The sequence below is a fragment of the Nicotiana attenuata genome, chromosome 12 (assembly GCF_001879085.1).
Source record: "Nicotiana attenuata strain UT chromosome 12, NIATTr2, whole genome shotgun sequence".
NCBI classification, from domain to species: Eukaryota; Viridiplantae; Streptophyta; class Magnoliopsida; order Solanales; family Solanaceae; genus Nicotiana; species Nicotiana attenuata.
In genome coordinates, this window is record NC_032000.1 from 37,934,911 (window position 1) to 37,995,961 (window position 61,051).

The 61,051-nt window shown below is 38.9% G+C and overlaps 1 protein-coding gene across 1 annotated transcript; it reads right to left on the bottom strand.

The window, feature by feature from the left end:
* Positions 25,170 to 37,430, bottom strand: LOC109235585 (F-box-like/WD repeat-containing protein TBL1XR1). Its single transcript, XM_019401750.1, has 14 exons — positions 37,266 to 37,430; positions 33,724 to 33,869; positions 33,269 to 33,632; positions 33,026 to 33,120; positions 32,739 to 32,785; positions 31,421 to 31,571; positions 31,206 to 31,269; positions 30,044 to 30,202; positions 29,817 to 29,938; positions 29,309 to 29,383; positions 28,662 to 28,715; positions 28,472 to 28,545; positions 26,128 to 26,202; positions 25,170 to 25,786 (listed from the first exon to the last, which is right to left on the bottom strand). The coding sequence occupies exons 1-14, from the start codon at positions 37,324 to 37,326 to the stop codon at positions 25,567 to 25,569; spliced, it is 1,707 nt and encodes a 568-aa protein (XP_019257295.1). The 5' UTR covers positions 37,327 to 37,430; the 3' UTR covers positions 25,170 to 25,566.

The window sequence follows — 61,051 nt, forward strand, 5'->3', positions numbered from 1 at the left end:
TTCTGTCCATTTCCTTCTTCTCCGTCTTGCATTATGTTAAGCTAGGATCTCGAATTAGCTCCGAAATTATTTTCTCGAAGTTTGATCCGTGTTCATTTAGGGCTATTTGGGTCAATATAGATTTTAGGTTTTAATTTGTTGCCTGTTCAGTCGTTTAGTCGGATTAGTGTAGTTTAACATAGTGATTAGTATTTCTGCCTCTGCTTAGTATAGTTGACAGTCGTTTGTTGATTTGAGAATCCAATAGTTTGATTATTAGCCTATTTTCTTTTAATCTGTTTTTGATCAATCTTGTGTGAATTGTTTGTTTTAGTTTAATATATTTTAGTACTTCTTTTGGTTATTGTTGATGGGTTGTAATCAATTTACCTTGGTTCAGTTAGGTTAATCAATGGTTGTTGTTAATAATACCTCAGTGTAATGCTCAGTTCAATTAGTTGTTAATTAGATGAATTTGGCTGTAGCGGATAGATTCAATTAGGGTAAAAAGAGGACTGAATTCATTTGGGACTAGGATGGTAATTTCAGGGGGTTCAGGGGTATTTTAGGCTTTAATAATAGGATGGAATGCTGTAGATTAGAATAGAATTCCTTAGAATCTTCTAGAATAGGGCTCAAGTTAGATTTTAGAAAACTTAGGATAGTAGCTTGGGTAACAAGTTAGAAAATGAGGGACTAATCTGAAAATAAATAAGGGACTACATTGTAAATAGAGGATTTCAGGGCTGCCCTCCCTTATGCCTATAAAATGGCATGTGCATTGCCTTGAATGACAAGTTTGGAAACCCAAATTTCCCCCCCCCCCCAAAATAGTCTCTATAATTTCAACAGATCTGAAATTGGAGATTCAAAATTCAAAAAGCTAAAAACACAAAAAAAAACAGTAGAAAAACTCTATAAAAAAATCCTGTTCTATTGGAGTTCTCTTAGAGTTTAAGTCAAATTTTCATCTATAGATCAAATTTCCGGTCAATAGAAGATTAAAAATGGCCTGAATATCTTTGGATTTGGTTTGGTTCGAGTCCAGGAAGTTCTGGTTGGTTTTGAGCATATTTTGGTTCATTCGTGTTTGAATTTCATGTGCTTTTGGTGTTTAATCTGCTGCTGTTCGTTCCTGGGTTTGCTGTGTCAATTTTGGAGCTGAAATTGATTTAATTGTTTTGAATCTGGGCTGCTGCTCATCACTGCCTCAGCTGACTTCCACTTCTTCTTTATTTTTGTATTCTGATTCCAGGTACACTTCCTGTATTCATTGTGATGCAGATTCCCAGTTTTAAAAGTGAAATGAAATGGAAGCTTAATTCGGCTATAAGTGTCATCTGTTGCATTGTAATGTTGTATCTCAATTAATTGGACTGTAATAGGACTGCTTGGACTGTTATTTGATTGACTACGAATGCCTGGGTGTAGTAGATTAGCTAAATTGAAGTTAGTTTCATGTTAGTTGTTAGATGAAGTAGGAGTTGATTGTTTTGTTGTTTCTGTATTGCATATGTTCATAGGTTAGATTAGGTAGAGTATAAATAACTGGATATTGTGAGTAGTCGGCATTGCTTTAGACTTCTGAATTTTCTAGCTGTATTGGACTATTGATATTGCTTAGCTTGATATAGTCTTAAGGATGGTACTTATGTGCAATTGAATGTTCGAATAGGTAAATACTTAAACAAAAATTTTGCAGTCATTCCATGATTGAGACTTCAATTTTCAAAAGTAATCATCTAGGGCTTCAATATAAAAATCAGAAAAACACGCAAATACCTTGAGTAATAAATTGCATTGTTGAATTGAATCGTGATTAGTGATTGTCTGGGCTGCACGTTGCATGTGAGATTGAATTTTCATAACTGAATGGATTTGAACTTCAAAACGTTTGTGAATTAGCTAATTTGAACTATAAGTTGACATGGGGACCTATCGTACTGGGTTCGAATGCCAAGCCCAAACAGCTGCCTGCAGCTTTCAGCCGAGACATCCTTCAGCCCAGGCCTGCGTTTGGCCTGCCCTTTGGGCATACCTGATTAATGGTCTCTTTATGTGGGTTGCATTCAAGGCCCAGAATGGCTTAAGGATTTGAATTCATATGAGTTCATGGACCCAAGTATAATAATTCTTAAACAACGTTGAATTAGGACTTTTCTTTTATTACTAGAGACAAAATAAAATAGAAAATCATAGTCCACTTTAAGATTGGCCTTTAAACAATAAAATGAGATGAGCCTCGCTAAACAAAAAAAACAAATTGCGGGGCCCTCGACAAATGTTTATACAAAAAAAATACTTAGACTTCGGGATGGACCGTTTAGCGAATTTCACGGCCTTCCCCAAAGATAATAACGTGTTAGCCTCTTTAAGCGCGTATTTAATAACGTTACCTTCCTAAACTCGGGTGCGCATTTATGCGACCCAAATCCAAATCTCAACGAAGTCAAAATGTGTCAAAAATCGCGGGTGCATTTATGTGACGAGGTTCGAGACATGTTTTCACGACGTTGCAATTCTCTTTAAAATAATAATAATAAAAGCAGTTTAAAAGCACATAGATTAAAACATGTTGTAAAATCAGATAAATAAACCAAATATGATAGTTGAGCGACCGTGCTAGAACCACGGAACCCGGAAATGCCTAACACCTTCTCCCGGGTTAACAGAATTCCTTACTCGGATTTCTAGTTCGCGGACTGTTATCAGAGTCATAATTTCCTCGGTTCGGGATTCAACCGGTGACTTGGGACACCATTAATCTCCCAAGTGGCGACTCTGAAATCTTAATAATAAATCTCGTTCCGATTTTCCTTTAAGTGGAAAAACTCCTTTATGCCCTTTTCGGGGGTATAGTAAGAAAAGGAGGTGTGACATCATCGAACCCCGAAAATATTTCAAAATTAAAATATTATTGATTATTTCTCTAACATGAAAAGAGTACTGCAAATTCATTATCCAGGGTGCTTTTAATATTTTGACCATCAAACTAGACCAACCTATCCGAAAATGATGAACTGGATGTCGTTCGGAACATAACGACAGAGAAGAAGAATGACTTGAATTGTCCCTGGGGGCTGGGACTCATAGTGCTCATACAAGGCTCTGGCTCTAAGTTCGTGCATCGGTCATATCAGATCGAATTTAGCACATTTCGGATTGTAAATTCGAATTTTGAATTTTATAAAATACAATCAGAATCCAAACCGAATTAAATTGGATTGGATCTGATAAGTATTTTAGATTTTCGGATCTGATTGTACGCCGTATTAACGCTACTAACAATCTAATCGACTATTGCACTCTTAAGGCTACTACTATTCACCATTCTATTGAATTGAAAGGCAAAAAATGTCTTTCATAGCAATAGACATAACAAAAAATTCAAAGCAAAATAAAATAAACTAAAATTCCAAACAAATGTCTAATAAGGGAGGGACGTCGTTATCCATTGATAGGAAGGAGAGACTGATAATGAGAGACACAGAGGTAAGACTTAAGAGAAGCAGACATAGCAATCTAAAGAGAGGTTAGAGAGAGAGACTTCGATATAAAGTTATAAACTAAGAAAAGAAGAGTCTAAAGAGAGGCGGATGAAATGAGAAGACTTAACCCTAAAATGTAAGTCTAATATATATATATATATNAGACGGTTCGATCAAAATGAATATATATATATATATATATATATATATATATATATATATATATATATATATATATATATCAAATCCGGTATATTTTCCACGTACATTAGAGTGCGTTTATGTTTCTGCTTTACGAATATGATTTTTTTGGGGCATTTCTAATAATATCTATCCTTGTTCCTATTTTGGCATTTTTAATTTTTGGAGTGTTAGCCCCGATTAGCAAAGGGCCGGAGAAACTTTCTACATATGAGTCGGGTATAGAACCAATGGGCGATGCTTGATTACAATTTCGAATCTGTTATTATATGTTTGCTCTAGTTTTTATTGTTTTTTATGTTGAAACGGTTTTTCTGTATCCATGGGTAATGAGTTTCGACGTATTTGTTTGAGCAAATAAGTGCTAAACCAATTAATAATGAGTTAGAGGGCGAATCTTAGTTGAACTTAATAAATTCTAGACCGAATAAAATGGAGAACTTGTGTAGCGAGTAGCGCTCAAGAGCACTAAATAACGGATTTAATACACTATGATTGACAATAAATATGATATCATAAATATGTAATAAATATAAATAATGACAATGAATGTAATGGGAAAGTGATTGGGATGTTCCTTTTTTCTGTGTGCGATGTGGGAAAGTGAGAAATCAAAGTGGATGTAGAATCTTGGGATTTATGGATAAAGATTGAGCAACGTGTGCTTGAACAAATCAATGAATAAAACAACTTTTTTATATATTCTCTTATCAACCTTTACAATATGTTTCTTTGTCAAAACAACCAGATCCCCTTTTGTTCCCTATCTCTTCCTATTTATAAGGAATATTCCCCGAAAACCTAAAAAGTACAGCATAAAGAATATCCAAAGGAATATTCTTTATGTCCACTTCTGAACCTATGCTACCGTTACTTTCTCATCTCGGCTGCCCGCTTTTGGAATCAGCCATTGTGAGAACAACCCTCAGTCGTTATATCATGGTTGACCCGTCCTTTGTCTTGCGTATCCGTTACCATGGTCACCAAATTTGGACCTATATAGTTAGTCCCCTTGCTTGTTGAGGTCGAGGCCCTACACGTCCTTGATGAGCAAACATCATTTGCCTTCTTCTCGGGAGAATTTGGCTATTAAATCAAGCCGGGTCGACCAAGATCGAGAGAACAACCCAACCAGCGGAGTCGTGATTGATGTGTTTACCATGGGGTGACGTCACAGCCACGCGCGTCATCATTACGCATCCTCCCGAGACAGCGCCTGCGTGCCTGTCGCTTTAGTTTTAGTGCCGTTGACAATCCTTTGCTTTGATTCTCGCACCGTCCAGCCCTATAAATAGATGAGGGTTTCATTTTTTTAGAAGTTTCCACCATTCTCCTCCTTGCATGAACACTATTTTCCTCCGATCTTCTTTGCCAGTTCCTGTTATTAACTTTGTTTTAACGATTCCGTTTCTCTCCTTCTTACCCAGTCATCACCTCTTTCTTTAGGTTTAGTAGCACACCTTTTATCGTTGAGATGTCACAAACCCTTCGCATTCATGATGAAGTTTCCGACGCCACTCCCTTGTCGGTGGCTCCTCCTTCCGGCGGTGAGGATCTCGTGGCTGAAGAGGGTGAGAGTTTTCTTACCATAGAGGAGATAGTTCCCAAAAATCCCTTGTCCAGAAGCGATTTCCACAAGGAACTTGCTCATGCTCCCGTTTCGTTGATCTCTGAGATCAGTCCGTCTCATATAGCTGAACTCCGATCCACATATCATATCCCTTCTCACGTCGAGATGGTTCCGGTTGGTGGTGACATCGTGGAGGTCCATCGACCTGGGTACTGTGCCTTTTATGTCTACCCATTCTTAATTGGTTATACTCTCCCTCTATTTCCACTGGCGGAGGAATTCTGCCGATTTTACAACGTCTGTCCGGCACAATTGTCTCCGTATTTGTATAAAGCTTTCCTGATGCTGACAAAATATGCGGAGCTGGCTGGTTACGAGGTTGATATCCGCCACCTATTACACTTGTTTTCACCTAGTTTTTATAGAGGCACTATGATACGCCTGCGACATCGCGGGACCAGAGGGTTGATAGTTGGAATGGACGATAGGACGAATCGGAAGTTTTGGCACAAGTACTTTTTTATCAAAACCGAGCACTTGGTGTCGGACCCTGCTAGATTTCCCGAGCAGTGGAATAATAATCGTAGGTGTTGATGGCATACACTTGTTATCTTCTTTCGTCCCTTTTGATTTTCATTCATTTGTGGTTTCTTTGCATTGTTTTTTTTAGCTGAGAGGCGTACACCCTTTCCCGTCGTCGGCATTGAAGACTGGGTGGCTCGCGTGTTACCTCACATGGCGGGTATTCGAGATTGGGCGGTCTTCTACAAATGCTTTGGACCGAAGGTCCCGTCTAGTAAGTGTTACTTTTTTTTGGCCTTCTGTTGTTTGCCGTTATTTGTTTATACGACTCTTTGTGGTGACAGGTTGACAGGCTTCCAACAAGAAAGCTCCAGTGCTGGCATTTCACCAGGCCATTGCATCGGCAGGGATGCAATTTACTTTGGCTAAGTCCGCCCGCGGAGGTCGTACTCGAACTTTGTCAATTAGGGATCCCGCTCCTCGGAATATTGCTGTACGGGATAAGACTGTCGCCACTAGTATTGAAAAGAAAAAGGTCGTTGCCTCGAGAGTAGTGTCCTAACCTATGCCAGACACATGGTCCATTTTTATGGCAGATGCTATTATGGCGGGGAGGTCCCCAGGGTCGAGGGGGTATACCAAGGTGGGGAGCCCGCACAGTCCGCTGAAGGTGGCGCGTCGTCGGCTGCCTGAGGAGATGGAACGGTGCTTGCAGAGGATGATGGTTCAGGCTCGGACATCGATCCTGAAGAGGTGCGGTCCTTTTTGGAGAGAAATACCCGTGTGGAGGTGAGAACGGAGGGTCCTAACCGAAACGTAATCATTCATGTGGGTTACGATCTTTTGGCGAACTCTAAGAAAGCAGTGTCGTCCTTCACCCCCTTATGCGCCGCTTCTGAGAGCGCAGCGCTTTAGGCGATGAGTGATGCAGAGCTATCGCGGAGTATTTCTGGCATGGCTTTGCAAGTAAGTGTTTTTTCTTTTCCTGTTAGGATTTGTTTCGCATGCGTAATTTGCTTATGCTAACTTTCTTTCCTCTGCATGTCAGACTCCCATTATGGAGATTGAGCGCGACCCGAGGGATGAGCGGAGGATGATCGTTTTTAAGAAGATGACTTCCAAGTACAAAGAGTACCGTACCAAGCACCGTGCGTTGGCCGATGTCTTTACTCAAGATAACGATTTTCAGCTATTTCGCGACGGGCTTAAACATAAAGAGGAAGAGTTGGCGCAAAAAGTTGAAGAGCTAAAGGAGCAGGATGATGAGCTGATGAAGGCCATAGGTCGATGCAACGAGCTTAAGGCGGCTCTTAAGGCCAAGGATGATGAGCTCGAGGTGAGCAAGGGGGTGATGGCCGAGAACGCCAATCTTCAGGCACGGGTGGCTTCTTTAACTTCTGAGCTTAGGCAAAAGGAAGTGGAGGTTGTCGATCTGAGGGGGAGTTGAGCGTTAAAATCGATGAATTGGCTCATGCCAAAAAAGGCAGAGCGGCCGCCATATCTGAAGTAGCAGCATTGGATGATACCCTCCATATTTGTAGGTCTAAGCGTGATAATAAGGTAGAGACATCGGCGCTCAAGGTAGCGAGGTTAGAAGAGCGGATTCAAGATCTGGAGGCGGAGTTGTCCGGATTGAATGAACAGGTTGCTACTTTGAAGGCTGAGGAAGTGTGACGGCAGTCGCAGCCGTCTACGTCTCATGCTTTTGTTGATCCCGTTGTGCTGCGGGAGTTGTATGAGATTTGGGTTCATGCCGAGGCTCAGCTTGATGTGTACAAGTCCTTGAAGGCCGACGGGAAAGTTTCCGAGGCAGAGCTCGAGGGTTTCCGTGTTAAAGAATGTGCGGCCCTTGAAGCTTGTGGTTATGATCCCGGTACGCCTGGCGGGGACAATGTCGATGATGATGCGGACAGGCTCGCCTCCGATTCTTGGTATAACGAGGAGTATGCCAAAGGGGATGATGCGGCGTAGGGCCATTGTATTTATTTTTGTTTTGCCTTGCTATTTTTGTGGGCGTCTTCGGGCCCTTTGTAAAAAGTTTTGCAATATAACAGTTGTAATGGAATGATTACCTTTTTGCTGTGTATATCCGAATTGTCATTTTTCTTTGTTGTGCGGTGAAGTCCCTAGCTTTTCGGCCGCTTGTGTGTACTGTTTTGGCGTATTCGATCGCAGATCTTTAAAGTAACTCGAGCAAGGTCAAGTGTAAAGTAATTCGAACGAGGTCGAATGTTAAGTAATTCGAGAGAGGTCGAATATTAAGTGATTCGAGCGAGGTCGAATGTTAAGTGATTAGAGCGAGGTCGAATGTTAAGTAATTTGAGCGAGGTCGAATGTTAAGTAATTCGAGCGAGGTCGAATGTTAAGTAATTCGAGAAAGGTCGAATGTTAAGTAATTCGAGCGAGATCGAATGTTAAGTAATTCGAGCGAGGTCGAATGTTAGATGCGAAAAAGAGACTTGATGGAGAGTAAAATGTTGCTTTATTTCATTCATTGGAGAATATCTTGGTGGAGAGTACAAAATGCTGCTTTATTTATTCACTAGAGAATACTATACGTCCGTTTCATACATATATTGGAGAAGTTTCCATGTGTCTAGTCCCTTCATCGTTTGGCCTGGAGAAGCAGTCGGCAGGCGGGGAGATGAATCATACTTGAACTTCGAGACGTCACCTCGTTAAAAACCTCCCTGAGAAAACCCAATTGGGACAAAACCCGGGTGAGGGAAAAAGAGTACAACTTGAGGGGCGTCCTTTTTCAGAATTTGAAGTATTTGAGGTGGGCGACATTCCAATAGTTTTGTAGTAGTTTTACTTCCATTGTTTCTAATTGGAATGCTCATTTGCTTGCTGCTGCCGTGATTTTGTATGGCCCGCCCCAATTGGTTCCCAGTTTGCCTTCTTTCGGGTCTTTGCTCGCTTGTGTTTTGGCCTTGAGAACATAGTCTCCGACTTTGAGCGGTCGTATTTTGGCTTTTTTGTTGTAGTACTTTTCTGCTTGTTGTTTTTGGGCTACCATTCTTACGTAATCCATGTCTCTTAGTTCTTCTACCTCGTCGAGGTTTTATTTCATGTTCTCGTCGTTGTTTTGTCCGCTTTCATTGGAGTATCTCAGGCTAGGCTCCCTGACCTCGACAGGTATCATGGCGATAGTCCCGTAGACTAGTAAATATGGCATTTCTCCTATGCTCATTTTTGGCATGGTGCGGTAGGCTCATAGTACCTCTGGTAGCAATTCTGGCCATAACCCTTTGGCGTCCTCGAGCTTTTTCTTTAAGATTTTCAATATTGTTTTGTTGGAGGATTCGGATTGACCGTTACCGGCTGGATGATATGGCATGGAGAGTATTCGCTTGATGTTCCATTTTTTCGAAGAACTCGGTGGTCTTTTTCCTGGTGAATTGGGGCCCATTGTCACAACTGATTTCTTTAGGGATGCCAAAACGGCATATGATGTTCCTCCATATGAATGTGATGACTTCCTGTTCGCGTATTTGGGTGAACGCACCTACTTCCACCCATTTGGAAAAGTAGTCAGTTAAAACCAAAAGAAAACGTATCTTACCTCGCCCCGTTGGGAGGGGTCCGACGATGTCCATTCCCCATTTGATGAACGGCCATGGCGAAGTGATAGAGTGGAGGTATTTGCCCGCTTGATGTATCATAGGTGCGTACTTTTGGCACTGCTCGCACCTCTTGAAGTAATCTACGGCTTCCTTTTTCATAGTGGGCCAGTAATATCATGCCCGAATGAGGTATCTGACGAGGGATCGGTTGCTTGTATGGGCACCACAGTGACCTTCGTGTACTTCTTCAAGAACGCGCCTTGTTTGATTCGGCCCTAAGAATTTCGGCAAGGGGACCCCGAACGTTCTCTTGTACAGGTCGTTATTTATGATATTGTACCTGGCCGCCTGCATTCAAAGCATTTTGGCTTCCTTTTTGTCTTGTGGGAGTACTCCCTCCTGCAAATATGTCATGATGCGGTTGTGCTAGTCCCAAGTCAAATTTATAGAATGTACCTCAAGTTGGTCAATTGACAAGTGGAGGAGGGTGACCACATTTTCTTTAGTGATATTTTTGGTGGCTGCTGCTAATTTGGCGAGGCCATCTGCCTCGATGTTTTGTGCTCGAGGTATCTGGTCGAGTCGACATTCATCGAATTCTGGTAGTAGTTTATGAATTTCTGCCTGGTACTTTTGTAACCTCTGCTCTTTGATTTGGAAAGTCCATGTAACTTGGTTGACGACGAGTTGTGAGTCGCATCTGAGGACGACTCGTCGTGCTCCATACTTGAGAGCTAGCTTTAATACTGCAATTACGGCCTCATACTCGGCCTCATTGTTAGTCATATCGGGGCACCGTATGGATTGGCGGATAACTTCACCTGTTGGGACCTCAAGTACGAGTCCCAGTCCAGACCCTGTCGCGTTGGATGCGCCATCAGTGTATAGGACCCAGAGGTTGGATAACCCAGGAGGGGTACGAGAGGCTTCCTGCTCGACCTCGGGCACTATTTTGGCACTAAAATCGGCGATGAAGTCGGCAAGTACCTGCGATTTTATCGCTGTTCGCGACTGATATGTTATATCGTGCTCGCTCAATTCTATGGCCCACTTGGCCAGTCTTCCCGACAATTCAGGCTTATGTAGGATGCTCCGCAGGGGGAAAGTCGTTACCACCGATATGGGATGGCACTGAAAATAGGGTCTAAGCTTTCGTGAAGCTATGACCAATGCCAAGGCCAATTTCTCGAGGTGGGGATACCTCTTTTCGGCGTCGACCAGTGTTTTGCTAATATAATAAATTGGAGATTGCGTATCTTTGTTTTCGCGGACCAACACTGCGCTTACCACGACTTTTGAGACGGCCAAGTATATTAGGAGGCATTCGCCAGGTTCCGCTTTGGCGAGCAGTGGGGGTGAGGACAAGTATGCCTTTAGTTCTCTGAAGGCATCAATGCATTCTGAATTCCACTGGAGCCCGCTGTTGATACCCAATTTTTCCCTATGTATTTTTTATGTTCAAAATATCTCAAAATAGCACATGTATGCATATATAAGCATGTCCAAATGTCTTATTATTTTTTCTTAATTTTTAAAGATTTTTAACCAATTTATTTCCCTATTTCATTCATAAAAAAACCTGATAATAATTACCAAAATGATCATTTTTGGTAATTCATTTGTTGGACTCTCTCATTTATACTAAAACATAGCTAAGATATTTTTGCATATTTTTATAAATTGATTTAGTATTTCTTAAGGCTAAATTGTATATAATTGCAATATTAGCCTCTTTTAGATTTAATTGCGTTTATATCTATAAAAATGAAGTACAGTATTTTTAAATTGATAATTGTGTGTTACAAATCATTTTAGTATTTTTAATTTGTTTCCAGGAATTAATTTACTATTTTTTATAAAAGGAAAGGGTAAATTGGCTATTTAAAATCTAGCCCGATTACATTTCAAATATAGCCTGAATTGAACCCCCAATTTAAACCCAATTACCCCAGCCCAATTCCTGCTCATACCCGACCCATACCCGAATCCCCACCTAACCCTTTAAATCCCAGCCGTTGATCGCTTAGATCAACGGCTATCGGCTGCCCTTTCCTTTTTTAACCCGAACTAACCCCTAAACCTAATCATTTCTTACCTACAGCCGCCCTTGAATCCCCTTCTCTCTCAATTCTCTCTGAGACTCCTACAAACCCTAGCAGCCGCCATCAAGCTACAACCCTAATTCCTCCTTAATCTATGGCCTCCTATGGTCATTTGAAACCTATACCAACCTCCCATGGCTTCTGTGTGTTTGTTCTTATGGTCTCAAGGTCCGATCTTGAAAGAGCTTGGTCCAGGCTTTGTTTGATTTCAATTAATGGTTGTTCTCCGGTCGTCTCTAATCTCTCTCCGGCCAGCCATGGCCATTCGAGTCAGACCTTTGGATTTCCTGTCTAGATCAATGGCTTCCAAGGCCTTTCTCATCATTTGGGGTTCTCCTGAAACCATAGGCTTTAAGGTTTTTCCGATTTCTTTTAGATCTGCTTCAGGTCTATGTTTGCTTTGAACTTTCTAAATGTTTTTCTCGAAGTTTCTTTTAAGACTCTGCTTCCAAAACTTTTATCTTTTAGGGTTTTCTTATTAAGCTATTTCAAAACTTCCTCAGATTTTTGACATGTTCTGCTATGTTTGCTCGTATTGTTCCCCTCTCTGAGTTTGCATGATAAAAACCCTAATGTCTCTTGAGTTTTCCTAATCCATTTGTATTTATTTGTTTGATTTACTTGTTTGTTATCTCTAGACTCGATAGATGTGGAAAACCCTAGTTTTGGGTTTATTCGAGTTCCTGGGACTACTTATTTGTTTGATTTACTTGTTCATCATCTCTAGACTCGATTGGTTTCAAAACTCTAATTTCTTTGGGGTCTATTCGAGTTTCTGAAAATGCTTGTACAATTCATCTGTTTGAAGTTGCTCGACTTGATTTGAAATCCTTTTGTTTCAGCATCTGTTTCTTTATGTGATTCTGGTTTCTTGCTATCATTGAAACTCGACTATACTTTTTTAGAAGGGTCTTTTACCTTACCCTTTGCATGCTTCTGATACTCTCTCTTTTCTCTACTACTAAGTCAATAAAATTGACCTATGTGACTACCATGTTTCGATGGTTCGCTGTCTACTGACTTTGTGATTGTTATTGCATGCTGCTTCTCTTTGCCATAGTTTGGCCTCGCATGCCAAATGTTTATGCACTCTATTTATATGTTGAATTCCCCTCTTGAATGATCTTCAATTTTGGACTGATTTCAAACCTTTCTTTGTGGAATTCTGATTGCACTCGTATGTTAAGTAATTGATTCTTTTCCTTGTTTCGCCTTACTGAATCCCTTGCCAAAATTAGTACATTCTTGTACTTAGACCTAATTATTTACTCGATGGTTTTACTACTTCTTTTATGGCAATAACCAGTATGCCTATAAATTGATTTCTTTCCTTATTTTTGAGTCTGTCACCGCCCATTAAGAAGGTGATCCCTTAATTAAAGGCAATCATGTTTGTAATTGATTTTGAATAGTGATTGTTTCCATGTTTGTGGCTTATTACCTCTCTTTTACTCGTTTTCAAAAGGCTATAAATACCTTGTACTTCTCTTCTTTCAAAGACACGAACACTTTTAGTTCTGAACACACACTTACACTCCAAAAAAACTCTCTTGCTTTACTGCTGCTTGTGCTACTGCCTGTTTAGCCGACTGAAAGCCAAGGCTATACTTCGAAGTCCTGCTTACTTTCCTTTACTACACTTTGCTTCTATGACTGGTATGTTCTAACTAAGTTTTCAGCATCAACAACAATATGTTTCTTTACTGTTTCTTTCATTCTTGTTTGTCTCCTGTTTGTATTTAACTAATTTCCATTATTAAGCATGCTGCATTCTGCCTTTTCTTTTCTGAATTAATGTTTCTGTTACGAACTTATCATGGTTTGTGAACCTTAAATCCCCACCCCCAATATGTTTGATAACTGTGGTTGGTATGGGGCATGGCAACATTAATTATTGTTGTCCATGGCCCAAAATTGATCCTCCTAGGATCATAACCCCCATGTTTCCTCTGTTTGTTTGTATTCTGGTTGGCTCATATGCATGCCAGCATCTTCTATTGTTGTGCATGCCCAAAGCTGACCTTTACTCAAGTACACAGGCTCTTTGCAATGAATCCCCAACCCCCTGATCCCCTTGTATGAAGTCATCAACTCTGAATTTTTTTACTAAGTACTATTTCCCAATCACCTTTATCCCTCTCCATTTTCCATTCAGTTTTAAATCCTTTTTCCTGCACTTCCACTCTACTCTTAGATTTAAGTTCTGCCCCTCTTGTGTGAGCCTTGCCTTGGGACCCATGAGTTCCCTCTGAACTTGGACACATAAGGGCTGGGATTTCTACACTACACTCATCTCTGTCTGATTAATCGCAACTTGGGTCGTGAGTCGATTGCCCGGGGTATCCCTTTTTAGACGACCCGTTTACGGGTAATCCGTTTACGGACTAACCGACTTACCGNGAATCAAGCTTCCTCTGGTTGTATCTTTATGTATCTTTTTTATGTAATTCAGTACTTCTGGTTTGTAATAATTTGTAACAAACAGCGGGGATGGCTAGTGAAAGGGGGTGGATAATTATGCATGTCAGGGGTAGAAAATATGCCTATAGGATATTTTGATTCTGCATATCCAAACTCCATTTTGAAAATATGCCAATAGGATATTTTGATTCTGCATATCCAAACTCCATTTAGAAAATATGCCTATAGGATATCTTGATTCTGCATACTCAAACTCCATGTAGAAAATATGCCTATAGGATTACTTCTAAATTCTGCATACTCAGACTACGTTTAGAAACCATGCCTATAGGGTATTTGGATTCTGCATATCCAAACTCCATTTAGAAAATATGTCTATGGGACTGTTTTACACCCTGCGTGTTCAATTCTGCACCTTAGATACCATGCCTATAGAGGTTTATTTAATTTAAAATTCTGCATGTTCCACTTCACGCCTAGATGACCTGCCTATTGGACTCCCTTTAAAATTCTGCACATTTGTTATCGCTTAGACATCATGCTCTAGGATTTAAACGGCTATAAATTAGTACCACGTTCAAAAAAATTAAAATCGGTACACTAGAAATCATGTTCATAAGAGTTAAAACCAGCAATAATGGATCCTGTCAACTGCAACTAGTCTAATTTAAATCATCCTATTCTGAACCAGTGCTTAAGTAACTTAATTTCTCCGTGTTAACACGATTTAGCAAGCATACCTATAGGATTTCAAACTATTCATTTTAAGCTGTGACTACACTCAAATCAGCAATAGATACCATGTTTCTAAGGTCTCACTTAATCACTTAGGCAAGCCTTTAGGCAATAATATAAATAAAACTGAACTCGCCTCCGTTATTTGTTTAAGTGCTACAACCAGCAGGCAGGCCTGATTCGTGTTTCCTAACTGAGTCATGTAATAGGCCAAGCCTGCTGCAGCAACAACAATCTCCTCTTCCCTCAAGTATTTTTAGAATCAGACCTTACTCGTTTGTTTAAGTCATGCTATTGGATTGTTTTGTTTGAGGAGGTATACTTGAGCCTTATGTGTTTATATGCTTCCCCTTAAATGTGCAGTCTTCTCTATGTTTTTTATGTCGCCCTAGATTTTTCACCTTTGAAGCCTCAAGTCAGCCTAATATCCTTCCCTTTTAGGATTAGTAGTCCTAAGTGCCTCCGCGACTGATAGGAATAGGGTGGGTAATAGCATGCAATAGTGGTCGAGACCAATCCGCACTTTAGTACCTTAAACGGGGTGGGAAAGGGTAGATATGGATATAATGACCGGTGCACTAATACCACCTGTAGCCCCTCTTCTGAGGAGTGATTACCGGGTATTGCATTGATATGATCCATACTTTTAACAAACCTAGGACCCCCTTCCTTTATTTCCCTTTTTCTTTTAAAAGCATTGCAACTCCTTGTTTAAAATCAGCCTTAATTGCTCTTTCAAACGATTGTTTATTAAAATCCTCTCTTATTTGAGCCTTATCTGTATATATATGTTAATTGAACCAAATTCACAAAGAACTATCTGGACGGGAACCACACTAGTGGATCTTGATGCCTAACACCTTCCCCTTAGGATAATTTCAAGCCCTTACCCTATCTCTGGTTATTAAATGAACTTAGAAATGAACCTTGAAGGTGTCCTAATGCACCATAAATCATTAGGTGGCGACTCTTCAAATGCTAAACCCAGTTCCCAAGAGGAACGAGTTGTCCTATACCAAATGTTATAAACCCGATTTCGCGAGAGAAAGGGGGCGCGACAGCATGGCGACTCCGCTCGGGATGATCTAGGCTTTTACCATTTCAGACTGTTATTGTGAATTTATATCTCTTTACGTGCAATTACTTGTTTAATTCCTTTAAGCATTCAATTCCCTTTTCAATTGCAAAACTGAATTGTCTTTTTTGTGTTTTTTGTTCCTTTACTACTTCTTTAAATTATGAAACTGTTGTATTTACTTCTTTCTTAACGTGCAAATACGTGACAACATGCTTTTAATTGTTGCATAATCGTGCTCAACATCATATTCCACTTGTGCCAAACAAATCCCATAGCAACGCTTATAATGAGTGGTTGCGCTCTTCCTATATTATTACCCCCCTAAATCCGTAAAAGGCATATTTGCGGTAAAACCAGTCGATCAACGGTGTAGTCGACGGTTCCGTGTCTTTCCCTCTTCAGTTGTCCGCTCAAGGGTACCAGTCTAAAACCCTATAGAAACCTTACTCCGTTTAAACTGTGCATGCATCATGGTCAAACCTAGTTGGATCAGTTATGTTTTCCACATAATGATCCTTTAAGATAGCCTTGTCCAAAAGTCCACTGGGTCTCCCTAAACCCAAACGGACACTACCATGTTCTGTGCATTTATTTAGAGAACTAAATGCTTCATGATGATTATTGGTATTAAATGGCCGAGTCCGGTGAGGGTAAGGGCCTAACCTTACTTGTCTTGCAGAAATATGAGGCACGAAGTCCCTAGATTCAGCATGGTCACCAACATCCACCCAAAACTGCTAAGCTGGTGGAAAGATCTTCACTCTATGACCAAACTCTTGTCCAAAAATATCTGGGAAACCTACCTTCTCTCTTGGAAATCCAACCCAACAACAAGATCATAGAAGCTGCTACTTTGTTCTGGGATTGTGCCGCTTCGGAGACATTGAAATGACACCCTTGCTAGAGGAGATAGGAGGGTTGGCCGGTATAGTGTGGGAAACTCCGGGTTTGTTGATGCCTGAGAACCGCAAAGGCAGGGGCTTCCTCAAAATGATGGGCCTGAAGAAGAATCCAGAACTGACATGTCTAAAAGAATCCTATATCCCCTTTGACTATTTGTATGAGAGGTACGGTCACAGCAAACTCTTGTTCCCCTCTCTGAGTTTGCATGATAAAAACCCTAATGTCTCCTGAGTTTTCCTAGTCCATTTGTATTTATTTGTTTGATTTACTTGTTTGTTATCTTTAGACTCGATTGATGTGGAAAACCTTAGTTTGGGTTTATTCGAGTTCCTGGGACTACTTATTTGTTTGATTTACTTGTTCATCATCTCTAGACTCGATTGGTTTCAAAACCCTAATTTCTTTGGGGTCAATTCGAGTTTCTGAAAATGCTTGTGCAATTCATCTGTTTGAAGTTGCTCGACTTGATTTGAAATCCTTTTGTTTCAGCATCTGTTTCTTTATGTGATTCTGGTTTCTTGCTATCATTGAAACTCGACTATACTTTTTCATAAGGGTCTTTTACTTGACCCTTTGCATGCTTCTGATACTCTCTCTTTTCTCTACTACTAAGTCAATAAAATTGACCTATGTGACTACCATGTTTCGATGGTTCGCTGTCTACTGACTTTGTGATTGTTATTGCATGTTGCTTCTCTTTGCCATAGTTTGGCCTCGCATTCCTAATGTTTATGCACTTTATTTATATGTTGAATTCCCCTCTTGAATGATCTTCAATTTTGGACTGATTTCAAACCTTTCTTTGTGGAATTCTAATTGCACTCGTATGTTAAGTAATAGATTCTTTTCCTTATTTCGCATTACTGAATCCCTTCCCAAAATTAGTACATTCTTGTACTTAGACCTAATTACTTACTCGATGGTTTACTACTTCTTTTATGGCAATAACCAGTATGCCTATAAATTGATTTCTTTCCTTATTTTTGAGTCTGTCACCGTCCGTTAAGAAGGTGATCCCTTAATTAAAGGCAATCATATGTGTAATTGATTCTGAATAGTGATTGTTTCCATGTTTGTGGCTTATTACCTCTCTTTTACTCGTTTTCAAAAGGCTATAAATACCTTGTACTTCTCTTCTTTCAAAGACACGAACACTTTTAGTTCTGAACACACACTTACACTCAAAAAAAACTCTCTTGCTTTACTGCTGCTTGTGCTACTGCCTATTTAGCCGTCTTAAAGCCAAGGCTATACTTCAAAGTCCTGCTTACTTTCCTTTACTGCACTTTACTTCTCTGACTGGTATGTTCTAACTAAGTTTTCAGCATCAACAACAACATGTTTCCTTACTGTTTCTTTCATTCTTGTTTGTCTCCTGTTTGTATTTAACTAATTTCCATTATTAAGCATGTTGCATTCTGCCTTTTCTGTTCTGAATTAATGTTTCTGTTACTTACTTAACATGGTTTCTGAACCTTAAATCCCCACCCCCAATATGTTTGATAACTGTGGTTGGTATGGGGCATGGCAACATTAATTATTGTTGTCCATGGCCCAAACTTGATCCTCTTGGGATCATAACCCCCATGTTTCCTCTGTTTATTATGTATTCTGGTTGGCTCATAGGTATGCCAGCATCTTCTATTGTTTTGCATGCCCAAAGCTGGCCTTTACTCAAGTACACAGGCTCTTTGCAATGAATCCCCAACCCCCTGATCCCCTTGTATGAAGTCATCAACTCTGAATTTTTTTACTAAGTACTATTTCCCAATCACCCTTATCCCTCTCCATTTTCCATTCAGTTTTAAATCTCTTTTCCTACACTTCCACTCTACTCTTAGATTTAAGTTCTGCCCCTCTTGTGTGAGCCTTGCCTTGGGACCCATGAGCTCCCTCTGAACTTGGACACATAAGGGCTGGCATTTCCACACTGCACTCATCTCTGTCTGATTAATGCAACTTGGGTGTGAGCATTGCCCGGAATCCTTTTGAGACCCTTAGGGATCTTTGACACACTCAAGTCTAAGAAAGGCTTTGAAGCAATGGCATCTTAAGGCAGTTTATTCCATAGCTCAGGGAGGAACCAAGAATCAGGCTTCCTCTGGTTGTATTTTTATGTATCTTTCTGATGTAATTCAGTACTTCTGGTTTGTAATAATTTATAACAAACAGCGGGGATGGCTAGTGAAAAGGGGAGGGTAATTATGCATGTCAGGGGTAGAAAATATGCCTATAGGATATTTTGATTCTGCATATCCAAACTCTATTTAGAAAATATGCCTATAGGATATTTTGGTTCTGCATATCCAAACTCCATTTAGAAAATATGCCTATAGGGTATCTTGATTCTGCATACTCAAACTCCATGTAGAAAATATGCCTGTAGGATTACTTCTAAATTCTGCACACTCAGACTACGTTTAAAAACCATTCCTATAGGGTATTTGGATTCTGCATATCCAAACTCCATTTAGAAAATATGTCTATAGGACTGTTTTACACCTTGCGTGTTCAATTCTGCACCTTAGATACCATGCCTATAGAGGTTTATTTTATTTAAAATTCTGCATGTTCCACTTCACGCCTAGATGACCTGCCTATAGGACTCCATTTAAGTTCTGCACATTTGTTATCGCTTAGACATCATGCTCTAGGATTTAAACGGCTATAAATTAGTATCATGTTCAAAAAAATTAAAATTAGTACACTAGATATCATGTTCGTAGGAGTTAAAACCAGCAATAATGGATCTTGTCACCTGCAACTAGTCTAATTTAAATCATCCTATTCTGAACCAGTGCTTAAGTAACATAATTTCTCTGTGTTAACACGATTTAGCAAGCATACCTATAGGATTTCAAACTATTCATTTTAAGCTGTGACTACACTCAAAATCAGCAATAGATACCATGTTTCTAAGGTCTCACTTAATCACTTAGGCAAGCCTTTAGGCAATAATATAAATAAAACTGAACTCGCCTCCGTTATTTATTTAAGTGCTACAACCAGCAGGCAGGCCTCATTCGTGTTTCCTAACTAAGTCATGTAATAGGCCAAGCCTGCTGCAGCAAACAACAATCTCCTCTTCCCTCAAGTATTTTTAGAATTAGACCTTACTCGTTTGTTTAAGTCATGCTATTGGATTGTTTTGTTTGAGGAGGTATACTTGAGCCTTATGTGTTTATGTGCGTCCCCTTAAATGTGCAGTCTTCTCTATGTTTTGTATGTTGCCCTAGATTTTTTACCTTTGAAACCTCAAGTCAGTCTAATATCCTTCCCTTTTAGGATTAGTAGTCCTAAGTGCCTCCGGGACTGATAGGAATGGGGCGGGTAATAGCATGCAATAGTGGTTGAGACCAATCCGCGCTTTAGTACCTTAAACGGGGTGGGAAAGGGTAGATATGGATATGGTGACTGGTGCGCTAATACCACGTGTAGCCCCTCTTATGAGGAGTGATTACCGGGTATTGCATTGATGTGATCCATATTTTTAACAAACCTAGGACCCCCTTCCTTTATTTTCCTTTTTCTTTTAAAAGCATTGCAACTCCTTGTTTAAATCAGCCTTAATTGCTCTTTCAAACGATTGTTTATTAAAATTTCCTCTATTTTGAGCCTTATCTGTATATATATGTTAATTGAACCAAATTCATAAAGAACTATCTGGCCGGGAACCACACCAGAAGATCTTGAGGGGTGCCTAACACCTTCCCCTTAGGATAATTTCAAGCCCTTACCCTATCTCTGGTTATCAAATGAACTTAGAAATGAACCTTGAAGGTGTCCTAATGCACCATAAATCATTAGGTGGCGACTCTTCAAATGCTAAGCTCAGTTCCCAAGAGGAACGAGTTGTCCTATACCGAATGTCATAAACCCGATTTCGCGAAAGAAAGGGGCGCGACACCTGTTGTCTTTTTTCAGCACGTTGAAGAATTTGTGGCATCTGTCGGACGACCGTGAGATGAATCTCGGCGGGGCGGCTATACGGCCAGTCAGTTTTTGCACATGTTTCTTGCTGGTCAACACTTCAGGTATCCTTTGAATGGCTTTGATTTGATCGGGATTGACTTCGATGCCTCTTTATGATACCAAGAAATCGAGAAATTTGCTCGAGGTTACGTCGAAGGCACATTTTTCGGGGTTGAATTTCATGTTGTATAGTCTTAATATAACGAAGGCCTCTTTTAGATGGTCGATGTGGTCTTCTTTCCTTTTTGATTTGACCAGCATATCATCAATGTAAACTTCCATTATTTTGCCGAGTTGATCCTTGAACATCTTGGTGACTAACCTTTGGTACGTTGCCCCTGTGTTCTTTAACCCGAATGGCATGATTCTGTAACAGTACGTTCCCTAATGGGTGATGAAAGTAGTTTTCTCTTGGTCCTCCTCCTCCATAAGGATTTGGTTGTAACCCGAGTAGGCGTCCAAGAAGCTTAACAATTCGTATCCCGCTATTGCGTCGATGAGCTGGTCGATGTGAGGCAAAGGAATGGAGTCTTTTGGGCATGCCTTGTTTAGGTCTGTGAAATCCACGAACATCCGCCATTTCCATTTTTCTTTTTTACCATGACCACATTTGCGACCCATTGGGGGTATTTTGATTTCCGGATAGAACCTTTGGCAAGTAGCTTATCTACTTCATCGCTGACGGCCTCGGTGATTGCGGCGTTGATTTTCTTATTATTTTCCGCACTGGTGGGTAGAGTGGGTAGACGTTCAACTTGTGTGTGGCGACATCTTTCGGGATACCCAACATATCTGCATGGGAGAAGACGAACAAATCGGCATTGTCAATTAAAACTTATGAAAGTTACCTGGTTATGAGAGTTTATGTCTGATGTAAGCCTTTTTGTTGTTGTCGCTGCTGTCCAGTTGGACGGGATCTAAGTCTTCTACCGTTGACTCAATGGCTTCCACGATGTCGGGGTCCCTTATGACATCTGTTTGTGTGTCGAGTCCCGCCCCCGACTTTGGTAATTATTATGTTTCTGAGTTTGTTCCCTTCAGTTGTTGAGTGTATATGCAATCCTGGGCGATACCGTAGCATTCTTGGGCGGTGCGTTGTTCGCCTCGGATGCTGAATATTCCCCACGGAGTAGGGAATTTGATCACTTGATATAGGCTTGACGGGATGGCTCTCATGGCATGTATCCATGCCCCCCTATGATGGCGTTGTAAGTTGTGTCTTGGTTCATAACGTGGAACGTTGTTTCTAGGGTAATGCCCCCGGCCAGAACGGGTAGCATTATCTCCCCAGAGGTTCGCTCAACTGCATTGTTAAAACTTGTTAGTGTTATGCAACGTGGTACTATCTTGTCTTCGAGTCTCATTTGTGTGAGGACTCGAGGGTGGATAATACACGCGCTGCTTCCGTCATCTACCATTATTCTTTTCACATCAGTGTCTGAAATACGTAAAGTAATAACAAGAGCATAGAAATGTAGGAAAGTCAAACCGTCGGTATCTCTCCAGGCAATTGCCTAACGGCAAATATATCATTCACCCTGGCCTCCGCCTTTTTATCCCCTGCATGGGCGGTGACGAACTTGTCGGCCATTTCCTCAAATGTTGCTATTGACCGCGCCGGCAGTTGTGAATACCAGGTTAAGGCTCCCCCTGTTAAGGTTTCGCCGAACTTTTTCAGTAACACTGATGGTACTTGCTCCTAAGAAAGGTCGTTGCCCTTCATCGTTGTACGGTTGTTCGACGGACCGACCAACGTTTCGTTTTGGCAGCAATTTTAGGGCACCTGGTATTTTATCGACCCTTTCTTGATGCTCCCTCATCTGGTAGCGGAGTGCCTTGTTTTCATTTTCCATTTCTTCCATTTTCTTCAGAATGGCTGTCAGCGCGTCATTGCCTGCATCAACAGTGGTATAAGTGTTACCTTTTCGGGGGGCGGGATGTTCGCCGGTGATCATTGTGATATCTGCTTCCGCGATGTTTCTATTCTCCCTTTGAACGGGTTTGTCGAGTATGTTGTTCAGAGTACTCGTCAGCCATTCTTCCAATAATTTTCTCACTACTGGTGGTGTTTCCTCGGCCGTGGACGTTGACGCTCCTCTCTCGCGTGAAACGGTTACGCTTTCATGAGGGGGAGGTGAGTCACTCCGCCTGAGCGTAGCGTTTGGTGTCACATTCTCGTTGTCTTCCATGTCATCTTCGTTGATGGTGTTCAAATGTTGGTAGTGACACTTGCTATGGCTTTCTGCCTTGCCTCTCCTTTTCCTGCCACCATTAGTTTGTACAAGTGAAGAAGAGATGGCTGTCTTTTTTGTGATCTAGAAGGAACTAAAATTTCAACTAAAACCTCCTTACAGACGGCACCAAATTGTTTGAGAAAATAAGTGTTAAACCAGTTAATAATGAGTTAGAGGGCGAATCTTAGTTAAACTTAGTAAATCCTAGACCGAATAAAATGGAGCACTTGTGTAGCGAGTAGCGCTCAAGAGCATTAAATAACGGATTTAATACACTATGATTGACAATAAATATGATAGCATAAATATATAATAAATGTAAATAATGACAATGAATGTAATGGGAAAGGATCTACCACCCAATCATTATATGATTGGGATGTTCCTTTTTTTTGTCTGCAACGTGGGAAAGCGAGAAATCAAGGTGGATGTGGAATCTTGGGATTTATGGATATAGATTGAGCAACGTGTGCTTGAACAAATCAATGAATAAGACAACTTTTTTGTATATTCTATTATCAACCTTTACAATATGTTTCTTTGTTAAAACAACCAGGTCCCCTTTTGTTCCCTATCTCTTCCTATTTATAAGGGATATTCTCCAAAAATCCTAAAAAGTACAGTATAAAGAATATCCAAAGGAATATTCTTTATGTCCACTTCTGAACCTATGCTACCGTTACTTTCTCATCTCGGCTACCCGCTTTTGGCATCAGCCTTTGTGAGAACAACCCTCAGTCGTTATATCATGGTCGACCCCGTCCTTTGTCTTGCATATCCGTTACCGTGGTCACCAAATGGACCTATACAGTATTGGGTGTATCTGTATATATAATTCGGATTTCGTGTCGAATTGGATTAAAATTATACCAATCCGAATATCCGAACTTTTATAAAACCTAACACATATCCGATCCGAATATCCGATATTCGAAAATCTGAATAGAGTGGGTCGGTTTGGATTTTCGGATATCCAATCTAAATGCACAACTCTATCTGGCTCTATGTTAGCAAATCAATTTGCTGTCACTGAAGCATATTTTCAGCAAAAATACTTGTAAATCAAATAATAAAGAAGGGTATATTAGAAAGGCTAATTTAGTCATATCACAATTATGTTAAATTATAATTAGATAAACATAATAAAAATCAAACTAAGGGAGGTAAGTATAATACCGTAAAGCACGAGATAGGTCAGTGTTGTGATAGACCGAAATGTAAGGGGAGGTAAAGTATCTCTAAATATAATCTTCTTTCCTCTCATGAGAAAGGCAGTATCTCTACAGTATATAACATAGTAATAATCTTCTCCATAATATTTACAACCTCTTATTTTGACACCATTGTCTTTGCACTACCTTTGATGTACCAAATCTGAAAAACATCATATATTGCTGATAAAAGGAAGCACCGTAAACCAGCAAACACATGAAAAACAAATACAGATTCCGGTGCTGCTAGGATTTCCTAATTCTATATCCACTTCAAGCAAAAATGGATTTCCTATAAAAAGATGCCAGTGTAAAGTGAGTGTAAAATTGGAATTTTAATTTGTAATTTAGTTAAATTCAAAATGGAAAGATATTTTCCCTAAGTATCTTTCAAGCTCTCAAATACAAGTTTGACCGCCCAAAGGTCACTTATTTTGGATCGAGAGTCAATCAATCAGAACAAAGAGCTCGCGGCTTGATTCAAGTACATCAAGTAACCAATAAGTATAACTATATCATCTTTTTTTCAATGTTTCTATAACGCCATTTGAGATATTATTCTATTTTATCAGCCCCTGGTTCAATCGATAGATAGGCCGAAAATATATTTCTGGACAAATGAACAGACATTTCCTTACTCGACTTGCCAACAAAGCGGTATGAGTAGCTGAACAACTGACAGGGTGTTTCCCTAGCTCTATATATAGTGTGTTTGAAGAGAAAATTGAGCAATAGCATAAATTTGCACAAACAGGGTCATCTGGGGCTGGTGTTTAACTTTTGTCTCCATTTTATAAAAAAAAAAATGTAAATACTGATCCAACGACATGCCTTCTCCAGTTCTCCTTCTGCCGCAATACTCGTCGTATTTCAATTCTCACTCATCACTCCATCTTCTCTATCTCTCATTTGTTGCAATATACTATTTGTATCTTGTGTATCCAGAAAACAAGCAATATTGCAAAAGCATTTGAAATCAAAACTTTTTGCTGTGTATCAGTTTAATTTTTATGTAACATGGATTCTAACTTGAATACAAAAGGACTTATTAGAGGTTTTTATTATTTCAGTTTGTTTTCTTCATCATTGCTAATGTAAAGATATAATTCTGGGAAGTTGATTGCCGTGAAAGGATAAAATCGCATGCATCAAATATTAGGGTAAAAAAAGAAACTAATGTAAGATAGTTTTAGTCCCCGAATTATAATTTCCACATTATAATCCAGTATAACTTGTTTGCAAACCAATCCACCCTTAGGATTTTGGAATCATAGGAATAACAAGGTGGCTACATTACATCTAATCAGAATATTTGCAGTTGCACAACCAAATGCTGCTCTGACTTACGACAGTATAATCACAGCCATGTCAATTTCGTTGCCAAAAGAATAGCGGAACGGTTATACTAGCAGCTACATCCTAAGTCTAGGTCAGTGCCATAATCCTATCTGCACTTATCTACAATGATTTCAAATACGTTTTGTTTGAGTTTCAATTGTTCTGCATTTCTACAAGTGTCCTAAGCAGAGTTTCTTCAGAAGTTCCTACTTCGTTCCCAAGTCCTTGAAGGCTATTCCTGAACCTCTACATTCGAATATCGAGGACACAAACCACATTGTTTGCAAAACAAGCGGCAACCTTGTTGCCTTCCTTGTCCCAACACACTTCAAAAATACCGCCATCGCCATTGTAAGTTCTTACAATCTTGGCCTCCTTCACTGACCATATATTCAAGCTTTTATCCAATGATCCACTTGCCAAATACTCACCATTCGGACTAAATGCAACAGAGTAAACAGGATCCCTGGGTTTAAAATGGAAGAGAAACCACTCAGTACAGAAAAATGATTTTAAAAAAGTCCAACAAGACAACTCAAAAAATTTTGAACACGCAAATGAAAAAAATTCATTTTCCCTCGTTCTCACTCCACTCCCACCCCCAGCAAAAAAGAAGGAAGACGTATATAGGTGTTGATAGTTCGATTGAGCACAAGTAAACAAGCACCAAAACGCTCTAGCCTATGATTTGACACTACCAATTTGTTCAAACAGGAATTATTTCTTTTACGCTGTAATTTAATTAAGAGTGCCTTAATATTTCCTGAGTGTCTTTCCAAGTAGACATAATGAGTTCACATCCATTACCTGTGGCCATTCAAGCTGTGAAGAAGACGCCCTAGTTCAACATCCCATAGCTTCACAGTAGAGTCAAATGAAGCACTACACAAACAATAAAACGAAACCAATAAGCTCAAAGAACTAAAAAGTGAAGTACAATATATAGAGAAGGGTCAAAAATGCCCCTGAATTATTGAAAAAGGTCTAAAAATACCCTCCATCCACCTATTGGGCTAAAAGTAACCTTCATCCACCTTTTTGGTTCACTTATGCCCTTTGACTGTTAGGTCAATGCTGAATTTAAAAAATAATTATTTAAATTCCATATGGCAACTTCTTATTGGTCGAAATTAAAACATCTAACCTATTACAAAGACCCACTCATATCTACCCGTTTTTCGAACTAACCCGCCTCAAACACTAACCTGACCCGAATAAAAAGTTCAAATAAAAAAAACACGCCCCACTTCCATCTAACCATGGATTCACATGTGTTCATTTTCTTGATTAATCTCATGTAAAGCATTATCACCGAATAAAGGTTCATGAACAAATTAAACAAACAAGAAAAGCCTAGCATGAATGAGCCAATGATTTTCTTGACGATACTGTGGGACGGAAAACTAGGGGTAGTCCAACGGTTTATGATATCTTCCAAGCAATCACTTTGAGATCTTTCCGTTATGTGAAAATGATTAAATTAAACTCATCTTGAATATAATGCAATTTGTGTCTATCATGTAAATTGAACTAGATGCCATAACAAGAAAAAGAAAACCACCTAGTAAATTTGCGTCAATATGTTCGCTGCAACTTCTATGGAGCTTTTGTTCCATGGAGTTTGATAGAAGTAGGGCTTCTTTTTTTTAGTTGAACTTTTTGTTCGGGTCAGGTGTTTTTGAAGCGGGTTAGTACGAAAAACTGGTAGATATGGGTGGGTCTTTCTAATGGGGTTAGATGTTTTAATTTTGGCCAATAAGAAGTTGCCACGTGGAATTTAAATAATTATTATTTTTAATTCGGCATTGACCTAACGGTCAAAGGCATAAGTGAACCAAAAAGGTGGATGGAGGGGCATTTTTAGCCCAATAGGTATAGGTGGATGAAGGGAAAAAAAACCTTTTCTAATAGTTTAGGGGCATTTTTAACCCTTTTCAGTAGAATCTTTTCTGGAATCAGCACAGACAAAGAAGTTGTCACCTTTTCTGGGTTAGATGTTTTAATTTTGGCCAATAAGAAGTTGCCACATGGAATTTAAATAATTATTATTTTTAATTCGGCATTGACCTAACGGTCAAAGGGCATAAGTGAACCAAAAAGGTGGATGGAGGGGCATTTTTAGCCCCAATAGGTATAGGTGGATGAAGGGGAAAAAACCTTTTCTAATAGTTTAAGGGCATTTTTAACCCTTTTCCGTAGAGTCTTTTCTCGAATCAGCACACACAAAGAAGCCATTTGCTGGACGGTTAAGGTGGAACTGTATCTCTCTGGATTATTTTTACAAAAAAGCGTAACATGAATAAATCTTATCAAACCGAAGAGAAGGCTTACCTGCACCAAGACCCTAAGGATTTGCTAAGGGATAGTTGTTTCAGGTTCAAGGGAGGGATAAGCGTGATTTAAAATTACTCCATACCGGTTAGGACTTTGGGCACCAAATCAAGCAAGGGACTTGTGTTCAAACTTCCTTACTCGTCTAAAGGATTAAAACATCAATACATCTGACAATGTGCCTAGAAAATGTAACAAGCAGGCAACTAAATCCCCACCCCATATATAGCTATATTGTAACAAGTGAGATTGATGGAACTTGAAGCCTAAAGTGCAAAATAGAGCGGGGGGCTGGAATAACTTCTGATTACATCCCACTCCACAGATCACCTAAGGATAAAGGGTAAAACTGGTTCTTCTTGTGCTTCATTTCATATCATGGTTTTTTATTGAAAATGGAGTTCAAGAAACAAAGACTTTGATACATGAGCTAAATGTATGTAACATACAAAGAGTACTCTTAGAATATTGTGGTTTTCAACATTCAGTATCATTCCTATAAGTGCATGCACAATCAAGGTAAAATGGGAATGCTAAGATTAAAGAGCTCCCAAATATGTAAACGTGCCCGATATTTTCGGAAGGACCAAAGAGGAAATAGTGTCATTTAAAATGGCAGAGTATTTCCTAATAAATCAGTGAAAACAGTGTCTGACAGAATATAGAACCTTTATCACTTGCCTATGAACACTGATCCAATATTAATCTGAAATCTAATCGAGTGAGAATCATGTGCTACCACCACATCTGACAGACAACTATAGTAGAAAGAATAATGTAATTTAAGAACATCTCCAGTAGCGATAGATAGAATAATTACCTTGCCAGCAACAACTGTTTATTCGGATTGCTTGTACCAGGGCCAGTTGGACTCCATCTGATGGTATATATCTCCTAAAAGTTAATAGTCAATAGCTGATATGTCTGATTTGATTAAATTTAAAAAATAAAAAAAAAATAAAAAAAAAAGAGCAGACTTTTAGATGAAATCATTATGTTATATGTGATACTTTGTCATGTTCTCTGAAATCATGCAGACAGTCATCCTGTTTCGTGCTCCATATCTGCACAGACAAAAAGGATTATAGACCAAATTCATTTTATACAACACGATAAACACAATATCTTAGAAACAACATATTCGAAGTCCTAGCTCAAACAACATGAAGCTATAAATCAACTTTCTCTAATAGCTCTGTAATTATTTGAACTTCCTTGGCATTACTGATTCAAGGTTTAGGAATCTAGGTAAAACAGATATTTTCACATTAAGGAGGTCAAATATGAAACTACGAGCTCACAGCGTATCAACAATAAATTCTGTATCTGCCAGACCTATTTAAGCTGATTTTGCTTGTGGAGAAACACTAGCAAATTCCATGACAAAGACATAAATAAGAGACTTTTTGATGAGTGAAAATAAAATGACAATGAATTACCAGAGGAAAAATACAAAAAGATGCATTAATATAATATACAAATTAGAACCTAAATGATAATACAAGGGTAATCAGCAAAGTCTACATAACCAGAAGACCGTAAAATATAATATTCTGAATCATGTGGAGAAAAGGGACTTTAGCTGCTGCTGCTTTTTTTTTTTGGGATATAATTTATCTGCTATTAGTTTAAAAGGACAAAATAAGTTAGGAGTTACCTTAGCTGTGTTATCATCAGAACATGAAGCCAGCAAGAAACCTGAGGGGTCCCACTTGATAGCATTGACTTCACTCTGCAATGGCGAAGTCAACAACCATTTAAGAATATTGACACAGAATACATCAATGTTCCGATTAAACATCACACACTAAGCTTCAGTATTCAACTTACTTAAGTTTGCACAAACAGTTCAAACAGAAAAGAGAACAAAAGATAAAGAACTAGAATTGTTATGATAGAACCCAGAGAAGTTAACATTGATCAAAATGCAATGAGAATGATTCTTCTTTTATTTGATCAAACCAATTGTTCTGTGACCAGGGGAAGGACCAGAGAATTATTCAGCACAACATCTTGTTAAGCTGTAATAATCAGTGCACATATACATCAAAGAGATAAAGAGAAAATGTACACGAATCCAATTTAATCTTCTTGACAAGTTCCACCTTTTCAATAGCAACAAAATATTACGAAAGATATTCCCACAAAAAGCAACTGGACCAAACCTGATGTCCTGAGAAAGTTTTGACTGGTTGATTCTCTCCAATTTTACAGACGTGGATCACGTTATCAGTGGAGCAGGTTGCAAAAGAACTATTGTTTCGCCAATCAACATCAAGCGTGGGACCTGAATGGATTTATATAACAGTGAGAAAGCACACAAAAGAAACTCTATCCTTGCCAAGATATGGGGTAAAATATAAAAGCACAATTGAACAAGTAAACAAAACACCTGAGTGAAATTCAAATTGCTGTTTCCATTCGCCAGACATCACATCCCAAACAATGGCAGTTGTATCAACACTACCGCTAAGGAGATAATCACCTTTCTTGTTCCACTTCAAGGAGAAGATTGGCCCTCTATGTTTGTTTAGAGTACTAACCAATTCCCCTGGATGAAAAGTCAGTTTATAGGATGGAAATCAGTAAGAGAAAACCAGACATGACACTAGAAGATGATAAAGGCGCCACGAACAGTAAAGCCACAGAAACCTAAACACAAGTAACATCATTGAGTAAATAGTCCAGTTGGATAAAACGTGGATAACACGAGTAGTTAAACAACTGCAAGGCTGAATAATTTGCTAATTAGTGAAAAGGCTAAAGCCATGAGATTCTGTAGAAAACAATGGGAAGGATTCTACATTCTTCAATCGGTTCAACGGGGTAAAGTACAAAAGTCAGGAATGGATGTCATATCAAGTTTGAGCATCAACCACTTGTCTTTAGAAGTTTTCGAATTTACAGATGCTTATTTCAACAGACATGCAAATTCTTGATGTGGTGTAAAGTAAGTTAAAAATACCATTCAGTGACAGATGAGCTTACTCAAGATTGAGAACTAACATCTCAAAGAGTACACCATAGTGGCTGCCATAGGTCAGTGGCTACCATACCTGGAACTTATTTTACAATTATCCCTTCAAGTTCACTGGAAAAGCTTCAGAGAAGGTTATTGGAACAAAGAAGTCAATAATGAACCAAGAGTACCCTAACAGATTTATGGACTTTGAAAACCTTAACCCATTGTCCTCCCAAAGAAGAATCTTTCCCAGCCTTCCTCATAGCTGCATATGAAGACCGGCAAGACTTCCCTCTACAAAAGGAAGCTAAAGAAAGATAACTGAAAATATTAATTAAATGCATTTGAATACAGTTATCTTATGGGTCTACCGATCCTCTATAGCTAAAAGCTAATCATTTCCCAACAAGGACATGGGTTGCTTCTTGGTGCCTTTTGGTTTCCATTAGTTAACCAGGACATGAATAGTGTTGCCGTATTATGAAAATAATCCAAAGAACAAACTTAAGCAAACACATTCCCATAACCATCTTTTCAATGGACAATTGATACATTCAATCTTCACATCCAGTTTTCCTTCCATGCCCCTTACCAGCTCGGTTCCAGATTCTGGCTTGGCCATCATAAGAGCCTGTTGCAAGCAGGGTACCCTCGCTCTACACAAGAAGAAGTCAAAAATACAAGATCAATAATAACAAGTAAATCAAGTTGGTAACCCATAAGCAATGCAGTCTAATTTCAGAAAGTCCACCAGAAAAGTATAGAAGACAATGAGAGTCAGCTTAAAACAAGCAGCAGAAAACTCACATTCCAATCAAGTGTTGTGACATCCTTGCTTTTCTCATTTGCTCGACTTTTGAAATGCTTCAAAACCACAACATTTGGATGCCCGCTTGGGATTGTAGAATTACATGGACCGTCTCCAATGGTCCAAATTCTAGCAGTAGAGTCTCCAGACCTAAGTTTGATATTACACAAGCTTAGCTATAAGAAAGATGGTTCCTTAGAAGAGTCCAAAACTACCCTCAACATTTTTACTAAAGAAAAACCACTTCATAGAATTTGACCTTTTAGAGCATATCAGAAAGTAGGGGCTGGGGGCAACAGATGCACCCAACTTTTAAAAACAAACCAGTAATCAAAAGCCTAAGTGTCATTACAATAAACCTATTTAACCACATGCTATTGTCACCAGATCACTGATCAACATTCCAGTAATAAGAGTAGTCACTGAACCTGACAAAGCGAATTACTCTAGTTGATAAAGACATATCATTGACAAGATTTCCAATTTTTTGGAGAGAACTAATTTGAATACAATTGTAGTAAAGCCTTCACGAGGGAAAGTCACATGACCAAATATATGCTAATTGAGGAGCCAAGCTGGAAAAATGGTTTGTCTTTGCAAATATTTAACAAGCTTAGTAGAGCACAGTCCACTAATCTGTGTAGAAAATGGTAATTTCATCTTTGCATGAACTACTTGGTAATTATATTATCAAAAATAAGACTTTGTGACCCAACAAGACTGGTAGAAGTCTTTATCCTTTCACATATTAGAGAATCCAAAAATTCTCGGTCAAGTATCTCCACACTTCAGCAGAATAGTTCTTGTTAATTTTTTTTTTTTTTTTGGAGTTCATCTTCCTTTTTCTGGGGTGTGGTGTCTGCTTTTCCGTACATATTCCTCGAAGGTTAATCTGCTTTCCTAGAATGAGAATCTCCTTTGTCTATCAGATTTCCATAAGAAAAGAAAATGGAGTATACGGGAACATCTAGCGCATAAATGTTAATATGTCTAAAGCATTCCGAAGAGGACAACAGAGATTGCACAGAGGATTTTTAAGATGAACTAAATATTAAAGAACAAATTGATGTTGCAAGAGAACAAGAAGCAAAAATTTGTAAATAAAACTATCATGATTATTTTGAAGTACAGTGCTTATGATGATTACTTCCAAAGTCGTAAATCACAATAGAATTCCTTCTCAAAAAAGAAAAATCACAAGAGAATTAAAAACAGCAGTATGAAAAATGAACATGACTTGATTCATAAACAAGAGCACCAACAGAAAGATATGGTACTAATCATTTCAAAAAAGAAAGAAATGGTACTAATGCTTACCCAGATGCAAGAAGTGACCCTTCTGGACTCCAAGCACAAACAAAAACCTGGCATGAGCTTAGAAACAAGAGAAAATTGTTATGTTAATATATGAATTATGAAGACAGCCTCTCTACCTCGCCAGGTAGGGGTAAGGTCTGCGTACACACTACCCTCCCCAAACCCCACTTGTGGGATTATACTAGGTATGTTGTTGTTGAAGACAGAAAAAAAAGAAATATATATACAGGATCACCAATTGAGAAATCATGGGGGACTAGAAGAACTTTATAGACATGCAGTCAAACCTCAGAGGTATGCCCTTCCAAAACCACTACGTCACAACTTGGAATTTCACATGGTAAGCAGGTTGAGCTTGTGCAGATCTCCATAGGCTCCAAATCTATTTTGCAACTCAACAAGAAAAAGCTTCAGAGTGGCAAAGACTAACAAAGAGAAGAGCAAAGTATCAGATGTAGAAATCTATCAATATATCCTGCATCTATAATGCTCGTAAGAATAGCAATTTAGCTTAAATGCGAATGTATTACCTCCAGCTTTTCCATTTTCTTCACATCTGGTAGTCTCTTTTTCTCCACTCCGTTTCAAATCCATAAGATCCTTGCGTGGTTTTTCTTTTTCTTTGCGCTTTTCTTTCTCCTTATTCTTTTCAATCCTTTCTCTCTCCCGTTCTCGCTCTTTTTCCCTCTGTTGTTTTTCCCTCTCTCTTTCTTTTATAGGTTCTTGTTCATGGTCCCTCACATGGTCAGCATTCGCCTTGTCCTTCCCCCTAGGTTTATCTTTCTGAAGCTTTTCCTTTTTCTCTTTTATTATTTTTTGCAGCTCGTACACATCTTTTGTAATGAGATCCAGAGGTTGTAGAAACTGGAAGTCTTCGTCCATGTCGGTATCATCCTGCATCCCATAGTTATAATTGGTTAGTTCAGAGTTCTCAAAAGAGCTCAACTTCAGACCCAAAATCAGAATATCGAAATTATTGCATTACATTGCTCAAATTTGCTTCCAGTTCAAGATACTGAATACCCTTTTGCACAAAGGTAACAAGAGCACCTGGAGGGACTAGATTTGCATCTATTGTGCTCTTATTGATCCCCGCCTCGTATCCTAAGGCATAGGCTGAGTGTGAGAATCCTGAAAAAAATATCAGTAAACCAGTGACTGATTAGATTGCTTTTCTAGGATTCGATCTTGGTACTAGTCCATCAGGATGAAGGTCAAGGCATAAGCCAATTAGCTAAGCAAATTCAATGAAGCAACAACTGGTACCACAAAGAACAGCTATAAACTAGAGAGTCTTGATCAACTTGGAAGATCATTTAAAGTAACTGCAATTACTGAAATTTCGTCTGTTCAATCAAGTAAGGGAAGCTGAATGGATTTTGTAACTGTCTCAATCTTATTATTATCCATTTTCTTTTTTGTCTGAATACTCAGGAGCTAAGACCGTGCCCTCATCAGCCATGCATAAACTACACCAATAATTGAAATAAGTACGACAATGAATGCTTCAACCCCCCCCCCCTCTCTTCCCCCTTATAGATAAGAAAGCTCATGAGACTGAAAGATAATTGTTTGTCATCCAGAAAAAAAGAAAGCAATATGCGCTTCAACTAAATTGAAATAGAAAGCACATGAAATGAACACCTGACAGTCCTATCACCTTAATGACTTCACCATAGCAAGATATGCCCATCCTAGATAACAGAAGTAGTGAAGTAAGGACATGTCAACTCAATGAAATTAAATCAGAAGCATTTGAGGAAGATGCTCTTTTTTTATAGCGCATCCTCCATTTGCGCTCTTTCAGTAGTTCTGGTGGAAATAACAGCTCCTCACAAAGAGTCCAAAAAAAGGAGGAGAGATCCAACAAAGTGAAGGCATATCAGATATCACCAGATCAATTGCCAGAGCAGTATTTCATATGCAAGATATTTGCCTCTAAATAGAACATGACGAATTGCAGAGGGTACTGTAATATGTTGGTGCTGAAGCTCAAAGCTAGATAGTACCTCTAAATAGAATATCACAACTTGCAGAGGGTGCTGTAGAGTGTGGTCTGTTAATGCTGAAGTCAAAGCTAGAGAGGCCTCATATGTGCTTAAAGAAATATTGATAGATCAAACGAAAAGATCTCATCTTGGTTTGCTCTTTAAAACAATCCATCCTCAAGTACTTAATAAGATGCAATGCCACTTGTGTGGTTATGCAGGAATTGGCATTACATGAATTAAAACTGTCACCAGAAATTTAACTTTTTTTTATAAGTGTCGCTGGAAATATAACGTCTAGATAGGTCAGACATATCCTTCCTAGATGTATTGGTGCCAGAACCCCCAAGAAATTCAAAGATAAGCTGGAAAGGTAGAACTCATTACCAAAAATTCAGCCTCAGTTCGCTGCACCAGTTTATAGCTAATATCAAACACAATTGTGAATGCCCAACATAGGCACTTTTAGCCTCTAACTTTAGCCACTTCATCTGCCTTCCTCCCATACATATGCAACTTGACAAATACTGTTTCAAATTTATACAGCCACATATAGTTTTGGTCCAAAATAATAAGATATTAAAACGACAAAACAGACAAAAGCATGTGACTTGCACTTGCGTGATGTGGAAATGGAATCAAAAACAGGTTTTCTGCACTTTCTCAAAACCCGACACACACACACACACACATATATATATATTAGAGAGAGAGAGAGATCCTTCCTTGCCAAAAGCTTCTTTCTGGCAAAATAGTGAAATTACCAGTCCCTATTTTCAAACTATTTCCAATTGTGAATAAAGGATAGAGCTTCCAAGGATGTACAATACTAAGTGCATAACTTCCATCTTTCATGCCCAGCCGAACCCTTCTTTAGTGCAAATATCCACCAAGGTCACAGCCCCTCAAGATCTCGAAGCTTCCTGCATAAAGCTTCTTTTCTTCCTCTCAACCCCCCCACCCCCCAGCCCCAACCCAAAATAACTGTGCATCCATTAGTCCCACTTTACTGGACTTACCACTCAGTTATTGCCCAAGAAAAGAGTGAGATTAACCTATATAGACGTTCAGTAGGAATGACATTCTTCTTAAACATATGTATGAATTAAGTAGCCCAGATGGAAGAACAGCTACAGTTAGTAAGCTGGAGTTTGGCAACGACAAAGCAAATGACTCATTTTGCAATTTTGGAATTTTCCCTGAACGAAGGTACTTTTAAGGCAATTGGCATTTATAAGTTTCATAACTATTTCTGTCAACCATATCTAGTTAATTTATTTTAAGGTTTAGTTCATACTTCTTTTGTGATTTTGGGTGGGCACAACACTTGAACTTGAAGGTACCTGTTTCTCATCACTGTTAAGAAATGAGAAAACAGTTACCTTCTCTGGGTTTTTCGCACTTTAGTTGTATTCCTTTTAATGTGCATGGTTATGTACTGCTGTTGATTGTTGGTTGGGCGGTGAGGAGTCAGGAAGAAGTCTAGCTGAAGGAGATAGAAAGTACGTGAGGATTGCGTTTCTCGTAAAATTTGGATAAGAGATGACAAACACATGCCACATGCTTTTTCTTTATCAGTAGCACAGCAACCGGACATGCCACATGCTTTTTTCTCAATGTTTAAACGTAACAACTACTTCTGAGACAAAAGTGTTTGGGGATCGAGAGGCATGAGACTAGTCTCTCTCAAGTTGTATTGAGGGACAACGGCAGAGTAGGCAACAAATGTTCCAGACTGAATATCTCTTCTTTTCTCCTAAATGGTACAGTAAGCATGGCTACACTTAAAGCCCTAGGAATTGTTGCATTTTATTCTTTCCGCTTTTACTATCACAAGAAGAATTCAAGTGTGCTAGCTCCCAACGGGCCCAACCTCTCTCCTCCTAGAGGAATTCTCAAATTTTAATAGCCCAAAGATAATACTCTATCCGTCCTATGTTGTTTGACACTATTTTCTTTTTAGAACGTCCCAGATTACTTGAGAGTATTGTATTTCTATAAAACTTTCACAAATTTCAAAATTCAAATTCACTAAACTATTCAACCAAAATAATTTTTCAGCTATTATTTTAATGTTTCTTCTACTATCACTATAATATATACGCCAAATTAGCATCTTAACCTCTGTCTCTAGTCAAACACCATCACATATAATGGAACAGAGAGAGTAATATTCTTTAATAATCAACAATTTGATTTTCTTATTTAAATAACGAGACTAGCCAATTTCTCTTTTTACCAGCCGTAATGCAAATTGTCCGAGTGGTCCTAGCCACTACTAGATGAAGTCAATTTTATTCTTGACAATAGGTATGCCCTAGGAATAGTTACAGCAAAATGTACAACAGGCAGAATTAAAATCGTCTATGTAAGAAAGTGAAGATAATATAAGAAAAAATTGAGATCTAATAAAAACAAGAAGTTTACAACAGAAACACAAAATCAAATTCTCCACATAAAAATCTAATAAACATGTCAAGAACTGTGAATAATATAAATTGAGATTAACAATAGCTAATTGAACCCTAAAATGAAGTACCTGATTCATGGAGGTATCGGAAAACGAGGTAGTTTAACTCCGCGGAGGTTATAGAGATCATTGTTGTGAATCGCCGTCGGCGTAAACAGGCATATAGGCTACTCTCGGAGAGTGTAGAGAGAAAAAATGGGAATAGAATGACGTTAGTATTATAAATGTTTCGTTCCAAAAGGCCATACCGAAATAAGTTCATTTTTTAGTATGGCCAACAACAACAACAACAACGGCCCAGCGTAATTCGGATTTGGGGGGTAAGGTCCCGGGAAAGAAAGTTCTGCGTACACATTACTCTCCACAAATCTCACTTATGGAATTATACTGAGTTGTTGTCGTTGTTGGCCATACCGAAAAAATAAACTTATTTTGATAAGTATTTTTTTTAAAGTGCTTTTTTCAAAAAATAATTTGGTGAAAAGTAGTTTGTGTTTGGTTAATTAATTTAAAAATCACTTTTAAGCAGTAATTAATATTTGATCAAGCTTTTAAAAAGTGCTTCTAAATATATTTTTCTCAAAAGTGCTTCTCAAAAAAGTGGAATAAGCTACTTTTTTCTGCTACTCCAAAATTACTTCTGTTTCTACTCAAAAGCACTTTTTTTTTTTTTTTAAAAGCTAGGCCAAGCACCTCAACTTTTAAAAAAAATACTTTAGAAAAAATGCTTTTTAGGTTAGAGAAGCTTGGCCAAACAGAATATAAGTCTAAGTGGTGAATATGGTGGAACTTCTGCTTATTAATTCTCGGTGTAACATATTACTTTCATTAATTAATTGGACTAGAATAATTTGCAGAATGGGGTCATGCTTTATGGATCTTTGATTTTATCTTTAATTTTCAAATAGAAAATTAACTTTGAATAAAACTGACTCATTTATGAATGCATTAGGTACGTTTCTTGTTAATCGGATTTTGGTAATTTTTATAATAAATTACATCATATATGTTTGTAAAATAAAGATTATAAAGTAAAGACAAGTATAGAGAGAAACTGATTTATTATTCAACTTCAAACTTATATACATAATGAACTTTAAGCTGTTGTGTAAGCTGCTACTGCAAGCTGCTGTATAAGCTGCTACTGCAAGCTACTGTGTAAGTTGCTACTATACCAGATATGGATAATCTTCTACAGAGAGTAACGTTTATCCATAACGGAGTACTGAAAGGATAAGCTCATTGTACCAGGTATAGATAATCTTCTACTGGAGGTAATGTTTATCCATAACGGAGTACTGAAAGAATAAGCTCATTGTACCCGGTATGGATAATCTTCTACTGGGAGTAATGTTTATCCATAATGGAGTATCGAAAGGATAAGCTTATTATACCCGTTATGGATAATCTTCTATCGGGGGTAATGTTTATCCATAACGGAGTATCAGGATAAGCTTATTATACCCGATATAGATAATCTTTCACCGGGAGTAATATTTATCCATAACCGAGTACCCAAGTGATAAGCTTCTTCAGGAGGCTTATTTCATATAGAGTACTAAATAGATAAACATATTTACGGCGGAGTCCCATATGGATAAGCTTCTCCGGGAAGCTTATTTATTGTTAGAATAGTCGTGTAAATAGGAGTAAATAACTCTAACCCTAATCCAATACGTATTAGGAGTAGGATATGTTATGTGTGTATATATAGGGCTCATTGTAGCATTGTCAATACATCAAGAATATTTTTCTCCCGTGCATCTCACATTTATAACGGAGTACTAAATGAACATCCATAATATATTTATAACACTCTCCTTGGATGTTCATTAAAAGATAATGTGCCTCATTAAAACCTTACTAGGAAAACCCCGTGGGAAAAAATTCTAGTGAAGGAAAAAGAGTACATATATTTAGTAATACGCATTGCTAGGTGCCTCATTAAAAACCTTATAAGGAAAACCCTGTGGGAAAAAACCTTAGTAAGAAAAAAAGAGTGCATCGCATATTTTACTCCCCCTGATGAAAACCTTGTTTCAAATATTTGAGTCTCTGCATTCTAATCTTGTATCTGCATAACCAATACGATCTGCACCACCTTTGTTAGCATTAGCAAGATACATAAGTGCATAGCAATTTCACTGAGATAGAGTATTCCAGGACCAAGGAGTTCCTCATCCTCTTCTGGAGGTCGGAACGGATCCTTATTCACTTCAAGTGATCGAATACCCATTGGTGTACTTAATGTGTGCGCTTTGTCCATGTAAAAGCGTTTAAAGACCCTTTCTGTATAGGCAAATTGATGGATAAAGATCTTGTCTGCTAAATATTCAATTTGCAGACCAAGATAAATTTTTATTTTTCCAAGATCTTTCATCTCAAATTCTTTCTTAAGATATTCAATTGCCTTTGAAGCTCTTCTGGAGTTCCAACAAGATTTATGTCATCAACATAAACAGCAAGTGTAACAAATTCTAATGACATTTTCTTTATAAAAATACATGGACAAATAACATCATTTATGTAATCTTCTTTCAGCAAATATTTACTGAGGCGATTATACCACACGCGCACTGATAGCTTTAAACCGTACAAAGATCTTTATAATTTGATCGAGTACATTTCTCAAGACTTTGAATTATATGCTTCAGGCATTTTCAATCCTTCAAGGATCTTCATATAGATTTAATCAAATAAGTCATATAGGTTAAGACTTGTATCTAAATGGTATGACATCTTCAAGTGTCTGGACTGCTGGTCTGATCCTCACAATCTTTTACAATATTGTGCACTATATTGCGTCAAATATATCGTCGACGATCATTTTGTGTCAGTTCCTAAGCGACATAACTTGTTGAGATCTCATCACTTTCTTTATTTTCAGGTACCTCAGCTTCTTCTGGAGTTTCATGAAATGTTATGTCGTGGGCTCTTCTAGAGCTCATTTTCTCCTCATTATGATCATTTTGATCATTAGCTCCTTATCATTTTTCAAGGATTGTTACCTATGGAACCGATTGGTCTACCACGCCTCATGCGTACAGTAAACTCTATCCTTCAAGGACTTTAAATTTTAATAGGAGCATTTGCAGCTGAAATATGATATTTGATTTTGGATCAGCAAATGCTTCTGGCATTTGACTTGAATTAACTTCTAAGTGAGGATCATATTAATAATAATTCGATTCATATAGCATATTTTTCAGCTGTTTATTCCATTCCCCAAATGTTAGAAAAACTAACATATATCCCCAATCTTCTTTGGGAAACATATCTTTGTGCATTGTGGTAGAGAAATTAATCATATACCACACATCAAAAGATAGTAAAATATTTGGTTTCTGATCCTAAACCAATTGTGAGGGGAGGACTTATCATATATTGTTGGTCTGATGCATACAAGTGCTGCTATATGCAATTTAGAAAATCTTAGACCAACACATGAAGCTTTGTTCTTATAAACAATAGTTTAGCCATTAATAGGAGGCATTCACTGCTAAACTAGCTTGTATATAAACCAGCATTATCAAGATGAACTGTCTTGATTTCATAATCTGAAAATTATGCTCTTAAGTGAGAAAAGCAATTTCAAATACCAAACTTATGTACATAATCAACTTCAAGTTGTTGTGTAAGCTGCTACTATACCAGATATGGATAATCTTCTACTGAGAGTAATATTTATCCATAACGGAGTACTGAAAGGATACGCTCATTGTACCAGGTATAGATAATCTTCTACTCGGGGTAATGTTTATCCATAACGGAGTACTGAAAGAATAAGCTCATTGTACCCGGTATGGATAATCTTCTACCGGGAGTAATATTTATCCATAACGGAGTATCGAAAGGATAAGCTTATTATACCGGTATGGATAATCTTCTACCGGGGGTAATATTTATCCATAACGGAGTATCGAAAGGATAAGCTTATTATACCCGATATGGATAATCTTCCACCGGGAGTAATGTTTATCCATAACCGAGTACCGCGGTAATAAGCTTCTTCAGGAGGCTTATTTCCAATAGAGTACTAAATAGATAAACATATTTACGGCAGAGTCCCATATGGATAAGCTTCTTCGGGAAGCTTTTATTTATAACGGAGTACTAAATGAACATCCATAATATATTTATAACAATATAGCATTTCTAGAATAAACTACATCATATAGCGTCTGTTCGATAATGTAGACTGTAGAGTCTAAAATCAGTACTTGGTACATTATTCCTGTGTCCGGAACCAAAATGTAGTTCTTTTGGACTCAGTGAACCAAAATGTATGTAAAAAAAATTAGGCACCATAATATATATAATTCCCTAGCTTACCACGCTATACCTTAACGGCCATTTGTCCGTTAAGGTATAGCGCTCTAATATAAGGCGCTATATTTGAACCTAAATGGGCGGGAAGGTATAGCGCCCTTCAATAAGACGCTATATTATAGCGTTCTTTTCCACCGCGCTATACCTATATAAATAAACAGACCCTTCTCCTTCCCCACCAAAACAGAAACCCCTGCCTCCCCCCTCCCCCCCTCCCAATTAAAAAACGATAACAGCGGTCCCCCCCCTCCCAATTTTAACCAAAAAAAACTCGAGTGGAGCCCACCCGTCCCACAAAAAGTGTAGATTTTCGGTCCTACATCCTAGCTAAGGCGTTATCTCGTAGTGTGTTACTCGTTTCGGCTCCAAATCACCAAATCTTCAAATTCAAAAAAATTAAAATCGAGGTATTCCGACTTAGTTTTTGTTAAAACTCATGTATAAAAAATGCCTATTGGTTTTTTTTTACGATGCTCTATGTTATTTCGTGATTTTTTTGCGATATAATTAATTTATTATTTTTTATCCGATTATAATATTAGTGTACTAAAAAAATTAGTTTAATAGAGAAATTATTATTAGTTGTTAAAAAATGTTAATTATTTACGGTGGTATATGTTTTTTCGTGATTGTTTTGTAATTAAATTAATTTGTTATTTTTATCCGATTTAGATTATTTATTTGTGTTGTTTACTGCTCGTATTTATAATGTAGTGAGCTTTTAGCGTAGTAAAATATAGTGCCCTTTAACGTAGTATCTTTGTAGTTATTGAAATTAATCATTTAATTATCTATTAACCCAAAAATATCTGGAAAAAAAAGACACAAACTCTCTCGAATTCTATTCAACAAACGTAAGAAAATAACATGAGAAAACAACAATACTTGTCAAACTAAGTATTGTTATATGAATATTTAATAATTAAATTTCATAATTAATTATTTAATTTTATTATAGTCAAAAATAAGTGAGTAACAAACAAACATATAAAATAATAAACTAACATATAAAATAATAAACTAACGTATAAAATAATAGACCAATTGAGTGATAAATTGGAAAAAATTTCTCATCACGAACACAAGAATATTGGATGCGTTGGTGCTACTGGGCCACAAATATCGAACCCGGAACCAAAATGTGGTTTATTTGGACTGAAACTAAGTATTGTTATATGAATATTTAATAATTAATTCCCGCATAGTTATGGAAATTAATTATTTATTTTATTATAGTAAAAAATAGGTGAATAACAAACGAACATATAAAATAATAAACTAACATATAAAATATAAAATTATAATATAGAAAATGTATCAACCTAATTAAAAATATAGTAAAAATATTGAATAATTTTAATATTAAAGATATTACAATATATTTAAAGATGTTAAGCAATGAAAAAGAAAAAATACTTTAATTAATATCGTTCAATTTACAGTAGTCGTCATGGAGGTTCCGCCTGTGCATTCCGGACCTGCCTCGCTAGAGCTACTGCTGCTACAGGCCGAGCATAGGTCTTCGTACATGTGGGAGGGACAGTTATTGGCCCAGACGTTTCGTGCCAGACGAGTAGACGATATGTGGGACTTTCTTAGGGCCTACCATCTCCATCCCCATATAGTCAGACGCCTTCAGGATACAGGTTTCTATAGGATTATTGAGATCGGCCGGTTGCAGCTGGATTGGTCGTTGATCACGGCGTTGATAGAGCGGTGACGACCGGAGACACACATATTTCATTTACCCATTGGCGAGGCTACTATCACGCTTCAAGACGTGGATGTTCTGTATGGGCTGCCGGTTGATGGTCATCCTGTAGCTTTACCGCATGCTATCAAAGATTATACGGGATTGCAGTACCTGTAGATGTTGCAGCGGCTTACCGGTTTCCAGCCAGCGGAAGAGGGTGCATTGGTTGGGGCTAGTCGTCTGCAGTTGACGCTCGTCTGGCTGCATCTGGAGGCGATGCATGCGGACATTACGGATGATACACCGGATCTTCATATTAACCGGTACACGAGATTGTTGATGCTGCTTATGTTTGGAGGGGTATTGTTCCCGAACACTTCGGGAAACCTAGTCAGCTTAAGATTTCTTCATCATCTTGAGCGGCTAGATGATTTACCTGGTTACAGCTGGGGTGCAGCTGTGCTTGGTTACTTGTACAGGCACATGTGCGGGCTAGCATGGGCACCCAGCGCGACGTTGACGGATTTTTGCCGCTGCTGCAGGTGAAAACATAGTCAATTATTTTTATGATTATAACACACATAGTTTACATCCACATTGTATATTAGGTTTGGGACTGGGAACGGTTCATGCAGTTGCAGCCACCTCTACCACCCGTCGTTTCGGGTGCACCACCTCCACCGTTTCTCCCTTTAGCTAGGAGGTGGGTTGATAGGCGAGGCTACGGACGCGAGTTCGAGGCTCGACATAATCTCCCTTATTGCATTTGTTGGATTTGCTGGAGGGCGCACAGGTAAATGTATACTTAAGTTTACTTGGCCTGGCTTTATATGTGTTGCGTATACTAACGATTCCTGTTTTTACTTAATAGTTCATTTGGAATCCATACAGTGACGAGCTAATAGCTGGTTTGCCCGATTATTGCTCGATCGGCCGACTTATATGGAGCTCTTCCGTCCCGTTGATGTGTCTCGATATTGTCAAGAATCATGCCGCCGAGCGAGTCCTTTGCCAGTTTGGTCGACCACAGTTTGTACCTACTCCGCCCGCTTGGCATAGGACACATTACCAGCGGGATGATCGTTCCAGGGTTGACCAGACATATCTGACGTGGCTAGAGGCGCATATTGAGATTTGGGACCGTCGGCTTGACCTGATTCCGCCACCCCCTCCACTTAAGCGTATGGATGGTGAGCATGAGTATATGGGCTGGTACCGCAGCGTTACCCGACTTTTCGTCGAGAATCCCGTTCATTGCGCTGGCGGTCGGTACGTCCCATACGCCGGGAGGCATGAGGAACTGGTATGTTATTCGGTTTACTTACTTATAACGTTAACCTAGCGTTCCGTAATTAATATTTTACATGTTGTGCAGGCTATTGGCCTAGATCTATTCTACCAGTTGGGACTGCAGATGCAGCAGCATACCAGCGAGGGAGCGGCCACTTTGCACGAGTATGGCTGGCAGGTTACAGATCTGGCTACCCAAACATTGAGGCGAGCCCGAGATGATGAGCGCTTAGGATATGAGGCTGATTATGTGCCGGCAGAGCAATTCCATCGTGGGCCAGCAGTGGAGCCTGAATGTGGTCGACGTGGCAGGCGTGCCCAGAGAGGTAGGGGTGTCCCACGAGGTCGTAGGGGTTGGCGAGGAGGTGGTCCCCAGCAAGGGGGCGTTGAGGCATCTGCTAAGGATGTTGGAGTTGATTAGCCGGGTGATCACCCTGAGTTAGACCATGCTCCTAGTGATATGTCATCATTGAGCCTTCAGCTTACTCCAGGGACTTCGCAGGTGACCCCGTCAGCTTCATTGTTGATCGCGGGCACGACCATTACGCGGTATGAGTGGGATCAGTATTTTCCTGGTCCTCCAAAGCCATAGACGGTTGTTGATGATCGTCTGACACGAGATTTGGATAGTGGGCGCCGTCTGAGTTATGGCTCATCATCGAGAGATGTTGAGGATCTTTCACAGGATTTGGTTAGTTTGTATTACTATTATTTATATTTTTTTTATCTCATTGATTAGTCATAAATATCTAAAGCATTTTCTAAGGCATCATCCTCGCCCGTCACGGAGGCCACTTTGTACGATACTGACATGCCTGAGATGGAAGATTATATTCAGGAGCCAGCGGAGACCATGGTAAGACAATTTAATTTTTTAGATAACACGTACATTACTAATATATATTTCATATACTAAAATATCTTATTATTCTGTAGGTTACTGCTGGACCGACCGGCCCCTTCTACCGAGCCTGCCAGCTTTACTGACGATCATGTTACCGCGCATCATCCGATAAAGAGGCGACGTGATGAGGATGATCCTGATAGTGTAACTGGGCAGGATGGGATGCGCCTCATGCCAACCAATGTTGTAAAGCATACAGGCTGTGGGACATATTGACCTTTACTGATTATATGTACATATGAAATTCAGTAAATAATAAGAACATTATTTATAGTTTACATTATTTGCGCGTGTGTTTTTATTTTGCGGGTTATTTATTTGTTTAATACTACAACACAAAAACAAACATAGCAACTTAACATAACATAAATTCGGTACAACTAATGAAAATATATGACACGAAAAACATAAAGATAAAATACTACACTCAATACATACATGTGTTTGTTTAGTCACTATCGCCTATTATTCTCTGCTTCAACCACTTAAATTTCTCTTCCAACCTATTTTTTTCTTCTTCCGCCTCTTTTAGTTTCTCCTTCATTGCCGCGAGTTGTTGTTGTAGTTTAAAGATCTGAAGTTCGTATTCACTGGTCATATTCCAAACATAGTGCGAACAATTTTCGTAGTATTCCTGGTTAATGGGTTTATCATACCATTCTTCAAATCTACATTGATTTTTGTGATGACCTGGCCAGTCGTCTCATGGGTTACCGCTTTGTTTTCCCCCATTTCTGCTTCTTTATGCTTCGTTACCCGTGTTTTGTGATATCGGGTTGGTCGGATTGAATCCGGATTGGTTTCGGTGAGGTTTGAGACACTTAGTCTCTTTAAAAGAAGCTTAAGTTGGAAAAGTCAACTGGACGTTGACTTATGTGTTAGAGGGCTTGGATGTGAGTTCCAATGGTTCGTTAGCTTCGGGAGGTGATTTATGACTTAGGAGTGTGATCGGAATGGGTTTTGGAGGTCTGGAGTAGATTTAGGCTTGAATTGGCGAAGTTGATATTTTGGCGATTTCCGGTGGGTAGGTGAGATTTTGATATAAGGGTCGGAATGGAATTCTGAGAGTTGCAGTAGCTTCTTTATGTGATTTGGGATGTGTGTGCAAAATTTCAGGTCATTTGGACGTGGTTTGGTTGGGTTTTTGATCAAAAGCGTATTTCAGAAGATTTTAGAAACTTAGGCTTGAATCCGATGTGTTTTGGGCGATTTGATGTTGTTTGAGGTGTTTTGATGATTGGAACAAGTTTGAATAAGGTTTTAGGATGTGTTGGTGCCTTTGGTTGAGGTCCCGGGGGCCTCGGGTGAGTTTCGGGTGGTCAATCGGATCATTTGAGAATTCAAAAAATTGCAGATTTTGAGTTCCAGCAGTTGCAGACATTTTGGTCTTCACGTTCGCGAGAGGACCCTCGCGTTCGCGAAGAGTCTGCTGAGGGAGGTGAAAGTTTGGCCTTCGCTTTCGCGAGGCAGGTGCCACGTTCGCGAAGGGCTGTGAAGCTGTGCATCGCGTTCGCGAGAAGGCACTCGCGATCGCGTAGAGGAAGTTGGGTCAGATGGGTTCAAGGTCATTTGTTCGTCGCATTAGCGTAGGTGTTGAGCGCGTTCGCGAAGGTTTAGATGGTGGAAGCGTCGCGTTTGCGATGGGTTTTACGTGTTCGTATAGAGGAAAAAGTGGTCAACGTAAGTTTGTGCTTCACGAACGCGATAGTTTGACCGCGTTCGCGAAGAAGGAAAGTCAGACCTGGGCAGAATATTTTTAAAATCGTCTTGTTCGCGAATGTGGGTCTATCTTCACCCATAGCTGCTCGTTTTTGAACATTTTTGAAGGAGATTGAAGAGGGATTCAAGGGGAATCGTTGGGAGGTAAGATTCTTGGACTAAAAACTCGATTATTATGTGAATTCCACCTAGAAAATCATGAAAACTAAGCCAAAAATTGAAGAACTAGGGCTTGAGAAATTTGACTTTTGAATTGGGATTTGAAGGACCATATGGGGTCGGATTTGAACACTTTTGATATGTATGAACTAGTGGGGAGATAAGGAATCTAATGATATGAAAATTTCTGAGTTTCGAGAAGTGGGCCCGGGGCTCGGGCTTTGGTAATTTCGGGATTTGTGCCCTTTATTGATTGTTTTCGCTTGGGCTTTGTTCCCTTAGTATATTTTGATTCCCTCGTTCTGATTTTGGATAGATTCGACGCACGTGGAGGCCGATTCGAGGGGCAAAGGCATCGCGAGCTAGAGATTTAGCCGTGTTCGAGGTGAGTAATGATTGTAAATGATGTTCTGAGGGTTTGAGACCCCGGATTGCACATCGTAGTGTTATATTGAGGTGAGGCACACGCTTGATGACGGGCGTGGGGTCGTGCACTATTGGGGACTGTGACTTGGTCCGTCCCGATTGATGATTTTACCGCGTATTTGACTGAATCTATTTGTTATCATCATTATTTGGGCTGAATGCCATATTTGGGCTTCGTGCCAACTATTTGAACCCTTCGGGGTTTTTTTGTTGATATTTCCTCACTGTTTTGACTTTATACTTGAACTCAGTCATGTTATTTTTCACTGTTTTCAAAATTCAGCCATGTTCACTCAGTTTTAATACTCAAATGATATTTAAATAATGATTTGGGCTGAGAAACACTGTTTTACTGTTGCCCGAGAGGCTTATGTGATTTTTGACTGAGTAAGGCCGAGGGCCTGTGTTGTGAGGATATCATTTGGGTTGGGCTGCACGCTGCAGCAGTGATACACTGATACTGATGTGAGGCCGAGGGCCTGAGATATGTACGCCACGAGGTGGCTTGATTGATATGAGGCCGAAGGCCTAGATTTGATGCCACGAGATGGCTTGTTATTGCGCTTGGGCCGTAAGGGGCCCCTCCAGGAGTCTGCACACCCCCAGTGAGCGCGGGTACCTATTGTGATGTGAGATATAGCCCGAGGAGCTGGTATGGTTCTATGTGATTGCCCGAGGGGCTGATATTATTTTATGTGATTGCCCGAGGGGCTGGTACCGTTCTGAGATATTGCCCGAGGGGCAGATTTGTTGACATTGTGCCCGAGGGGCGAACCTTATGTGCTTATCTTTCTCATTTGCCTGTCATTTACCTGTTTAATTGTGTATTTGTTCCCGAGGGGCGGATTTCTGGGCTTATCTTCGCTAGTTGTTCTGCATTCATTTGCGTAACTGTTAAAAAAGTCTTTTTCAAAGAAGTTTAAACTGAGCTAAGATATTTTTAAGGGATTTTACGGCTTTATTGCTTTCTACTGGCTTTTGAAACTGCTTCTATACAGCATGTTGATGCTCTTTTCGTGATTTCTTATCACTCAGTCTTTATTTATGATTATTAATCACTGAGTTGGCAGTACTCATTTTACTCCCTGCACCCTGTGTGCAGATTCATGTATTTTCTAAGCTTGGTGGCAGTTGTCATTGGAGTTAGCAAGGTAGCTGTCTGGCGGTCGCGACTCTGCTTTCTCCCTCTTTATTCCTCCTTATGTATTATTGCGATTTTTCCGACCATTTCGGTCTTGTTGTGACTAGACAATTGTAGTAGATACTCATGACTAGTGACACCCCGGTATCGGGCTGTGTTTGTATTCCGCGAATTGTTTTGTATTATCATCGTTATTTCTGAGATTATATCGTGTTTTAGACGTAATGCTTATTGTTTAATTGCTTAAAACTGGATTGGAAATGTGTCGGCTAGCCTTGTCTTCACGAGAGGCGCTATCACGACTGGGTCTGGGTTTAGGGTCGTGACAATTTTCGTCCTACAAATGGGGATTATAACACAAAACTATTAATTAGCATATTATATAAAGAATATTAACAAACAATTTTTGCAAAACAATAACTTACAAGTTGTTGACATATCCAGCGTTTACGCCCCACATTACTGTTTGACCAACATGGCTTCAAAATCGCACATTTGCCACAATAACATCTTGGTACGTCATTGCGTCCAGACATTTCGTAATGCAAAAAAAATGAAAAATTAATGGAAAGTTTTTCTATTTATTTTGGTTAAGCGCAAATAGTAACTAAAATGCGCTAGGCTTTTATAGGCAAGAAAAAATACATATCGTGGTATTTCATCGCGCTATGTTTCGCGTGATAATGATTCTTTCGGGTACAATACAACTTTTCCAGGCTTTTGCAGAACAACAGCTTTTTCAGGTCGACAAGACAATACACCTAACGTGGTATTTCCCCGCACTATGTTTCGCGTGATAACGATTCTTTAGGGTACAATACAGCTTTTCCAGAAGATAGCTTTTGCAGAACAACAACTTTTTTAGGTCGACAAGACTATACGCATAACATGGTATTTCACCGCGCTATGTTTCACGTGATAATGATTCTTTAGGGTACACTACAACTTTTCCAGAAGATAGATTTTGCAGAACATCAGCTTTTTCAGGTTGACAAGACAATACACATAACGTGGCATTTCATCGCGCTATGCTTCGTGTGATAATGATTCTTTCTGGTATAAGACAACTTCTTTAAACTAAACCAAGTCATCTGTATTTCATAGACCTTTTGAATAAACATTACAACATCCATTTAAAAAATGCCACTAACATTTAACAAGTGGTTCAAAAAGAGGCAAAAGGGTGAAAGTAGTTCAACAAATCCCCATGGAACACGTCTTAACACTATCGATCCCTACCTTGAAAGAAATATGCTAGGTTGCTAAACTGACTTGGTTGATGACAAGTGGTATGGTGTTCTGCATACCTAGGAAAATTATACACACTGATCTCAAAGTTGCATGGCACATTATTAAGGGCAAAACGCATTCTACAAAACCTGAAGGTATGCGAATTTGGGGCGAAAAACTACAATGGTTCCCCTTTACTCAAAACGGTGTGAATACAAAGTACTATGTCGTTAGCATGTGCTTGTTGTGCCACAAGCACTATCTGCAACTTTCCAAACAAACACGCACAAAGATGAACCATAAGTGATTCGGTATTTGATGAAGGAGATTCTAGATATGGAAAAGGCACTAGTTGTTCATCATGCAATGGATGATCTTAACTTCTCGGGAGGAATGTAGGATCAGTACTGGGATTTATTAGAAAATAATAAATTGCACAGAGACAATGATTATCCTGTTTTCCCAACAGTTGTCGAGTGGGAGGGACTACCTAAGTTTCTACCGCATACGTTAGATGTAAGAGTTCCATATTGGTGTAGAAATCATGCAATTGGTCTTCTTGATGATAGTGATAAAATACGAGAAATGTGTGTCAACTGGGGCCTAGATTACGATGCCCTTGGCTGCGAAGGGTACGTACACGATGTTGACGAAGAAGATGAAGACCGTGACAATGAAATAGTGCCAAACAACAACGATAATGGAGAATGACAATTGTTTTTTTTCTTGGGGTGCATGTTAAATTGTTGTACTGAAGTATTAATGCTAAATATCAATAAGACTTAACACTAATGGAAACATAATTTTATTTCATACATTCTGCAAGATGAACATGTACATACACTTATTACAACAAATTATTGAAATAAAACACTACGGGTATCCTTGATAATTGGGCACATTGGATGAACTTCCACCGGGAGCTGAATTACTACCGTCACCCAACCAGTTGAAGGACATTTATAACGGTTGTGTCCTGTTTGCGAGAATATGCCACATTTACACGCATAAACGGTATCACCAACATCCATTTGGTTCCGTATACGCGTTCTTTTTTGCACTTGTCGTTGAAGAAAATACTCCTTGTTACACACCATTTTAAATAGTTCCGGCGGCCAATAATGCTCAGAACCCACTAGCTACAACTGTCCACTATAGGTGTTTAAGTATGCAACAACACTATATTCAACGTAACTCGTTGCCGCGAAACCTGTATGTTAAAAGCACTTCATGGCATGTGAGCACGACATGTGATAGATGGACCATTTCCCACAACAGCATAACTTTCCGGCTTCATTGACGGTGTGTGTATTATTCCCCCGGTTGTGATGGATAGCGGTGCGAAGTTCAAAAATATTTCACTTGTTGCAATACTGAAAAAATGAATGCCAATGTGCTCGCTTCCTGTATTTCTCAAATTTTTTCATTGGTATTGGTATAAATTCAACAGCCCTTTCCATCAATGACGATGCACCCTAGCCCTTTCAACAAACCTCTCCACCATCTGCTTGAATGACATCCACACATGACAGTGATAGGTAATCCACGTGCAGACTTCAATAACCCGTTGAAAGACTCTGACACATTTGTAGTCAGAATTCCCCATCTTCTGTCACCATCTGCATACAAAGTCCACTTGTCAAGCTCATGTCGCATCAATCACCGATAGGCTCCTTGGTCTTCCTGCCTGATCAATTCCATTCGCCTCCTGAATTTACACTCTTGGTGATCTGTTGCATCCATCCACATTAAATCATGCAAATCCTTGTTGGGATATGCCTTCTGGAAATTGGCCTCCAAGTGCCTCACACAGTAACGGTGGTAGGCATACGGTTCCTACCATGCACGCAAATTCTGTACAAAACTTAAAATACCGCCGCGACGATCAGATATTAGACAAATACCAGAACACTGTCTAACAACATGCTCCTTCAAGTGGTTCAGAAATAGTGTCCACGTCTCTTGGCTTTCATTGGAACAAATAGCAAAAGCTAGGGGAAATATACTTCCATTAGCATCTACTACAATAGCGATCAACAACTTAATATCATACTTTCCATAGACATGAGTGTCGTCTATGGATATTACCGGCCGGCAATGCACAAAACCATCAATTGCTGGTTTAAATGCCCAGAACATATATCTGAATATATGTTCTGGTATTCCCGGACTCCGCTCAAGCTTCCATTCAACAACAGACCCGGGGTTAAAGTGTTGTAATGCGTCCATGTACCTGGGTAGAGATGCAAAGGATTTATCCAGTCACCATAAACAATTTCAAACACACGTTTGCGCCCAAGAAATGCCTTTCTTTTGGTGATGGTACACCGATATTCCTAGTGAACAGATGTTATACACTCTTTGATCTTGTACCTTATGGACGCTTTAATGTGTGGAATCAAGACAAGAGAAATCAAGTCAACATTCAAGTTAAAATGAATCCCACTGAATGTGTGCATTTCACAATTGTGGGCGCCAATGTATTAACCCACAACCCACATATTTGTTTTCTGCTTCCTCGCACGCAGCATCCAACTACAACCCGTAAACCATCTACGACAAATAACCTTGTATACATCCGGAGATGACTCATGAACCTCCATCTCACGACACTCTTTTATCTTATGCATTCGCACAGCCCTGCTTAGGCGCGCTTTATCAGAAAAAAGCATGCCCTTTGACAACACCATTGCTCTAGATTCATCCCATATTGATGTCCGAATTTCGTCAAGATCCCTTGTGAGGGCATCCACATCCAGCATATTTGGAAAATGATCAAGGTAGGAAATCTCCCTTGAATGAAATGGCACGTGGGACTCGTACACTCTTGGTCTAACGGGAGATGGAGCATGCTCCCTCGTAAAATAAGGTTTAGCATTCTCTTCCTCCTCATTATCACCCTCATCAGGGAAGGGTGTGTCATCTCCAGACTCATCAGCATTGTTGTCATAATCACCATTCTCTTCCTGACTCTGTGCATCTTCCAGATCCCGATTAAATATGTCATCTTCGAGAAATTGCGTAAGAACAGGACCTTCAAGTTGCTCGTTTTCACTGCACAACAAATAAAATAATGAATTTCTCAAATTAATCCAAACTTTACATATAGCTTTATCGCACCATTTACAAATCATAGTGTGTTGATATCCCATGATGGACATTATCCTATTGATGATGACTCCCGGATGGACCACCATGATCCAATACACCAAAACTAGGCATATTTCAACTAGGCGTTGGTTCCTAACTTGTAAAATTAATATATAGACGGTACCCCCTATGGAATATATGAGTGTTAACACAAATTCAATACATAAAAATAAATATCGTAACACAAAGGAAAATTAAAGTTTACCACTCGGCTTGTGGATTATGTAAACTAGGGGAGAAATTATTTCCTTGCTCCTCATTGGCCCGTGGAGATAAGTTTAGATAAGGCCAAACTCTTTCACCCGGAACCTGTTCGGCTAAAACTGCTCCAAAATAACCACTAGATTATTGAGGGATATCCCTACTTTGCGGAATCTTATTATTGCGAACGACTTCAGCCTTGACATACATTTCCAACATTTTTATCACAAGAAATTCCAGGTATTCATCCGGAGTCCTCAAATAACCTCTCAGAGTTTCATCGTCTTCGATGTTAAACTCAACATAACAAGCAACCCCTTGTGGAGTTATAGAATACGGATATCTTTCAGTTACTTTAATACTCACCAAACGTTTGCTCACACTCATTTTTTTTACATAACAACGATACCAATGCATCGTACTCCATTGTAAGTGGCAACTTACCATAACACTGTGGGGAACAACTATAGCTTACTGAGTTATTCTCCACCACAACCTCACCCTCGCAATATAATGAAACTTTAATTCTTATCTCTTTAGACATTATGACAAAATGCAAAATAACTTAACGAACTAATATTTCAGAAGACTTGAAAATATTTATGAATGGATTTTTACAAAATCCTAAACCTCTTTAAATAAGGCAAAAACCTGTTCCGGGGGTACAATTATTTGATGTATAGCATCTTAATGGGCGCTATACCCAGTTGAATTATTGTTATGTCAGTTAAGCCCAGAAGAATTATTGGTGGGCCCACATAATATATATATATATAGCGCCTTATATTAGCGCGCTATACCTTGTTGAATTATTGTTATTTCAGTTAAGCCAGGAAAATTATTGGTGGGCGCACATAATATATATATATATATATATATAGCGCCTTTTACTAGGGCGCTATACCTTAACGGACAAACGGCCGTTAAGGTATAGCGTGGTAAGCTAGGGTGTTATATATATTATGGTGCCCAGTCTTTTTTTACACACATTTTGGTTATTTGAGTCCAAAAGAACCATATTTTGGTTCCGGACTCCATTATTCCTTGTGTATCACAATTTGCAATTATCACTTGTTTCTCATTTGCAATTTATGCTGTTTCAATTCTTTGAGATTGGAAAAAATTTCATATACTATAATTTGTGGCGAAGCCACGTGGTCATAAGGGTGGTCAGTTGACCACCCTTTGTCGAAAAATTATACTGTGTATATAAGTAAAGTATTACGTTTTAGAGGTATATAACACATATTGAACACCCTTTATCGGAAATTTTTTTTTACTTTTTTCAAATTTAAATACCCTTAAGGAAATTACTAATTTCGCCACTGACTATAATGATTGTGGCAGATATCTTACCACACTTGGTCGTAACTTTTCATAGTGAATTCTTGCATTCCTTCATTAAATATTTTCTTTTATCATCGTGGCTCAGGTGGTGTTATTGACGTAAAAAAAAATTATTCGAGAAACATCAAAGGGACTTCACGAACGTGTATTGTGCACCTCTTGGTCCTTATAGCTTTATGAGTTGCATATTCATGAGGCTGCAAGCCAGTGAATCAGTACTTGCGATTTTAGAAAGTCTAATGACAACTTCTTAAATTTCATCATCCCGGCTATTACTGAATATGGTGTGGGTTTCATATTAGGCTGGTCCTTCTTTCTTATGTTACTTATATTATTTTTATTTTTAGATAGTAGAGGTAGTAGACTTGATTTCTCTCAAGAACTATTTGCATGCATGATGGTAGGCTATAATCTCGTGTTTTAGTCGCTTATTGCACTCTAATTTACTGCACTTTTACGGTCTTTGAGCTTTAATCGCTAGTGTTTTGCACTTATTGTGTGCTTTATGCCTTGTAGGAGCAATTCTGAGTTATGTAGTAGATGTTGTGGAACTAATTCGAGCTATTTGGAGCTTTGAGGTCTGAGTAAAAGCCCAAGGGTTTAAGCGGGAATCGTGTTCGGGGGTCGAGGATCAATTATGGACGTCAAAATTCAGGAAGAAGCAAATGCTGAAGAAATGCACTAGTGCGAGGCACTGTGCGACGCATTAGTGCAATTTTTTCCCAGAAATTTCCAGGAGACTGGGTTTTTGTGGTCTGACAGGAAAAAGCACTAGTGCGACGCACAGTGCAACACATGAAAAGCAATAAGTTTCCAAGTTTTCCTACTTCGGCTAGGAAAAGGAGATTTCATCTTGGCCCAACCCTACTAGGTATAAATACATATAAAAATATTATTTTGAGGACTTTTGACATCCTTTAGACCTAGGAGAACACAAATCACGCTTGGAGGAGGCTTCTAACTAGTTCTTCTTCTCTTCTCTTCTCTTAATTTCATAGTTTATTAGTTCTAGAGTTTTGGGGTGCTACATGAATGTTGTAGCTTGAATTGTTCTTATTATTTTATCATACTGGTTTATTTATTCAATCTTGCACTTATTTATTTGATTGCTCGATCACCAATTGAATACTATCTATGAATCTAGGATTGAACTCGGGAGAGGGAATTCTAGATTGCATATAAGATTGAGTAGAGCAAGATCTTGAACTCGAGTATCGGGAAGGGATTTTGCGGTTAGGATAGGAATATACCTAATCACCTTTCTTGGTTATTATACGGGAATTATAAATGCGTTCTTGTTAATCCTAATTCCATAGGAATATGGGCATTAGGTTAGCTTGAATAGGCGATTTGTACTTCGGGAGAAGGCTACGAGCAATATTAACCCCGTCAATCAATAAACCAGATAAATTAATTAGACAATTTAGGTAGAAAACTCAACGGGATTATTAGATAACCCATAGATCTGGAATATTTTCTCCCATTGAATCCGTCTTTAAGCTTGTCGTTATTTTCTTTAATCTCTTATTTTGTTACTCTAGATTAGTTTAGTTAAATATTCATACTTTAGCAAACCGCTTGAATAGATTAAGTGTTTGGGTTTAATTTAGTTGATAGTTAATCACAAGTCCCTGTGGGTATGATATCTAGACTTACAATCCTATATTACTTGTCGACCACATATACTTGCGTGTGCGTTTTGGAGCAACAAGTTTTTGGCGCCGTTGCCGGGGACTTAGAAATTAACTAGACTGAATTTTTAATTTTTGTCTATTCAAGTTTTTTTGGTTTATTTTTATCTTAGTATAATATTTTATTATCTTTGTTGACATGGCATCTTGGAATGAGAATTGGTCGAATATTGGTTATTCTTATTATGGCGAGTCTTGTCCATATTGTGGAGGACCACACTTGTGGCAAAATTGTGCATCTCAATCTGATGTGTGAAATTTTTGTAATGTGTGTGGTTGTCAAGGTGGCCGTTGGGATGATTGTCCTAATTCTTATCATCCCTCTCAGAGCTCTTATTATAATGTTTCTAATACTATTTATGAGTTTGATAGTAGCAAGGAAGTGGAGGATGTGGAACGCATTGCGCGTATTATGGACATGATGAGGCAAGTAATAGCCAAGCAACAGGACATGATAAGGCAAGTAGCTGAGCAAAAAGTTCTTGGCGCCTTAGCGATCAAAGGACTGCAGGCTAGAATGGACGAATTAATGGCCAATTTTCAAGAAGAACCTCAACTCGATGAAGAGAGCAAGTTCCCACAAGAAGATAACTTTGAAGAAGCACATATAGTGAGCCAATCTTGGCTAGAAGAACAAGCTCAACTGATAAAATCTCATGAACTTTCTTTATGATGGCCTTTCAAATATAGCAGAACAACTGATACACGAAAGAACTGAGCTCAGGCAAGAGATAGACCAATTTGGCTCAGATATCCATGACTTGCAGGCTCAATTGAATAAAAAGGTTGAGGCGTCTGATGCCCTACAACCAATTGTTGTAGATACCGGCCAACTTATGGAGCAAAAAGAGGAAGCCCAACTATTCGACCAAAGTATTAATGATGCCAAGGTTGACGAAGTGCGCAGAAGTGAGGATGTCAAAAGTGAAGCGATTCTAGAGTTGGAGCGCATTGGGCCTCATTCTAACCATTTTTCAACATTGTGCTTGGTTGGGGACACGAGAATTGATTCATCCGAGCCTATGGAGGAGTCAATGAATGGGGAACAAAGTGCTTATATTCTGAAAATTGTGATACCAAGGAGACAAAACGACATCCCTCACTTAAAGTCCAAGAAGTGCAAGATGCGATACCTAGTGCTTGGTTCCTTTATTTTCACACCACCGCCCCAGGAACGTGACAGAAAAATTGATGCAAAATTGGGGACGCAATTCATATCCTCAAGGTGGAGGAAAAAATGGTGAAAATGATGGCGTCGTGCCGCAACATTAAATCAAACACTTGTTGCGAGGTAACCCAATTCTATTTTTTTTCTTTTATTTTTGTTTATTTTTTTTATTGTGCTATTTTTATATTTTGTAGGAGTATGGAGTCAAAGCCAATAGACATGTGCAAAAGCGAGCAGGTGGTTGAAATTAAGTGTGAGGTATCCGCACAAGGGATCATACCTGGGGGAAGTCTGAGTACCTGTGAGCTACTAATTCTTCGGCTTTTGGCCTACTAGGGAGTCTCTTTTACCCTCTTGTTATTTATAGTGTGCATTTAGGACATTGTATAATTTTAAGTGTGGGGTGAGGAGATTGTCTGGGTGATTTTCTATGCTATCTTAGCTTAGTGTAGTAGTTTTTGATTGCGAAAAAAAATCAAAAAATTGGAACTTTTCCCAACGATGGATCTCCTAGAAAGTTTTCTCGAGGGATTTAATTCGAAAGAAAAAGGATAAAAAGATTTTCTTTATAGGTAGTGTAGTAATTCTCCCTAGGTTTTTCTTTGTACCGCGATTCTTTTCCAAGGATTTTATTTGAACCGGGTGTAGTTAGTTTTATGTTTTTAGAAATAGGAGTCAGTTTGCTATGCATTGAATTGAAGCAATATCTCTTGACTTTGTTATGCCTTGAGAATAGTGAGTACTTTGGTTGTGACGCTTAGGCTCAGTTTTTGACTATTGTATAAGTACCTTAAATTGGATGATCTTTGTAACAACCCAACCGGTCATTTTGAGATCTAGCGCATCGTTCGGCGGTTTGATGCCATGAGTAGCTTCACTTCAGGTATTATGACTTGTATGTATGGTCGTAATCGAAATTCGGGAAGTTCGGATTGGATTTGGAAAGAAAATTCTCATTTTAAAAGCTTGAAGTTGGAAGAATTGACTAAGATTGGATTTTTGAGTAAAGAACCTTGGAATCTTGATTTGAAGGTTCCACTAGGTTCGTATGATTATTTTGGACTTGGGCGTATGTCCGGATCGGGTTTTGGATGACCGGGAGCGTTTCGGCGCCTATTGTGGAAGTTAGCACTTTTGGGTGATTTTCATAAATTTGGGATGAAGTGCATTTCAGGGTTAACGATGTCCGTTTGGGATTCCGAGTCTGGGAATGGCTCCATATGGTGATTCTGGTATTGGGAGCGCGATCGGAAGTGGATTTGGAGGTCCGTAGGTCATTTTGGAGTCATTTGGCTGAAGTTAGAAATTTAAAGGTTTTTGAGAAGTTTGACCGGAAGTGGACTTTTGATATTGGGGTCGAATTCCGATTCCGGAAGTTGGAGTAGGTCCGTAATGTTGAATATGATTTGTGTGCAAAATTTGAGGTCAATCGGACGTGATTTGATAGGTTCGGCATCGAATGTAGAAGTTTGAAATTCTAAAGTTCATTAAGCTTGAGTCGGAGTGCGATTCATGGTTTTAGCGTTGTTTGATATGATTTGAGGCCTCGAGCAGGTCCGTGTTATGCTATGGGACTGGTTGGTGTGATTGGATGGGGTCCCGAGGGCCTCGGGTGTGTTTCGGGGTGGTTCCGGATTATTTCGGGCTGTTTTGAGCTGATGCTGGTGTTTGGTGTTGTTCTTCGCGTTCGCAAGGATTCCCCGCGTTCGCGAAGAAGGATTTGGCTTCAGAGATTTTGTTCTCCGCGTTCGCTAAGATGTTCCCGCGTTCGCGATGAAGAAAATCTCTGTTACGCAGGTCTGACTGCGGAGGCTCATATCTCACAATCTATAAGGAATTTGGAGATGATTCAAAAACATAAGTTGTAGCCCTTTGTGTCTAGTTTTCCAAAAGTTAAACCATTTATCATTTGGATTTGTGTATGAAAAGTTATGGCTGGTACACTACAGGCTATCCGGGAAGATGAAGAACAAATTTGTATTGCACATGGCTGACTTTGGCAGCTTATATTACAAAATCTATAAGGAATTGGGAGAAGACTAAAACAAGAAAGTTGTAGATCCTGGTGTCTAGTTTTCAAAACATTAAACGAATTGTCATTTGGAGTTTTGTACAAAAAATTATGGCCATTATACTAGAGGCTGTTAGAGAAGAGTTTGGAAATGACTTTTGAGAATTGTGTTCATCGCGAACGCGATTGGGGGCTCGCGAACGCGGAGAAGGATCGCCTGGGCAGTGTATAAGTTTGCAAAAATGGGTTTGGCTCATTTCATCTCCTTTCCTCCATGGGAGCCGACCTAGGAGCGATTTTGGAGCTCCTTCTTCATCATCCATGTCAAGGTAAGTGATTCCTATATATATATATATATATATATATATATATATATATATATATATATTAATATGGAAATTCATGGAAAATTAGTGAAAACTTGGGGTTTTGGTAGAAAACCTAGAAATTGGTATTTTTGAATTTTATCCACGAATTTTGGCATGAAATTGAGAGTAAATTATATATTTGAGTTCGTGAGATTATGGGTAAAGTTTATCTTCAAAAATTTTTGGAATCCNGTGGTTTCTACTAGTTTTGAGTTAAATACTTGGATTATATATGGATTAGAGCATGAAAATTAGTGAAAATTTGTGGGTTTTTGGTGGAAGACCTAGAAATTATATTTTTGATTTTACCATAATTTTGGACATGAAATTGAGAGTAAATTATATATTTGAGTTCGTGAGATTATGGGTAAAGTTTATCTTCAAAAATTTTTGGAATCCGGACACGTGGCCTGAGGGCAATTTTGTCAATTTTTCGAGCGAAGTTGGGAATTTAAATAAATTGAGTAGTTATAAGTATTAGGGTATATTTTCATCGATTTGCCATTATTTGGCTAGTTTTGGAGCGTGGTGCATGATCACGCCCAACTATGCCTTCTAAAAAAGAACTCTGCGGACGTAGCAAATATAACCCGAGTATTACGCCCAGGGTTGAATCCACAGAGAGTTAACCTATCAACCGCTATCTTCAAACCACCAAGTATTCAGCACCAGCTTCTCAAACATTCAAATTCTCAGTTGAGTGTTCTTTAACAACTAGCTTGCAAGTAACTAAATGGTTGTAACTAAATTAATAAGGTTGTAAACAATTATGGGACAAAGCTAAGGCAATGATTTCCCCTATTGATGGAATCCCTCCTGTTTATGCTCATACAAATTTACCCACTCATCTCTATCAATCTTGAACGCTAATCTTACCGCAAATCTCTCCCGAGTAATCACAGTAATCTACTATTGCACTCTCCCGAGATACACTAGCTTGCTTTATTTAGCACAATTCAATCTAGATTGCACCCAAGACTTCGTTATTCCTAATCCCGCCTTTAAACCCGCAATTATAGATTCCTCTA

What these genes read in the sequence shown, in the direction of transcription:
- LOC109235585 (XM_019401750.1), bottom strand. Translation starts at nt 37,326, where the DNA reads ATGATCTCTATAACCTCCGCGGAGTTAAACTACCTCGTTTTCCGATAC. An exon ending in TGGAAGGGCATACCTCTGAG is followed by an intron (nt 32,786 to 33,025) that starts GTTTGACTGCAT and finishes AGCTCATGCCAG; the next exon opens with GTTTTTGTTTGTGCTTGGAG. An exon ending in TCACAACACTTGATTGGAAT is followed by an intron (nt 31,270 to 31,420) that starts GTGAGTTTTCTG and finishes CTTCTTGTGTAG; the next exon opens with AGCGAGGGTACCCTGCTTGC.